Here is a 72,089-nt window from a genome sequence, read left to right as displayed (position 1 = left end):
CAGGAAATTGGAAGCAGTGGACAAAATTGAGGATGTAAGAATTACTATCACATTAACAAGCACACTGAAAAATAAATTGGATTCACTAGAGAAGAACATTTCCAAAACAGCTGGATTAGAAAAAAATCTATATGTTTGCATGAACTGTAGAGTATTTTTAAGGAGAAATTTGGATGTTGAAAAAGGTTTAGTTAATGGAGCTATGGGAAGAGTTGTGGGTTTTATTAATTATCAGAAAAAAGATGGAATTGAATGTTTAAAAATAAAATTTGATCAGATAGAAGAAGTTAAAGATATTTGTCGTTGTTCAGTTCGTTTCATGCTTGTGAAAGACTTATATGTACGTAGGAAGCAGTTTCCGTTTTCTCTAGCATATGCTGTAACTATTCACAAGTCTCAAGGATTGACTGTAGATTGTGCATTTGTGAACATTGGTTCAACTGTGTTCAAAGAAGGTATGGCATATGTTGCTTTGTCACGAGTGAAAACATTATCAGGTTTATTCATGATAGACTTTGATGACTCAAAAGTTAGTGCTGATACAAATTGTGTAAAGGAGTATAATAGATTAAGAAGAAGCTATGCTCCTCATTTAGGTCAGTATCCTGTGTTGGAGAAACGTGTAGTTTCTTGTAAAAGGAGAAATGAGAATATCTGTAATGAAGATGTAGAGAGGAGGAAAAAAAAGAGGAGTGATGTAATTGCAAGCAAAAAGAAAAAGGAAAATGAAGAACAGGTTGTAGGATGTCATTTTGAAAATAGCTCTGGTGTCAACTGCTACGCTAATGTAGTGCTGAATGTTGCATTTTATCTGGAAAGTGTGCAAGAGCAGATAATAGTAAATCAGGAAAAAAGATTCTGTTCTGAGTTGAGTCTCCTTTTTCAAAAGCTGAGTAATGATAAAACTCAAATAGAAAGTGCTACTGAAATTAGAAAACTTTTAGATGTATGTTCAGGACGAACACAGTTTTCTCAAAATGTACAGCAAGACGCACAGGAATTCTTGATGTTTTTTCTTCAGGTACTGGAAGAAGAAGGGGTTCCCATTGAAAATTTATTTGGTCTCTCTTATAAATGGGAACATAGTTGTGAAAACTGTTATAATATATGTGGCTCTAATGTTGATTCTGAAAGGTTTATTTATTTAACATTGCCAGAAAGTAAAACAGTCACTTTTGCTAAATTAGTTAAAGATGCTAATCATAGCATGGAATGCAGTGAGTGTCAATCTGACATGTTTTCAACGTTAATTTTAAAAGAATACGGACAGTATGTAATTTTAATGATGCAACGCTGTAAAGCTGATGGTTCAAAATTAGATACTTTAATAAAGAAGTTTACAGGACAGCAATTATCAATTTCAGGAAAAACTTTTGTAACAGTTGCAATAATTTTCCATGATGGACCTACTGTAACTTCTGGTCATTACACAGTTTATCTTAAATGTGAAAAAGGCTGGACACTGTGTAATGATTCCCAATTGATTTTTAAGCAACGTTTGCCTTTTGATTTAGCAAATTCCTATCTAATCTTCCTGAAACCAAAATTTTAGAGAGACTTGGCAAGATCTGTACAAAACAATTTTACCATTTTATTGGATTACCATTGGAATTTTCAAAAAAAATGATTTTACAAATTATCATTTGGCCTAATGGAAAGGTAACCAATTGTAATGTGGACTTTTTCAATTTTTAATGAAACTTTGGAAAACCAAAAATTTAGAAAAAATCGGTAACATCTGCACAATTTAAATTTTGGAATGTTATTGGATTGCCATTGGAAATTTATTCCAAAAAGATTTTTAAAATTACTATTTGGCCATGCGGAAAGGTAAACAATTCTATTGTGGACTTATTTAATTATTAATTAATCTTTCGGAAACCAAAATGTTACAGACAATCGGTGAGATCTGTACAATTTAAACTTTAGATTTTTATTGGATTACCATTGGAAATTTAATCAAAAAAGAATTTTAAAATTACTATTTGGCCTAAAGGAAATGGAATCAGATGTATTGTGGAGTTAATTGAGATTTATTTTTGTGATTATACTTCTGAAACAAAAATGTCAGACGGTATTTTAAAGAAAAAAGTATTGATATTAGATGATATTTTTTAAGAATATTATGCATTTCTATAAAGTTATGTTTATGCAAAAAGAGATTGTGGGCTTTTTTAAAACAATCTTTGAGATTGTTAATTTTTTTTTTGCCCGCTGTTAAATGATGAATGCAATTGCTTTCACAATTTATAGTGAAATGCAATATATTCTGAAAACAGCAAAAAAAAGGCAAAACATTTTTTTGGAAAATATGTAAATATGTGTACTGTATTATAAAATGTTTTATTAAATATTAATACTTTTTTCTTTTTTTTCAGATTGAGATAGAAAATTTTCGAAAACTAGAACCATTTTTAAAGCAATTAAAATTAAATTTAAATTAATAAATATTTTTTTGAGTGGGTATGGTAAGTCAAAAATTTCATGGTCCCTTTTTTCCACTTCTCCACAATCACATTTTCAGTTTTTCATTGTAGTCTCTCAAGGACCTTGTAATGTGATAATTGATTTTTAGTGTTTTTTTAAAAAAAATAATAATAATTACGCGTACCGTACGCGTACGGTAAAAAAAAAATCAAAAAAAAGTTTTAAAAACATATATAAAAAATAGATGAAAGGTAAGGTTGGCGCTTACAAGAGCCGTTGTGTTCATGCAGGGACAGAGGAAAGAAAGAATGGGAATATTAGTCGGTACGACAAATGTGCTGATCTATTTTATTGTTCACTAGGGAAACACTGGTCTCCCTATGACAAATTAGATCATGACAAGTGGCGCACCGTATTTCAACCCTCAAAAAACGATGGTTTGTTTCCAGAGGAGAAGAAAAAGGAGATGCTCCCACCACAGATGAAGGGCTCACCTGACCTGCAGAAGATGGACTCGGCCCTGCAGATGATGGACCAGGCTGAGCTGCTGTGGATGTGCTTGGTTGACTTACTGAAGGGTTACCTTCAGTATGTCGAGCATGTGTCCTTCTGTGTACATCTTTAAGGTGTCTCAACATGGTGTGATTCCCGAAGGAATACTTCTTGTTGGGATTCCCTCTTGAAAGTACACGGCCACACAGCTTACAAGTCACTAAGGGTGCATTTACCTTTTTCTTGTCCTCTGGAAAAGTAAAATACTCCCATATGAAAGAGGTCTTTTCTTTCCTCCTTCTCTGCCTCAAGGTAGTGCTGCTAGCCTCACTCTCAGAAGAGCTCTGCTGTTCTGCCATCGTATCACAAAGACAACCCAGCTCCTTCTCCTAAGGGATCACAAGCAGAAATGAGGGGAATGGGTGTGGTGTAGGAGAGTTCTAGAACTGAAAGTAGTTTCAACCAATCAAAAGTTGTGTTTCATGATCACATGACCCACCGTGCGCGTACGTTACGCTTACGGTGCGCTTACGGTGCGCTTACGGCAAAAGTACGCATGCGCGTAAAAAAGACACGCGCTCGCGCGCATGCGCATAACAGTCACTCCCCAACACTTCCGCGTAACGTGCGCGTGTAGCGTACACGCGTACGCGCCCCACGCGCAGTACGCGCAGCTACGCAAATTGCGTAACTATACGCAAACAGAGTAGAAAAATTACGGACATTGCGTAAACCGTACGCTTACCGTAAGCTTACCGTACGCGCACTAAAAAAAAAAAAATATATATATATATATATTTTCAAAGTTATACTAATATATCTTACCTGTTTGGTAAAAAAAAAAAAGAGAAAACTTGAAATATTGCAGATTTTTTAGAAAAAAACCATAGTGTTTTAAGAGAATAAAAAGTAAAAAAAAACTTGTTTATTTTTTTAAAAAAAACACATTTAATATAAGAATTTATAAAAAAAAAATCATAAAAAATCAATAAAAAAAAATATGGGAATCACATATGTTATAGCTAAGAATTAGCATTTAAAAAACCATACAAATTCACTGAAAAAAACATGGGTTTCACACACGTTATAGTTAGAAATTAGCATTTAAAAAACCTTGCAAATTCACTGAAAAAACCATAGGTTTCACACATGTTATAGTTAGGAATTAGCATTTAAAAAACCTTGCAAATTCAGTGAAAAAACCATAGGTTTCACACACGTTATAGTTAGGAATTAGCATTTAAAAAACCTTGCAAATTCAGTGAAAAAACCATGGGTTTCACACACGTTATAGTAAGCTGGGCATTTCACTCGTAAAAAACCAATGAAATTTCCCCGTTATAGTTAGTTAAGCTAACTATAACTCGCGCGCCCGCAATGCACTGCTGATGACGTTACATATTACATCACTCATGACATGGTCAGTGACATCACTCATGACATCACTGATGACATCTCAAATGACATCACTGATGACATCACTGATGACATCATCCATGTGATAGAGTGGCAGACCTCCTCTCACCCTAATATGACCTTTGATACACACATTCAAAAATAGAGACTGAAATTTTCAAAAAAATGGACATACCAATACCAATTACAACAACCTCTTCAATAATTCTAAGATCCACATAAACATCCACTTATTCACCAACAGTCCTGTACAGTCACTCATTCGTGTACTCACACATCATATGTACTCATACACCTATACATCCTGTAACACAATGCCACTCATCCATAGAGTTACTCACACACATAGTTACTCATGCTAATAAAGAATCAAACATCCATTTACTTGCATATACAGTTATACACACACCACCACACTTACTTCTACGGAAACTTTCACATACTTAGTCTTTTAAACAATCACTTATAGAAACACATACTTATTCATACAGGAACTCTTTCAATCTCTCACTCTCACATACACTCACTTATATACACCAATAGTCACATATACTAGTTTAAAACATATGTAGCTACTCATAGAGACACTATTGAGACAGCCATTCACTCACTAACACACCCATACACACACTCTTCCACCCATACAGTCCTGCACATATGCTGTCTTCAACACATACAAACAGTGAGTCACTCATTCATGCACTTATGCACTACGTAATACCCCCCACTGAACCATACAGACACTCAGACACTCATACTGATACTCAAAAAACCAACTAATAACCTATATAGACACTCATGTTGCTGCTCACCAACCCATGCAGCCACTTATACACAAAGTGAGAGACTGATACAGGTATTTACACATTTAAACATTACTCACTTAGCCATGTATTCAATAAGATACACTTAATCAGTCAGTAATACAATCAATTTTTCAAAAACAAATCATCCATTTAGACACTTATATACTCATTTATTATTCCATCGACCTTGAGATATATAAAACATATTTAATTTTCAGAAAAACACACATTCACTGGATGATGTCATCAGTGATGTCATTTGAGATGTCATCAGTGATGTCATGAGTGATGTCACTGACCATGTCATGAGTGATGTAATATGTGACGTCATCAGCAGTGCATTGCGGGCGCGCGAGTTATAGTTAGCTTAACTAACTATAACGGGGAAATTTCATTGGTTTTTTACGAGTGAAATGTCCAGCTAACTATAACGTGTGTGAAACCTATGGTTTTTTCACTGAATATATATATATATATATATATATATATAGATAGATATATATATATATATATACAAATTCACTTAAAAAACCATAGGTTTCACACAAGTTATAGTTAGCTGTACATTTCACTCGTAAAAAACCAATGAAATTCCACGTTATAGTTAGATCAGGTAACTATAACTTGCGCGACCGCAATGCACAATGTGTCATTTCAGATGTCATCATTGATGTCATGAGTGATGTCACTGACCATGTCATAAGTGATGTAATATGTGACGTCATCAGCAGTGCATTGCGGGCGCGCAAGTTATAGTTACCTGACCTAACTATAACGTGGAATTTCATTGGTTTTTTACGAGTGAAATGTACAGCTAACTATAACTTGTGTGAAACTTATGGTTTTTTAAGTGAATTTGCAAGGTTTTTTAAATGCTAATTCCTAACTATAACGTGTGTGAAACCTATGGTTTTTTCAGTGAATTTGTACGGTTTTTTAAATGCTAAGTTATGTATTTATTTTTAATTCTTGCGCGCACGGTGCGCTTCGCGCACCGTGCGCGCGCAGTCGGCACACGGTGCGCTTCGCGCTCCGAGCGCCCACGTTCCGCATTTCGTACCGTGCACGCATCGACTTTTTTTACAAAATATCAATTATTTTTTCCTCCCTTGGGGGTCCTTAGATTTCTATATTAAATGTGATTGTTAATTCTTTTTTTTTTCTTTTTTTTTTTACCGTACGCGTACGGTAAGCTTACCGTACGCGTACTCCGCGATTTTTTTTAAAAATTATTAAATTTATTTTTCATACTTTTTGGTCCTTCGTGAACCCCCTGACGAACGCTAGGGGGTCTGCAACTCTCTTCGTTGCCCCCTTTTCATGTTATCAACCTTTGTTTTTCAGTGCGAGAGACAGAAAATGACGGCCGATACTTTCTGATTTCGACCGATTCGAATGTTTACAGTCATGTAACCACCAATCAGAAATTGAGCTCGCGCACGGCACCGTACGCGTACGGTAAGCTTACCGTAAGCGCACGGAGCGCGCTTACAGATACATATATTGATTTAAATGCTATTTTCTCAGGACCTACTGAACATATTTACACCAGACCTGTAAAAGGCACATCCCTGACCTGAGGACTACCTCTCTGCCCAATTTCAAGTAATTCTGTTCAGTCGTTCGGGCTGTAGCTCGGACTAAAGGTCCTATGGGAAAATGCATGGGGAAAACGCGTTTTGGGACCCCCCTTTTTTCTCAGCCCCCGCTTGACGAATCCCCCCGAGACTTTCAGGGTAGGAGCGGAGCGTGGCGCCCCATTCGTTTTGAAAAATCTGCGAGGATTCGTCAACCGGCGCCAAAGTTATTCCAAATAGAATGTTGCGGATTTCCTATGGAAACACGGTCCTAACTATAACTATCTACTGGCGACCGCCAGTAGATAATATATATATATATATATATATATATATATATATATATATATATATATATATATATAGATTCTCAGAAATCTATGATTTGATCCAAGGAGAATCGTACTTGGACATATCCCTACGCTCGACACCCACCTCAAAATCTTAACTATCTTCTACAGTCTCCTTATAGTTAATTCATCAATTATATGATCCCCATGATATGGAAATCTAGAGGAACAATGCACCATACTCAATAAAATCATCCATTTATAATAGCTAATTTAAATTGCCCGCCAAAACCAACACACTTGCTCCAAACTCGGAAATAATTCAATACTACTTCTGCATGTTGAACATTACTAGTTTCACAATTAAGGGCCCGAATCGTACGCAGGTCCGAACGACCAAGTACGATGCGAAGATCGTGTATGCGCCGACCGAATCTTTTCAGGACCCGAACTGCTCCGTACGATTCATTTGTAGCCGAATCGTGCCGTGCAATGGAGCCGAATTCCGACCGAGCAAGTACGATGTACGATTCGGACAGCTGCTTTGCCTCGGTCTCAGTGGGATGAAACGGCTGTTGGAAGCATACTTTGGGGGGCTGTAGCAGGCCCCCCTTCACCTGGAGCCCTCCAAATCTGTCACAGGGTTGTGCCCATGGGTCCCCCCCATCCAGGCATGCACAGTGTGGTGGGCACCCCAGGGTATACTCTTCTTCCCCACCCACCCCTTTTGTCCTATGGGAGCCTGTGTACGCATCTGTACATTTCCCAAAACAGTCAGTGCAAAAGGTAGGGAAACTGTTGGATAGCAGAGAGGAAAAAAATATTATTCTCACTCCAATAACTACAACAGTAGGGAAAGTGTTGGATAGCGAAAGGGTAAAAACTACTATTCCAACTCAAATGAGTGCAACAGTAGGGTAAGTGTTGGATAGCGGAGGGATTACATTTACTATTCCAACTCTAGTCAGTGCAAGAGTAGGGAAAGTGTTGGACAGCAGAGGGGTAACATTTACTATTCCCAATCAAGTGAGTGCAACAGTAGGGAAAGTGTTGGATAGTGGAGGGGTAAAATTACTATTCACACTCTAGGCAGTTTGAAATTAAAAACAATATAAATTTTAAAAATCTAAAAATAATATTATAAAAATTAATAAATAAAAAATGTATAAATTTGTTAAAAATTAAAATAACAATATATTTAATATGTAAAAAGAAAACATATTATAATATTAATTACATATAACAAATATCTACAACTATTATATACAATAAATAAAATTAATTAACAAGAAAATATTTACAAACAAAAACATTATTACATAAATGTATTTATTTTATTTCCTACTCTATAACACCACACAAATCACAACACACTTCTAAATTTTGAAAACATATATAGTTCCATAATTAACATAATTAATTATCAATTAAACAAATATTATTAATAAACAAAATATTAATACAAATTAATTAACTACCCACACTTTAACCCTATAATCTCCACAACACACACCTAAATAAAACTGTTAAATAATAAATTACACAATTAAAACTAATTTTAAAATGACAAACTATTAGTATTAAACAACTAATTATAAAGTAAGTAAAATGTATTAAATACCCACCCTTTACCTCTTGAAAAGTAAAAACAACATACACAAAAAATAAACAATTACCCAAAATAAATTTCCAATAATTAACATTAATTAACAAGCTATATATCAAGTAATTAAACACAAATTACTTCCCACCCTTTACCCCGATAAGCACCACAACACACACCTAAACTTAATATACAATTACCATTATTAACTTTTAATTAAATTAATTATTAAAAATTAACAAATATATAAATAAAAAAATACTTGCCACCCTTTACCCCTATAAACCCCAAAACACACACCTAAACTTAAGTACACAATTACCATAATTAATTACCAATTAATTAATTTATAACATTTAACCACCAAATATTTATTAATAAATTAATTTACACATTTAACACTATAACATCTCAATTAAATTAATAGTAATAAATAAAAAATAATCATTAATTTAACATGATGAATTTACTTCCCACCTATTCCCCTATAAACCCACAACCCACTAAGGAACTAAAAAAACACAAAATTCAACAACAACAAAAAATCATAACTACTAAAGATTTAACACATATGTTAAAAAATATAAACAATTTTTATACATAAAAATTACATCACATACATATATGTACTAAAATACATAAAATATTTAAAAAAATAAATATATTTAACAACTATCTTTTTGCAAACGATATTAAACACTTTGATATTTTTTAAATCGATATTACTTACCTTAAGTCGATACTCTTGACCAAGAAATTCTTGCTGTTAATATTGCTCACTCACAATATTTGTGACTCGATATTTCTGCCAGTCGATATTAATAACTCAATATTCTGTCTGCACACCCTTCAGAGGGGTTTCATTTACTATTCCCTCTACAGTCAGTGCAAAAGTTGGGTAAGTGTTGGACTTCAGAGAGTTAAGATTTGCTATTCCCACTCCAGCCTGTGCAACAGGCAAAGCATTGGACGTTGGAGCGGTTAAATTTACTACTCCCACTTCAGTCTGTGCAATAGTCGGTAAAGGTTTGGACTTCGGAGGGATTACATTTACTATTAACACCCCAATCTGTGCAACAGTAGAGAAAGCATTGGACTTCAGAGGGGTTACATTTACTATTCTCTTTCCAGTCTGTGGAACAGTAGGGAAATGGTTGGACTTCGGAGGGGGTAAATTTACAATTCTCACTTCAATCTGTGAAACAGTAGAGAAAGAGTTAGACTTTGGAGTGATTAACTTTACTATTTCAACTCCAGTCTGTGTAACAGTAGAGAAAGGATTTAACTTTAGAGGGGTTACATTTACTATCCCCCTCCAGTCAGTGCAATAGTAGGGAAAGCGTTGGACTTTGGAAGGATTAACTTTACTATTCCCACTCCAGTCTGTGCAACAGTAGGGAAAGCATTGGATTTAGGAGGGATCACATTTAGGGGCCGATTCCGATCCGGGTCGGAAAGCTCTCCGACCTAGCCAGATCCGGAGTGTTTTCCGACCGAGCCGGAGTCCTGCAGTCCGACCGAGCGAGTACGATGCGGCCGTATGCTCTCAGACTCGGTTCGGTCGGACTCCCGAAGTCAATGGGAGCCGGTCGTACGACATGTACATGGGCTCCCATTGACTAAATGAGTACGGCTCGCACAAGGGTGTCCCCTACACTGGGTACGCCTCGGTGCCATCCGCACCGTACATGCCTGTGTTGGGGAGACCCTTGAGTCACCCCCTGTGTCCGAGTCATAGGGCTGCGGGTGACAGGGGTCCGATGCGGGCCCCCAAAAGCAACTTCCCGCAAGTTTTGCGAGCCTGACACTCTGGGTCACACCGGCTGTCCGACGCGTGTATCGTACTGGCTCGGTCGTAAATGGCATCCATTGCATGCCACGGTTAGCTTACGACCGAGAAGTACGGAGCAGTTCGGACCCGGGAACGACTCGGACGGTGAATTTCACGTAGTTCGCATCGTACTCGCTCACTCGTACAACTGTACGAGTTGGGCAGAAAACATGCGTACGGCTCGTAGTTTTTCCGGCCGGATCGCGTTCGGTGCCCTTCCGACCCGGATCGGAATCGGCACCAAACTATTCCCACTACAGTCAGTGCAACAGTAGGGAAAGCGTTGGACTTCGGAGGGGTTGCATTTACTATTCCTACTCCAGTGTGTGCAGAAGTAGGGAAAGGCTTAGACTTCAGAGAGATTAAATATGCTATTCCCACTCCAATCTATGCAACAGTAGTGAAAGAATTGGAGTTCATAGGGGTTATATTTAATATACCTCATCCAGTATGTGCAACAGAAGGGAAAGTGTTAGACTTCAGAGAGTGAAGATTTCCTGTTCCTTCTCCAGTCTGTGCAACAGTAAGGAAAGCATTGGACTTTGGATGGGGTTACATTTATTATTATCTCTCCAGTCTGTGCAGCAATAGGTAAAGCGTTAGACTTCGGAGAGTTAAGATTTACTGTTACTTCTCCAGTCTGTGCAACAGTATTAATTTACAACAAAATGTAAAACTCTTAATATGAACATTATTTATTAACCCCAAAAATTATATATGTACAAAATTAAAAAACAATTAAGCAATTTACATAATTACAAAACAAGTTAATAATTCATTTTTATTTGTTTCTTTAAAATGTTTTATTTATTTATTACTTAGCTTCCAATACTATACCCCCACAAACCTAGCAGCCCACTCTAAAAATATAAATAAAATAAATAAGTATAACAAAATAAACATAATTAATAATTAAATAACTATTTATACATTATTAATGAATCTTTAATTAATTAATACTTAAGAAATGTTCCCCCTCTATCCTTATCAATCCAGCAGCTCACACCTAGGTGTTGATTCCGATCCGGTAAAACCCGGGTACGAATGGTCGGACGGAGCGTTGTTTCCGTCCGACTCGTACCCGTGAAAAACACCTTACAAACTCGCAAGTACGACTCGCACAGAACTACCATTTCCATACGAGTCGTAAAAAACACCGACCGGCAAAAAAATACATACAAATCTGATTCTGGACGGCGCATACGCGACGTCTGGACGAAGTCAGGCAGCGTTCTACGGACCAGCAAGTACGATTCGTGCCGACGTCACTCCGCACGCAGCAGTTTTTACGGGAGCCAAAAACTGCCGGGAAATTGGGGACGACGCGAACAAGGAGCCCCGGTACGCGACGGACGGCGATGGACCCCAACCTATGCGTCATCCCGGCCCTCATAGCCTACCACCTCGTGTACAGAAACCGACGCAGATGCCGCAGAAGGTCAGAACAACCCCCAGGGGCAAAGGGGGGGGTGCAAGGGGCAGAAAACATAGCCCACACCCCACAAAATACAAATACAACCTGCACAATAATTACCTTCATCGTCTGGTCACTTCGGGGGGCGTGTCCACCAATCCCACGTCCCGCCACAACGGAAGTGGACGTGGATGCATACCCGTCACCACCATAATGGTGTTACGGGACGTACCCACGCCCCAGACCATGGGTACGGTCCGTACCACCATAGTAGTGGTGATGTAGGAGTACGCGTATACGGACCGTACCCACACCCCCAGAGCGTGGGTACGGTCCGTACACGCGTACCCCTACATCACCACTACTATGGTGTTATGGACCGTACCCACGCCCCCAGAGCGTGGGTACGGTCCGTACCACCATAGTAGTGGTGATGTAGGGGTACTGGTGGTACGGACCGTACCCACGCCCCCAGAGCGTGGGTACGGTCCGTACCACCATAGTAGTGGTGATGTAGGGGTACGCGTGTACGGACCGTACCCACGCCCCCAGAGCGTGGGTACGGTCCATACCACCATAGCAGTGGTGATGTAGGGGTACGCGTGTACGGACCGTACCCATGCCCCCAGAGCGTGGGTATGGTCCGTACACGCGTACCCCTACAGCCCCATTACATGATGGACACAAGGCGTACACACGCCATGGATGCAGGCGTACGGCTTGGTGCAGCACATCAGCTGTAAATTGGGGGTGGTGGCCAGGACAGCAGTGTACCACAGCAAGGGCGCAAGTGGGTGGGTGGGTGCCTATCACTCCCAGCAGTGCCCAGACATATGAGAGGTGGGTGCATATCACTCCCAGCAGTGCCCAGACATATGAGGGGTGGGTGCCTATCACTTCCAGCAGTGCCCAGACATATGAGGGGTGGGTGCCTATCACTCCCAGCAGTGCCCAGACATATGAGGGGTGGGTGCAGAGGACTCCCAGCAGTGCCCAGACATATGAGGGGTGGGTGCATATCACTCCCAGCAGTGCCCAGACATATGAGGGGTGGGTGCATATCACTCCCAGCAGTGCCCAGACATATGAGGGGTGGGTGCCTATCACTCCCAGCAGTGCCCAGACATATGAGGGGTGGGTGCATATCACTCCCAGCAGTGCCCAGACATATAAGGGGTGGGTGCCTATCACTCCCAGCAGCGCCCAGACATATGAGGGGTGGGTGCAGAGGCCTCCCAGCAGTGCCAAGACATATGAGGGGTGGGTGCCTATCACTCCCAGCAGTGCCCAGACATATGAGGGGTGGGTGCATATCACTCCCAGCAGTGCCCAGACATATGAGGGGTGGGTGCATATCACTCCCAGCAGTGCCCAGACATATGAGGGGTGGGTGCCTATGACTCCCAGCAGTGCCCAGACATATGAGGGGGGGGCCTATCACTCCCAGCAGTGCCCAGACATATGAGGGGTGGGTGCAGAGGACTCCCAGCAGTGGACAGAGCCATGGGGGTGGGTGCAGAGGACTCCCAGCAGTGGACAGAGATATGGGGGGGGTGTACATCATTATCAGATGACCACAGCTCCATGGGTCAATGTACGTATCTATAACTTAGGACAATGATGATAGTGCCATAGCAACACATCACTGACAGCAGTGTCCCACTCCCAGGAGGATGGATGTCATTCCCCCACTGCATGACACACCACATGTGGGTGTGAGGACAAATAACATAGCATAACCACCCCTGGCAGATGCAGCACAATACACACACTGAGATCATGCCACAAGACTGTATAGTCATGCCACTGCCTAATAAACTAAGAGAGCCAAAGAGAACACACACTGACACGCACATCCCAGGACTGATAGGAATGTTCAGGTGCTGGCCTAGCCACCAAGATGTTGTCTGTCACGGAAGGAATCGGGTGGAGTTCCCACAGATACAAAGGCCACAATTGTGAGTCAGGTGTTCAAATACCCAGCAGGACAAGTACCATATGTGTACTAGGCTGGGATTACACACATGCATTGTGCGGAAAAGGGACAATGTCTCCGTGAAGGCATGGCAAAACACTCTATACATGAGTACAGTGAGTACAAAGGATGGCACAGACTATGCAGCCGGACACATTGCTGAGCAGGCATGGCCAGAGTTGAAGGGATCCATCACCAGCCAAGGATATGTAGACACAGGGCAACACAACAATTGTGCAACTCTCTGCAGGGGAGATGCCAGGTGACACAGAGGAAAGAACACTCCTTGGGACAATGTCTCCAAACACAAAGAGCAGACACGACAAAGAATCTTTGCAGAGACCTTGTGATGGCACGCAGATACCAGGTTCCACCCCATGAGCAGCAGAGTACAACATGTCCCTGAAACATAACACATGCCCACAACCCCAACTCCTGTAGCATCAGCATCAACATCAATACCTGAAATGCAAGACTTTCCAAACGAAAAAGAAAAGGCTTTAGTCAGCAGCAAAATAATAATGTGTAAACGAGACTATTCACACAGGCCAATGGCCAGTCCATTACATCAGTCCTTGGGGGGGGGGGCACATGGCCATGAGTCTCCCCTAGCTTGCCTGCACATCACAAGACTGTGTCGTCGACTGGGGGGGGGGCATCATGTGGGGAAGGACCAGGCACCGCAGGGACAGGAGGGGGAAGGGTAGGTGTGGTGGGTGCAGGGACGGACGACTCCACCACAGGGGATGGGGCAGCGCCAAAGGTGGAGGCGAGCTCAGAGCTGCACACTTCTGCCAGTTCTTCAAGCGTCTCCCCTGCACCTGGAGAAACAACAGGCCCCAAGGAGGGGGGGGGGGTCGGAGGGATGGGTTGCAGCGCTACTGGGGGAGGTGGTGGACAGGCTGGGGGACTTAACTCCCCTACCCGTGGAGTGCCTTGACCGTTTCTGCCCAGGTGAACTAGTGGGGCTGAGGCCCAGCCCAGCCAAGTAGACCTCCTTCTCCGAATCTGGGGCAGGGGAGCCAAGGGGACTGACATCGGAGGGGCTGGGGAGTGAGTCATGTGGACGAGGACTGTGGCTGCGTGCCTGCCTGCGTGCCCCAGACCCAGTGGGTGTGCCTCCTTCCCCCTGAGTGTGCGTGTCAGGAGGTGTGCGCTTGCCCTTATGTGGTGGTGTGCTGCTACTGTCTGGTGGGGTGCGTGTGTGTGGATGTCTTGGTGTGACTGGGACAGGCATGGTTGTGGGACTTGTGGATGGGGCAGGGGTAGGGGGGGACACAGCGCTGCAGGTGATTTGCTACTGCTGTCAGTGTTGAGTCCATGGACCTCAGCAACCTCCGTTGGTCAGACATCGCTGTTGACATGCCCTCCATGTACGACACCATCTGTGTCAGCAGTCTGGTTTGGCCATGGAGGACAGTCAGGATCGATGTCTGCCCAACTTGCAACTGCCGCTGAATATCCACAGACTCGGCAGCGAGGGCAGTAGGGGGGACAGGGGTGGGGGTGTGGTGCCTGGCACGAAGGAGACATGTGGGCGCCTAGCACGGACAGAAGGGACCCGAGCAAGTGGGAGGGCGGTGATGGGAATGGAGGGGGTGGCGAGAGATGTACTGCTGCTTTCAGCTGTGGGAGCAGCCTCCGACCCCTCTGGGAGCTCAGCCTCGGACCCGTCTGCGTCGTAGTCTGTGTTGGTACTGGGCAGGTCCTCCGCCTCACTCCCCTCGCCCTCCGTGCCACTGGATTCCACCGACTCCTCAGCAGTGGTGGCACCACTGCTCGATCCCTCCTCGACGTCCGTGCCGGTGTCTCCCTCGGTGTCCTCAGATGATGCTGTGGGCAAGGTGAAGAGACAGGAAAAATCAGTCACCTGTCTACATCTGATACATGAGTCCAAACAAAATAGGCAACACTGCATATCAGGAAAGGCATCATGAGTAACATCTAGGATACTCCCCACATATGTAAGCCCTGAACTCCCCAGTTGGTTGACCCACCATGCCACTTGGATAAAAATAAAATTAGGACACAACAGCAAATAACTTGAAATCACAAGATCATGAGAAGCTAGTGTCTGGGATCAGTTGAGCACAGCGAGACTATGAAGGCATGCCACCTATTGTTCACTGGGAAACAAACAGTATTGTCGCACCCAAGGCCAAATACCACATGCCAATACAGAAGGTGTCCCCACACTCAGAGACCTGTGAGTACTTTTGACACCCCAAAGAAATACATTGTGACTCCTGGAGAATCACAACCCTTTCCAAAATGGACATGTCTAGCATGTGTGAATGTGGCACTCTGTGAACACAACACACATGTGTCTGTATAGCAGAAGTCACACAAGGAGGTGCACACCAAACTACATGTACACAGTCATTGTCTGAGCTGCCAGACTCATTCAAATCAGCCACTGTTAGGCAGAAATGGCGTTTCAGTAAATACATATACATGGCACCAGGGTGGTCTGGATGACTTGACACTCGTAAGTTGGTTTCAGCAACAACCAAGGATGAACCCAATTGCTAGCACACTGTGGGAAGATGTATATGTATGAGCTCCAAACAAGTTTTGTTCAACCTGTGCCTTACTGTAAAATGTGCCAGCGTGTCCCTGGAAAGTGTAAAGCTGGTGTCTTGTGCACTTCCTTGGGAGACATCTGGCATGCAGGCACATCATTGTCCTTCACAACAAAACAACAAGGTCACGCATATGAAACATTGAGACATGTTGACAGGTGTAGTGAGTGCCAATGGACATTTTCTCTGTGTAACAACTTGAATCATGTCATTTGTCACCTGGCTATCCGTCACCTGATCACACAGTTGGCTACACATATGACCTACTGACTGTCATCTGGAGTGGCACACATGTCCACACCCAGGACAATGCATAAGCTAATGGGCCTGCAATTGTGTAGCAAAAAAGCCTAGCTGTACTGTGGGTAACCCCCCTTATGGCAAGCCAGAATGTCCCCACAGATGTCAGCACACAAAGTCACAACTGTGTAGCATCTGAACCACACACAGGTGGCACAAATGTACAACCAGGATACATGATTGTCAAAAATTGACACTGGCAATGACGCACGAACATTAAGCACTGGCCAACATCACGGGGGCACTGCACAATGATGTCTGTACTATGACTCATCACACACAAGTCAGAACTGGCAATGAAACATCAGGGTTGAACATGTACGCCCCTCCCGCACACACCCACCCATACCTGAGTCAATGTGACTGATACCGATCAAGAAGTGACACCTCTTATTCAGGGTTACAATAACTGGGCTTGAAAACTAGCTTCATTAACACGACATCACCTTGAAGGGCTGCCAAAACATATTGGTCTGAAACAAACCTCAACAGATTGTTGTGAATAGCCACACAGGCACTGCCCAGTGTGAGTATGCACAAGCAAACTGGTGTATCCCTGTCCAGTGGACAAATGTATCACACATGTGAAAAATACAACCTAGGCCAGGGAACAATGCCACAGAGGCAGAGCCATGATGTACCCACAGTGAATGTGCACAGTGTTGGATGACACACATGAGTAGGAGGGCAGGCTGTGTCAGGGGACTGTAGTGTGCACACTGCTCCATGGTCCTGGAATGAGCTGACTGTCGCAGGAGCAACCGTCCCGGCACTAAGCATATGTATAACTCATGCACATCATGTCTGAGGCCACAACATTGGTAATGCATGCTGCAAGTCTGTTAATTTGAACCCTCACACTCCTATGTTGAGACTCAGCATCAGTGCCAACAATTAAGCACCCCAAAATGACCAAACAGGACAGGGCACAGGCAGACCACCCCCACACATGATACTGAAAGCAGTGTGCACCTTGATAAACTGGCGGCCTAGATGACCATGTGCAATAGTGATGGCACACAGACCAGGTAACACATGTCAAGGAGGGGAAGGGAGGAAGAACAGCACAGGTTGACTTTGGGGAACTGGATATGCACTGCACATATATAGCCTGGCAGTGTATCCAGGCGACTGAGCAGATCAAAAAGCTGGCGACACACAACAAACACACATGTACCTACCCCCTTCCTGCTGCTGTAACTCCTGTATCCGCCTATCCAGGTCAGGGAAGACCACTGCCAGGACACGCCGCATCTGGTGGGTCAGGTGCCGGCGCCCGCCATGCTTGTGAGGAGGTGAGTCGTTCAGCATGACCCGGGCGATCCTCCGGGTCCAGCACCGGATGTCCTGCCATCTCTTCCTCACTTGTGGCAGGCGCCGCCTGCGACCCTCCACCGATTGCACGGCCTTGACGGCATCCTTCCAGATCTTCCCCTTGTGGTAGGTGGATACCTGTGTGGATGACAAAGTGGGACAACATCACTACACCTGCACCATGTCACAGAGACACACATTTGAACATCTTTGATCTGTTGAACAGGGCATAGTATGCTGGCAAGTCATAGGGACTTTTTCCACTGGGGACGCAGCAATGCACTACATGGCATAGTAAGTACACAGGTGGCATGAGGGGTGCGAACCAATCCCTGATCATGGCACACACTGTGCATCCCAAGCAACACAAGGCTGATGGACAGCAACGCAAAGCAGTCACATGCGCCAGGCCACTGACGAAACCTCAGCAGAGTACACAGACACACACAGGCACACCTCAATCACCTGCCATTGGCAACAGCGGATGCAAACCTCACTCTGCACATGTGCCACTTGCCAGGGAGGGGTCACAGGTGTGGGGCTAGCTCTGCAAGTCAGACACACAGCACGGCTTACTTCACACATCAGATTGATAGAGCAGTTGCCTCCTCCATGCAGCTGTGGTGCAACACTCCACATAGACACTCATCCACATGACAAGAAACATTCACACACATCAATGTCCAGGGGGCGTACACATCATTTGGACACTCTCACCACTCTCACCACAGCTCCACTCAACTCTCACACAAATCCGTGGGTGCAGCCACCTGTCACACCGGGGTGACCACTGAATCACCGCTGGACAATAGAACAAGAATGCCCAAGAGGATTTGACTGGCGGAATGTGCCATGCACTATGCAGTGAATGTCACAGTAAGCACAATGCAAGTGAGGAGTGCACACATGAACTACATCAAGCCCTGCATGAGAGACATAAGCCACCCCCCCCGGGACCCACTCCACCCAACATTGCATGTCTGTCACACCTGGCCACAATGCCAGAAGTGACAGACACAATAACGGTGCACAGGTAAAGGTAATGGAGTCAGCACTCACCTGCTCCCCTGGTCGACCATACAGCATGGGGTACTGTGGGAGGATCACATCCAGCAGGGCCTCGTTCTCCTCCTGGGTGAACGGCTGGGCCCTCTCCACTTTCCTTGACATGGTGCCAGAGGGAGACAATACAGCAGCAGTGGTATCGACTGACATGTTGTGCAGGCAAGTGCCCTCTCATGGGTTCTGCCTGCCTTATATCTGCCTTGCTGGCCTATTTCATATACAGGAGTACAGAGTGATTGGTCAGACTCATTTGCATCCTACGTTTCCTCCAATCCCTTTAAACATACACCAGTGACAGCCTTTGCATCTTTCGATTTTGCAGCATCATGTCAAGTCAACAACCACTTCGCAACAATGTTAAATGTGGCCAACTGATTTTTCCAGATCACATGGTGTAAAAATTTGAACTTGAAACTTGGTATCCATGACAACCAGCATGCATTTAGGCCCTAATACTTGTCCCTCATGTGTCCCCATTGTAATTCTTAAATCCACACACAGGTACGGCGCTTTTCACACGTACCCCTAGGGCACCATCACTACAGTGATACGGGCCGTACTCACGCGTGTACGGCCCATATCACTAGGCCCTATGGTACCCCCAGCGATAGTGATAGGCACATACTCACGCATGTACGGGCCGTACACGTGTGAGTACGTGCCTATCACTATCGTTGGGGGTACCGTAGGGCCTAGTGATACGGCACGTATTCACGTGTGTACTGGCCGTACAAGCGTGAGTACGTGCCTATCACTATCGTTGGGGGTACCGTAGGGCCTAGTGATAAGGCACGTACTCACGCGTGTACGGCCCATACACATGTGAGTACGTGCCTATCACTATCGTTGGGGGTACCGTAGGGCCTAGTGATACGGCACGTACTCACGTGTGTACGGCCCGTACATGCGTGAGTATGTGCCTATCACTATCGTTGGGGGTACCGTAGGGCCTAGTGATACGGCACGTACTCACGCGTGTATGGCCCGTACACGCGTGAGTACGTGCCTATCACTATCGTTGGGGGTACCGTAGGGCCTAGTGATACGGCACGTACTCACGCGTCTACGGCCCGTACACGCGTGAGTACGTGCCTATCACTGGGGCTTCGGTACCCCCAACGATAGTGATAGGCATGTACTCACGCGTGTACGGCCCGTACACGCGTGAGTACGGGCCCTACACACGCCCTCAGAGCGTGTGTACTGCGTTTCACTGCTTACAATGGTGATAGGAGGCGCACACGAAAAGAATGGAGGTGTCAGACTCGCACAAGGCTGTACATCAAGTCATTGTCAGTGCAGTCCTTCATGTGCAGGGCCTAGGTGTGTCAGGCAGTGATGTGGCACATGTCTCCTCATGTTGTGGCACAATAGATTTGTGATGAGCAGTTTACACATGTCATGTGTGATGGGGCACTACGTGTCACACTTCCCATTCACACTTTGCACATATGTGCATGTGCGACACACGTGTTAAGCACTGCAACACTGGTATGGCACAGTCTGCAACACCCGCAACTGTCCCCTGATGCCAGGTACACGGATAATTACACCTGACATGTGACTCCCAGTGTGCCACGATGTGATTATGTCATGTGTGTGTCATGTGTTCCCATGAGCTTTCCGCTGGTGTTCCGTCAACTCCATCTGCTGTTGCAGCATCCAACATGTGTGTGTGTGCATTTGTGCATGACACACATATACGCACACCATGCCACATGTGGACTCACACGTTACATGTGTCATGATGGTTCGCAGATGACTTCCTGAAATGAGGCAATGTCTGCGTTGTCTTAATGTCTGTGACATAAGTTTTTGACATGGACCCCTTAATGGAAATGTGTGTCATCTGTCCATTTACAGATAACATGTGACCTGTGCGTCTAGACTCCCGCCAGCTGTCTGTATGAGATGACATCCTTCTTATACTGATATGTGGATGTCTGTCACTCATGTAATGTGTCTGGCTTGTCACTTACACTGTCCAACAGCTATTTCATGGCATGTCACGTCAACATTGCCATGCAACTATTGTGGCTGGCTGTTCGTAGGAGTACCACCTGGCTGGCCCACGTGTCCTGGATGTATTGCACAGCACAGACTCTGTATTAAGCAGATGTGTATTAGCTGTTGACCATGTGCTCACCTCAGTGACATTGGTGTGGTAATGTACTCACTCTTCGTTATTCCTTCCAAATCTCTGCAGGGCACCGCCTCTCCCCAGACGAATGCCAGACCTGGATGCCATGCGTGAACATGACTGCATACGGAGATACAGATTCTCGCAAGACTTGATAGAGGACTTGACCCGCCGGCTTGCACCACACCTCCAACCACAACACAGGTATCCTACAGCTCTGACCCCCAAGGTGAAGGTGATGGCAGCCCTACATTTTTTTGCAACCGGCACGTTTCAATTGACCCTAGCTGATGTCGGTGGCATATCCCAGACAATGTTCAGCCGTGTCCTGCATGATGTTATAGAAGCCATGTTGTTGCACCTGGATGAATTCATCCATTTTCCCACTCGTGAGCAGTTGACAGGTGTCAAGGGTGAGTTCAATGCCCTGGGAGGGATACCTCATGTAATTGGGGCCATTGATGGGACACATGTGGCTTTGGTACCACCACAGGCACAGGAGGTAGCTTTCCGTAACAGAAAACATTACCACTCCATTAATGCCCTTGTGGTGTGTCTTGCTAACATGCCGATTTCCCATGTCTGTGCACGTTTTCCAGGGTCTGCACACGATGCATACATCATGAGGCGTAGCAGGGTGCCAGAAATGATGCTGCAGCTGCACGTGGAACGAGCATGTCTTGTTGGTGGGTATACTCTGTTAGTCCTGTGTTCAGCGCTATCTTTGTTTCTTATGGCATCTCCTGACCCACTTCTTCACATGATGTTTCCATGTAGGGGACTCTGGCTATCCCAACATGCCATGGCTGATGACGCCTCTCCGCAACCCCAGAACAGCCGCAGAACACCGGTACAATGACACCCATGGGCAGACGAGGCGCGTGATTGAGAGGACGTTTGGACTCCTGAAGAGCAGATTCCGGTGCCTCCACAAGACCGGCGGCGCACTCCCATATGCCCCAGTGAAGGTCTGCAAAATCTTCATTGTGTACTGCATGCTGCACAACATGGCAGTGGAGAAGGCCGTGCCACTCATCCTTGATCCGGATGAGCAGGATCATCCACCCGTGGAGGATGAAGGGCTCGGGCACGGGGCAAGTGAGGATGAGGATGAGGACATCCGGAGTCAGCTTATCCGCAACTTCTTCTCATGATGGTGAGTCCCTGTGTCTGAGTGTGCACGCTTTGAGCCTTGTGTGGCTTGTGTTGCAATGTGTGTGTCCAGCTGACTGTGTGCTAAGTGACTTGGAGGTGTGTTCTGATGTGTCATTCAAGTGATGATGTCATTCCACGCATATTAGCCGGGACACTAAATTTGTTAAGGGCATGGTGACAACATCATTCCTGTAGAGTACATGTACATGTCTACGGATTACTAGCTCTTGTTGTGTGACTGTCCTCCCCAGGTTCTTGTGGCTGTCGTCTGCTCATGTCATCATTGCCCTCCTGCTATTCCGCATGAGTATTGCAACGTGTGGTGGATCAGAGTTACATGCACAGACATGGTGACAAGTCATTTGGGGTAAGGAGTGCAGCAAGACATTTTGTGGGTGGTACGTGTTTGTGATATGTGGGGACTGCTCCTGTGCATGTTGTGTTACCATGCATACATGTCGACTCACCATGGGCCACATGACGTGTTGCATGGCTCCCATGAATTGATGGTCACCCTTCCTGGCAGTCATCTGTAATGGTGTGTGGATTCTGATGGGGGCATCAATGTGTGTATAACGGCTCCAAGGAACATACGGGATGCTAATGGTGGACATAGTGTGGGACATCCCCATATGAGGCTCAATGGGGAATTGTAGACTCTCCGTGTGCAGCAAGGGGTGTTAGGCTCAACCCCTTCACTTGTGTGCCAGCTCAGTAGGATTTACACATCTGTGTGTTGAAGGGGGTGTCCAGTGTAGGTCACACATGGTCAGCCAAATGACCTGTGAGTCTGTTCCAATTTATGCATTTCCCTTAGTGTGCGGCTGAGTAATAAAGGTGTTTGTCACACTCCAAGGTGCCTTATCTCTGTCAATGCAGGTCTCTTGACCCTCGGGTAGGTCACTTCCCCCACCGCTACAGCTCCGCCTGCCTGCCCGCCTTTTTGCCTGCTCTGCTTCCAGGTCAGCGCTCTGACCAATCGCCACCTGCCTTGAGACCCCTTCTCTCTTCTGTACCCCGAGTGCCAGGTTCGCCCCCAATGTATTTTTCCACTTGTACCCAGTGTGCCTGCACACCTCCCTCTCTCTTTTTGTACCCTGAGTGCCAGTTTCGCCCCCACTGTATTTTTCCACTTGTACCCCGTGTGCCTGTACCTCCCTCTCTCTTTTGTACCCTGAGTGCCAGTTTCGCCCTCATTGTATTTTCCCTGCTGTGCCCCGTACGCCTAGTGGACTGCCCCGGCCAGCGCTCGCTTCCTTCGCGCCGTTTTCCCGCCGCTGCCTCCCGTGCGGCCCCGCTCTGATTGGTTCTTCCCTCCCGCCTCCCAGCTGACCGCTCCTCCCCTCCCTCCCTCTTATGGCGACCGCTGCGCGGCCGTGCCGCTGGCGCGCCGAAGGCACGCCTAAGGCAAGCCCGTCTGCGCCCGTCCGCGCCTGGCCCGTGCCCAGCGCCAGGACCCCTGGCCCCCTAGAACGCCAGCCAACACGACGGACTTACGACCCCACCACCCTCAACGCACTCAACACCGGCCGAAACCTCGCCTGCTACCGAGCCACCCCGAGACGCACCCACGGACCCTTCACCCGCCAAGACTGCAAATTCACCTGCCTCCGGACCTGCACCGCTCCCGCCAAGCCAGACACCAGCAACAACCACCTCAAGTGCATCCTGCTCAACACCCGCTCCGTCCACAGGCACGCCGTCGAACTCTGGAACCTGCTCGACGCAACAGCACCAGACGTCGCCTACCTCACTGAAACCTGGATGAACGCCTCCTCAGCGCCCGACATCGCCATAGCCATCCCGGATGGATACAAGATCACCCGGAGGGACCGCGTCAACCAGACGGGAGGAGGCATCGCCATCGTACACAAGAACACCATCCGCATCTCGACCAACTCCGACGAAACCTTCACCGCCGCCGAACACCTCCACTTCCAGATACACACCGACCCCAAGACCACCCTCAGAGGCACCCTCATCTACAGACCACGCACACAATTCAGCGAAGACATCGCAGACTTCATCAGCCCGCACGCCCTTCCCTCTGTTGACTACATCCTCCTGGGGGACCTCAACTTCCACCTGGAGAACAACAATGACAGAAACACCACCACCCTGCTGGACAACCTCGCCAACCTCGGACTCAAGCAACTGGTGAACACCCCCACCCACTACGCCGGCCACACGCTTGACCCCGTCTTCTCACCCAGCAAGCACATCTCCTTCAGCCACTCCACCGGACTCCACTGGACTGACCACAGCTGCGTCCACTTCAGCTTCAGAAGAACCAGGACCCACCACCACCCACAACAGGTTCCTCGCCGAAGCTGGAGCAAGATCACCGCCGAGCAGCTCACTGCCTCCCTCAGCCAGAACCCTCCCACCAGCACAACGGACCCCAACGAAGCAGCCAGCAACCTCACCAAGTGGCTGACCGCCTGCGCCGATGACCTCGCACCACTAAAGAACCCTCCCAGCAGACCCGGCAGAAAGAAAACCCCCTGGTTCACCGACGAACTCAAGGACTCCAAGAAGAACTGCCGCACCCTCGAGAAAGCCTGGCGCCTCGACCAGACCACAGACAACAGGACCGCCCTCAAGCACGCCACCCGCAAACACCATCAGCTGATCCGCGCCACCAAGAAGACATCACTCAAAGAACGACTGGACAACAACGCCCACGACAGCAAGGAACTCTTCAGCATCGTCAAAGAGTTCTCCAACCCCAGTGCCGGAAACAACGACATCACTCCTTCGCAAGACCTCTGCAACTCACTCGCCTCGTTCTTCCACCGCAAGATCGCCGACATACACAACAGCTTCGACGCACAGACCACGCACCCTACCACCGAACCAACGCCCGCCACCACCACCCTCTGCAACTGGACCGAAGACACCACCCGCACGATGAACACCATCCACTCCGGATCCCCCACCGACCCCTGCCCCCACCACGTCTTCAACAAGGCCGACGCCATCATCGCACCCCATCTCCGGGACATCATCAACACCTCCTTCCACACCGCCACCTTCCCGGAGAGCTGGAAGCACGCCGAGCTTAGCGCCCTCCTGAAGAAACCAACGGCGGACCCCACCGACCTCAAGAACTACCGTCCCATCGTGCTCCTTCCTTTCCCTGCCAAAGTCATCGAGAAGACCGTCAACAGACAGCTCGCCGCCTTCCTCGAGATGAACGGATCCCTCGACCCCTCGCAGTCCGGGTTTCGGGCCAACCACAGCACCGAGACCGCCCTGATCACAGCCACCAATGACATCAGATCCCTGATCGGCAACGGGGAAACAGCGGCCCTCATACTCCTGGACCTCTCTGCTGCGTTCGACACTGTCTGCCACCGCACCCTAGTGCAGTGCCTCAGCAACATCGGAATCCAAGAGAAGGCACTGGAGTGGATCATCTCGTTCCTCGCTGGAAGAACCCAGAGAGTCCGCCTCCCCCCGTTCAGATCCGAGGCCACCGAAGTCATCTGCCGCGTACCTTAAGGATCATCACTCAGCCCAACCCTCTTCAACGTCTACATGAGCCCCCTCGCAGCCATTGCACGCCAACACAACCTCAACATCATCTCCTACGCCGACGACACCCAACTGATCCTCTCCCTCACCAACGACCCCACCACCGCCAAAGCCAGCCTACTCGAAGGGATGAAAGACGTCGCCGAGTGGATGAAGAACAGCCGCCTGAAACTGAACTCAGACAAGACGGAAGTCCTCATCCTGGGATCATCCCCCTCCACCTGGGACGATTCCTGGTGGCCCCCTGCCCTGGGCACCACTCCCAAACCAACGGACCACGCGCGCAACCTGGGCTTCATCCTGGACTCCTCCCTCTCGATGACCAGACAAGTCAACCCCGTCTCCTCATCATGCTTCAACACCCTGCGCATGCTCCGCAAGATCTTCAGATGGATCCCCACAGAAACCAGGAAGACCGTTACCCAGGCACTCGTCACCAGCCGACTGGACTACGGGAACACCCTCTACGCCGGAACCACAGCCAAACTTCAAAAAAGACTCCAACGCATCCAGAACGCCTCCGCACGACTCATCCTGGACATCCCCCGACAAAGCCACATCACCGGACACCTGAGAGACCTGCACTGGCTCCCCGTCAGCAAGAGAATCACGTTCAGACTCCTCACCCACGCACACAAGGCTAACCACGACCTGGGCCCCAAGTACCTCAACGACCGCATGACCTTCTACACGCCCACCCACCAGCTGCGATCGACCAGCCACGCCCTCGGCACCGTACCACGCATCCGCAGAGCCACCGCCGGAGGAAGATCCTTCTCCTACCTGGCAGCCAAGACTTGGAACTCCCTCCCCATCCACCTTCGGCTAACCCAAGACCATCTCTCCTTCAGGAAGCAGCTCAAGACCTGGCTGTTCGAGCAGTAACGTACCCCTCCCCCCAGCGCCTTGAGACCCTTCCGGGTGAGTAGCGCGCTATACAAATGTCGTGATTGATTGATTGATTGATTGATTGCCACTTTGCATGCAGCATATCTGGCATACTTGTTGTAGGTAATGCATAGGAGTCCATGTGTAGTTTAGCGACATGCATGCAGTTGCTCATGGATTAGGCTCCCGATGGGGCATGTAGTGCATGGTCGTGTATGTTTTTTTGCTAGGTCGAGCACACAATGGGCCATCAACAGCTGCTGAGGGTGTGTCTCCTGTGCGCAGGTAGGCCTTCAGTTTCATGATCCGGTGTAATGGCTCTTTGGTGATTGTGCATGCATTGTTGCTGGGTGTGCCATGTGACACTGGACACTCCTTACTTTACACCCGCGCCTGTTGCAGTTGTCCTTCTGACATCCTAGTCTTTGTGTGCAAAATGTGGCATATTGAAGGGAGATGGCGCCTGCTGCTGCGGGCCCTGCACAAGCACCCAGTGGCCACACACACAAGATGGTGTGCATCATGTTTGGCAGGCTCACATATGCCATGCTAGTCCACAGCATCTGTACCTCTTGCTGCAACGCCCTCTGCATTATGCACTTGATCCACAGATGGATCCACTCCAAGTAAAGACAGACCATCCCCCAGGTCCATGGCAACATCCGTGTCAAATGCTGCACTGCCCTCTACGGAGCAAGTACATCCAAACTCCCAGGAAACTGGTTCACTTCCAGGGGGCATCTGCACACCTCAGCTTCAACACCCTGCGCCCCAGCCACCTCACCGTCCAGCATGGATAGCTGCAATGGATCACTGTCTGCTGCAGGATGACCTCCACACTCTCCACCCACACTCAGGAGGCAGTCCACAAACCCGACCCCACACCAACCTTGTACGTCTGTCATCCTAGATCCCGTTGGGCCATCTCCGTGCATCCAACCTTGCCCTGGGCACCGTTCTTCACATCCACTGTACTCCAGCATACAGGACATTGTTCTCCCACCTGGCCACACATACCTGGGACTCCCTTCCCGGGTACCTCCACATGAGCCATGACCCCTACGCCTTGATGATAATCTCCCAAATAGGTCTCTCCGCACTGTTTAGCAAGCACCCCCTCAGCAGCCAGAGGCCATCACAGGTGAATGTTGTGCTCTATGCCTACATTGTATGATACCTTGTGACCCATGTGTGTCCTGTTTGGGAAAAAGGGGGTGGTGATGGACAGAGTTTCTGAATGATGCAGAATACTATTACCAAGTCAAGAGATCATGGTTTTAATCCATCACCGTTTTTTAGCTCACTGCACCATCCCAGCTCAGAACCTGGCTACATGCAAATTAGTCTGTACCTGTCCCAGTGCATGATGGGAACAGGGCAAACCAAACTACCAAGCCAATTCTTATACTGGGAAGGAAACAAGCTTCCGGGGACCGGTTTCTGGCATCACAGCCTTCGTCGGCCCGGCTTGCCTGAATCCTGATGGTGCAATGAGCAAGGGACTCACGTCTGAGCATACCCTCCCACACTGAGTGTGGATAAAATCGATTTGGGAAAAAGGTGGTGGTGATGGACAGAGTTTCTGAATGATGCAGAATACTCTTACCAAGTCAAGAGATCATGGTTTTAATCCATCACCGTTTTTTAGCTCACTGCACCATCCCAGCTCAGAACCTGGCTACATGCAAATTAGTCTATACCTGTCCCAGTGCATGATGGGAACAGGGCAAACCAAACTACCAAGCCAATTCTTATACTGGGAAGGAAACAAGCTTCCGGGGACCGGTTTCTGGCATCACAGCCTTCGTCGGCCCGGCTTGCCTGAATCCTGATGGTGCAATGAGCAAGGGACTCACGTCTGAGCATACCCTCCCACACTGAGTGTGGATAAAATCGATTTGGGAAAAAGGGGGTGGTGATGGACAGAGTTTCTGAATGATGCAGAATACTCTTACCAAGTCAAGAGATCATGGTTTTAATCCATCACCGTTTTTTAGCTCACTGCACCATCCCAGCTCAGAACCTGGCTACATGCAAATTAGTCTGTACCTGTCCCAGTGCATGATGGGAACAGGGCAAACCACTCCAAGTAAAGACAGACCATCCCCCAGGTCCATGGCAACATCCGTGTCAAATGCTGCACTGCCCTCTACGGAGCAAGTACATCCAAACTCCCAGGAAACTGGTTCACTTCCAGGGGGCATCTGCACACCTCAGCTTCAACACCCTGCGCCCCAGCCACCTCACCGTCCAGCATGGATAGCTGCAATGGATCACTGTCTGCTGCAGGATGACCTCCACACTCTCCACCCACACTCAGGAGGCAGTCCACAAACCCGACCCCACACCAACCTTGTACGTCTGTCATCCTAGATCCCGTTGGGCCATCTCCGTGCATCCAACCTTGCCCTGGGCACCGTTCTTCACATCCACTGTACTCCAGCATACAGGACATTGTTCTCCCACCTGGCCACACATACCTGGGACTCCCTCCCCGGGTACCTCCACATGAGCCATGACCCCTACGCCTTGATGATAATCTCCCAAATAGGTCTCTCCGCACTGTTTAGCAAGCACCCCCTCAGCAGCCAGAGGCCATCACAGGTAAATGTTGTGCTCTATGCCTACATTGTATGATACCTTGTGACCCATGTGTGTCCTGTACCAGACTCTGATCTCAGGGTATGGATGGCTGGAGTTAGTTCAACACTCAGGCATAGTTAGACATTTCCACACACATACATCATTGAATAATGCCAAATGACAGCAACATCTCATGTGAAGAATATTAAGATTTTATTTTTGTTGGGGTGAGTCTTTTGGTAGATGTGCTAAGGTGCACTACCGGGGGAATAGAATCCAAAGTTCACAGGGGGAGATGGCATCCTTGTCAGTTGGAGTCATCAGAGTCCAGACCACAGTGTTGGTCATCATTGGTCAGACTGTGACCAGCAAGTCCATGTGGCAGAGAATGTCATTGGGTGAGGTGCTGCTGTTGCGCCAGAGGGCCAGGTGCCAGGCCAGGTGACTTGGGAGATGGGGATGGTCCGCTGACTCTCACGGTCTTTTACGTGGACGACCCACCTTCCTCCAGGGACCCTCAGATTCAGGCCTTGACGATGTTAGGGACGCTCCGTCATACGAATCCTCCTCCTCCTCGTCCCTCCCTGTGTCTGGTGCAGGTCTACGCCTGGTGGTACAGGGAGGGTTTGCCAGGCTTTGGGCGATCTGACGGAGTGATTGGCTCATGTCCCTGTGCAGCAGCTCAGCAAGGCTTGCCTCCATCCGTCCTTGGTGTTGTTGATGACTGGCATGATGCTCGACCTGCAGGTTCTTAATCTCATCGAGGGTCCCCTGCATCCCGGAAAGTCTGGACACGACATGGTCGATGCCTCTGGTGTCACGCCAGTATGAGTCCAGGATGTTGCGTATGTGTGACATACCGGGGTCCTGAGCTGGCTGGTCAGGTTCGCGCCTCCGCCTGCCTCCACTCCCACCACCCCTGCCCACTTGAGCCTGGCCTGCCCTTGTGGGCACATCGGGTCTACGGGACCCCTGAGGGATGGCATTTGCAGGGTTACCTGCCTCCTCCTGGGTGCCCGCAGGACCTTGTCCCTCCTGGTCAGACTGGCTCTGTTGTTCAGTGCGAGGAGGGCTCCTGGGTGTGTCCTGGGATGTGGCAGGAATGGGGGTGGTGCTTGGCACAGATGTACCTGACGCAGGTGCTGCAGGTGCTTGGGCACCAGAGGGGCCAGGTTGGTCAGGGTCATCCACGGAGTGGTGAGAGTCGTCACTGCCGGTGGGATCGTCTTCACGCGGAGCCTGGGACAGTGATTCTTCCCCCCCCAGTGTTGGGGGGAGATAAACGACGTTGCCCTGTGTGTGAGAGAGAGACAATGTCAATGGTGTTTCCTGCCACATCTATGTTTCATACATATTCAAGTTGACACAGTTCCTCCAGGTAGTTGGTTGTCCCTAGCATTCGTCTCAATGTCCACGGTATGGGTATGTTGCGGGGGACATATTGGGATGTTCTCCTGAGTGTTTGACCTGTAGATTGGTGGCTCTGATGCTTATTTGGCTCAGGATTGGTGTAGTTGTGTCATATGTCCATTGTGGGAGTGTGTTAATCCGTTGCCTGCCCCGGGGGTGTGTGCTTGTGTTGGGGGGGGGGGGTGTGACCGGGCGTGCTGTCGTGTGTAGTGTGAGTTGTCATTGGGTCTCCCAGGTGATGTGTCTGTCCCCTCATGGTGCATGCTGGCATGACAGTGAGTGTGTGTTCCTGTGCTAGATACCTGTGCTTGTGGAGTTGGAGTTTGAGTGTACAGTGGTCCCAGGAGGGCCTTGTGCTGCATACAGCAGGGCCCAGTGTCAGCTACCTTGTCAGTAGTTTGCCAGTCCCTGTGCATTGTGCATGGGTATGTACCTATGCCATATGGGCTGAGGGCATTGTTGTCTGCGTCTCATTTCCACAATGTGTTGTGTGGGGCCCACCCTCCCAGCCTCCCGGACATCCAGTCTTGTGTTTGTGGTTGTTGTAGCCTTGGACATGGCCTTGCCTTGATTTGTGAAGGGTGCATGGAGACGTTAGTGGCATGAGCGTGGTTTGTGAGTGTGGTTGTGTGCGGTGAGTCCTTGGGGGAAGTTGCGTGCATTTGGTGTATATGTTGTGTGGACCCCATTGCCCCCATGTTACGTAAGTTGTTTGTGTACTCACCAGGCTCTGCGACTCCTTCCACTCCGTGTACTCCCACCGGCGGTAGCAGGGCCATCACCTTCTCCTCCCAGGGATGGTAGTGTATGGGTCTGCGGGGCGGCCCACCTCCAGTGATGTTAGTCTGGGCATATTCTTCATTAATTTTCCTCTTGACCGCCCGGCGCAGATCGTACCACCTGGCTTGGCATTAATGCCTGGTCCTTCAGACGGGCGCAAAAGCATTCACCTTGTCGACAATCCTCTGCCACATGGCAGATTTTGCAGCTATGCTGGTCTGCCTGACCAATGTTCCAAACAGCTGTGGCTCGACTCTGATGACTTTGTTGACAAGGAGCTCCAGCTCCGCCGTAGTGAACTTTGGATTCTTGTCTGTGGGCATGGTGTGGGGTGTGGGTGTGGGTGTGGGTGTGGATGGTTGTGGATGTGTGGGTGTGTATGTGAGTGTGTGTGTGTGTGAATGTGAAGAGGGGGATGTTTGTGGTGGAGGTTGTGTGAAGGTGTGTGATTGAAGGTGTACTGGAGGTATGAGTGATGTGGAGTAGTTTCTATGTGGAGTTGTTTGTGTCTGGGGTCTGGCAGCAGTGGGTCTGTTGTAAAGGCTCATGGGTTGTGTGTGTGGGCCCTTTTTATTGGTCCATTTTTGGGTGTGGCTGTGTTTGAATTTTGGTGGGTGTGTTATAAGAGGTGGTTGTGATTTGGGGCCTCTGTTTGGCTGTTTGGATGTGCCAGGTCAGTCATTGAGATGTATTTTGTCGTATGGATGTGTTTGGTGGTGTTGTGCGAGTCGAATTGACCCTCCTTGTGCTGTTTTACAGTGTCCTGGTTCTGTATGAGTCTTTTTCGCGTAGGTGCGATCCGTACATATGCGATGCTGGGTGTGGGTGCTGGGGTACGGTGTTGGAGTGCGGCATGTACATGCGGTGGGGGTACGGTGCGTACACGGGCGGACCTGGTGTACGGCACGTGCATGCGGAGGTACTGCGCGTACAGGGGGGGATGGCGCGTACATGGGGAGGTGCGGTGCGTACATGCGGTGGGGGGCAGGGGGTACGGTGCATACATGCGGGGGGGAGGCAGGGGGTAAGGTGCGTACAGGCGGTGCTTGGGTCCGGGGCATACTTGCGGTGGGGGTAGGGGGTACGGTGCGTACATGCGGTGGGAGGGCGGGGGTTCGGTGCATACATGCGGTGGGGGGGCAGGGGGTACGGTGCGTACATGCGGTGGGGGAGGCAGGGGGTAAGGTGCGTACATGCGGTTCTGGGGTCTGGCGTACATACGGTGCTGGGGTACGGTGCGTACATGCGGTGAGGGGCAGGGGGTACGGCGTGTACATGCGGTGGGGGGCAGGGAGTACGGTGCATACATGCGATGGGAGGGTGGGGGTTCGGTGCGTACATGCGGTGCTGGGGTACGGTGCGTACATGCAGTGAGGGGCAGGGGGTACGGTGCATACATGCGGTGGGGGGCAGGGGGTACGGTGCGTACATGCGGTGGGGGAGGCAGGGGGTAAGGTGCGTACAGGCGGTGCTCGGGTCCAGTGCGTACATGCGGTGGGGGGCAGGGGGTACGGTGCGTACATGCGGAGGTACGGCGCGTACATGCGGGGGTGATGGGCGCACGGGGGGACGGCACGTACAGTTGCGGGGCTGGGGTACAGTGCGGACAGGGTGGTGTACGGTGCTGACAGAATTGGGGGTGGGGGGGATGTACGGCTCGTACACGGGCATAGGTTTACCCGTGTACATGTGTGCTACTGCATTCAAGCTCCTTACGGGCCTTTTTCCGTGTGATTGTGTATTCGGACGGACGGTCGGGATCGTACTTGCGCGTTCGGACTGGTGTTTTACGATTTGTACGTGAAACTGTCCGGCTCACTTTCGTACACTTTTCCCGACGATATTCGGACATGGACACTTTCCGACGCACTCTCGTAGACTTTTCCCGACGCTATTCGTAGATATTTTTCGCGTACGGATCGTACTTGGCCGTTTGAACTGTACTTGTACGACTCGTACGTAAAAAAATACGGATACGAGTCATACGGTATTTTTTTTTGCCGGATCGGAATCGGCACCTTAATATATATCTTAAAAATATAATTATTATACAATTTACATAATTAACCATTAACTAAAAATGTAATATAATCCAAATATTTTTTGTGAATTATGTATTACTTAATTACCTTACCATTCTATAACCCTACAATCCTAACAGCCTGCACCACATATAGAACTAACAAATATTATTATAACACAATTTACGTAATTGGTAATCAATTAAATAATTAATAACAAACTAACAATGAATTGGTAATTATAACTTATTTACTTTCCACCCAATACTCCTACAAACCCAGCAGTACCACACCTAATATATCATTATTACACAATTTACATAATTACTGATCAATTACATAATCATTAATAAATTAATAATGAATTGTAAATAATTATACTTAACTAACTTACCGCTGTATACTCCTACAAATAGAGCAACCCCCACTAAAATATTCGAAATTAGTATTAGCAATTAAATTATAAATGTTAAATCACTTGAAATTTCAAACTCTATTTAAAAATATTAGTAACATCTATACAAATAATATTAACACATAAAATTAATATACGAACACAAAGATAATTAAAAAATAATATTTTTCCCAAGTATATTGTTGAAATTGATATTAACAACAATGATATTCTTGACAACGATATCACTTACCTGAAAAAAATCAATATTCTTGACAAATATATTTCTGCATCATGACATTTTTGTATCATATTTCTTTCGATATTTCTGTAACTTGATATTTAAAACTCGATATTTTGTCCCAATACTAACGCATGCATCTAGATAATCTAGCTCTTTTACTGATTATTCCCTGGGCTTCAAATAAGGACAGATCTAGTTTGTCTGAGCCTTACTATGCCCTAATAGTTAAAGGCTCAGGGGCAGATTTGTCGAAACTATAGTTGTGCTGGAAATGTGCCCTTTTTTTGCGTAAATAGTGGCGTGCACTTTTTTGTGCTACTCTGTGTCTTGAAAGAATTACATGGTACCAGTCATTCAAGCACAAGTACCCATGGTTTTGATACAAAGCCCTAGCTACTAATATTGTGAGACATGGATTGTGTAAAAAATAATACCTCCTTGAAGCAGGTGCAAAATTGGAGCAAAATATGTGTTTCTCCAAATGGTTCACACATTGCATGTGTGCTGCATTGTACAAGACATACTCAGTTTGTAAAATGTTTTTAATTGTCTAAGCATTGGATATTGTACTGTAAGGGTATATTGAAAGTACAAAATCCTATGCTAGACATCAAGCACACACATTTGCACTGGGGTGCATGATGCTAGGCAACTGGTTTGTGCTCCTGCACAGGGGAAGAGAGCAGAAGCATACCATATTTAGTCAACTTGGCTCTGCACTGCTCTCTTCCCATTGCGCAACAGAGTGTAGCCACTTTCGTTGCTGTAGTATGTTGCCTGGTGGGGGTCGCAATTGTCGAAGACAGACCATAGAAGGGTCACAATATCATGACCAGATTATCGAGGGACAAAATTTCGAAAGGTAAGCATGCATAGTTTTTCCATACCTAACTCCACATTTAGTTACCCTGGTGAGATATACATATCTTCAAGGTACATAAATGTGGAGTTATGATTGATAAATCAATACTTCCCTTTCTGCACTTACCACTTCAATATTGTATCCATTGATATTCTGGTCATGATAGTAGAACCCTTTGATATTTTGCAGTCAATATTCCCTACCACAGTCGCATTACACTATATTTTAATTAACTTGTCACACAACTTTCAGTCTAAAGGTTAGAGGTTCATTTTAAAGTGTCATGTTAATAAATATTCTGAGGTTAAAAATGCCAATGTTTCAGACATCGATGTTTAACCCCTTCCCTGCTCATGACGGAACCGTTCCGTCATGAGCCACGGTTGGCGTGTGCTCATGACGGAACGGTTCCGTCATGACAATCCTGTTGGCGGCCGCTCCGCCTGCGCGGCGCTGTTTCCCCGCCTGTGCGAGGGGACAACGCAAATGGGCGGAGTCATGACGGAACCGTTCCGTCATGAGCACAGCTCAACTGTGGCTCATGACGGAGCGGCTCCGTCATGAGCACAGGCCCGCCGCGCTGCCCCCCTGCCCCCCCCAGCGCTGCAGCGGAATGTCCGCAGCAGCGAAGGGGTTAAGTAGATTAGTTAGTAGCTTCATTACTTTGTGCCTTATTACGACTACATTGCTCCATGGGACCCGCGTAGTCGTGGTTGCAGTCTGACCATCGCCACACTGTGGAACCGCCCACAGTATTATAAGTGTGGTTGTCGGACCGCCACTGAACTGCTCCTACTGCCATGGATCAAGGATCCTGCGGTGCTCTGGCAGTGGTTCAAGGCTAAAATAAGCTGACGGTGCCGCAGCGGCACCGCTGAGTATATTTTGAGTTGCCTCACTGCCACCCTTACCGTGGCAGTCGCACCGCCATGAAAAGAGTGGCGGTGCAGCTTGTGACTATGTGCATGGGGGCACATGTTGCACCCCCCTGTAGTTTTGCACTCCAGTTCCTGCATGTGAAGAAATGCACAACATGGTGCATTCCTTCCTGTGGAGGGACATGCACTGGCGGTCCCCCAGCAGTGCTGTTTGACGCTCAAAATGAGCCTGTAAACAGCACCGCCATGGACTGCTACACCGCCTGCCCGCCAGACCAAAATATTACTTGTAATCTGGCGGGTGGCAGTGAGTTTTGGCAGTCCTGGAGCGGTGGCCCACCGCCCGCTCAAGGACTGCCCAAACTCATTATTAATAAGGCCCTTTTCTGAGCATAATCATCAGAGGGACATGAATCCTTTTCTGATTTTCATTTTAAGCTGCTAGGCTCACAAATGTAAAACACATGTTTTGCAGTGTACCATGGCTGGATTAATCAGCTGGTATGCTGTATTTTGGTACTCCAATGCCTTTTTCTGTAACTTTCTGTAAACCATTGCATCCTTCAGGGTGTTGTTCTGAACGGTTTGTATCATAAGGCAATCCACTCAAGAACGTCTCTGTTGCTTGCATATGCTGGAGATGACAGTAATTGCAGATGCATGATGCACCAAAATAGGGATCTGACCTACTACTCTCAATTGCAAACCATGGATTTGCAATTTGCACACTGACTTGTACGAGAATAGGTATGCAATTTCTTACTGGGCACCCCATGGGTGTGCATGGGCTTCCTTTCTGAGTTACTCTTTTTTCTCTCCCATTCGCTTGCATGATCTGTTTTTATTCCACCTCATGCCCTTCCCTGATGCTTCCTGCGCTGCTCAAAATTGATTATTTTTTTTGCATGGACCAGGCAACTCCAAGGTGTGTTGGGATGCCTGCTACCTTTTTCTCACTTTGTGCACATGTGATTTAAAAAAAATATATATTTTAATTTACCATTCTATCATGGCTGTCCTCCATGCCATGATGCATCATGGCATATGCATACGTCACATGTCATGACACACATATGCGCAAGCACCATGAGACATGCTTCACAATGCCCATCTGTACATGCGTCACAGTGGCCATCTTGGAATGGATTTCCTTTAGCACAAAACTGTTGCTGAGATTGAAAATCGTATGTTTACATGCATTTTGATTCATGCTTTTGCATGCCTGTGCCAACAAGCATTAGCAAGCCACTACCTAAGCCTTTTAAAGCTGAGACGTATTGGCTTGTCAGTGCTTTTTCTCTCATACTCTGCGCTTGATGCTGAAAAATAAGTTCCAGTCCCCAAACAATTGGGGCATGCCCAAAATTCTCAACCTTTACCACAAATCAAGCACTGCCAGGTATGTGTAAACAAATCTGTTGATAGGCTGCCAATATTCCACGATGCAAATATCTTGCAAAGTAGATCATTCAAAAATGCACTAATGTGTGTGTATCTAAATACAGAACTATAAAGCACATTGCCACCTCAGATATGGTGGAAGAATTACTCATTTGAAGGGCTGGAGTAATTAGCTAGTCAGGTTTGGAGCGGGGGAGAGAGTACTCCGAACATGCTTGAGTCTAAGGGGTTTTCCAGGGGGAAACTATTTTCATATGAAGAAAAAATTAAAAAGGTTGTAGCTGTTACCATTGCGAAGTATTCATTCTGGTTTACATTTACACCTGTTATAGTTTGAGAATTTGAAAATATCTTCACATGCAAGAAATTAGTGTTCACACAAAATAATGCCAGAACTACATTTTAACAATTAACACTGTTGTATTCATGGAATGCGATCTGAATTTAAAAAACGTTGCCGTTTTCTACACATATAGGAGCAAGTGCACAGGGGAACATTTCGGACTCGTAGATTAAATGTGTATTTTACCTGCTGCTTCATGTCCAATGTGTGTATTGATTTATCTCCTGACAGTGTGTTAAGTAGGAAAAACTATGAATACAAGCTTCCAGCTAAATGAATGGTTTAACAATTTTTAGTTGCTGACAGGGAGCCCCAAGATGCTCTTTCTCACTGAAAAACGCCATATATTTCCTTAGTCTAAATGTATTCTGCAATTCTGTAAGAAGTAACCTTAACACTTGAAATGTAAGTATATTTTGTATACGACATTTAGGTGCCTCTAAAAATGAATTGGGCTACTGCAGGAATGCTACGAGCTTAAAAACCCAAAACAATGAACTGTACATTTACAAAATGTGACACATATGCTCTTTGTCACTTCAAGATGACATACATGTTCTTAATATAAATATATTTTGCAATAAATCAAGTACATTAACAGTTGAAATGGACGTATATTTTGTAAACAAAGATGTGGATTCCTCTAAAACATATTTAGGCTACTTCAGACATATTACAAGTGCAAAAACAAAAAGAAAGTGAGCTGCACGTTTACATGATTACACATTCTAACAGATATATGAGAAAAGTAATTACGTGAGCAACATCCACAAATGCGCTGTCTACTTTAAAACACAATTTGCCTCTCATACCTTTTTAAACTTAATTTACATATATACATCATGAAACACTCAAAAAGCATTGACCTTGATTACAGATGGGAAGAATGATTCTGATCCCAGTCCAAACTCCTCTTTGAGAGGAGAACGAAATACTGAGATTTGTTGAAAACACTGCACCCTTACGATTTTCCCTTCATAATATTCCCAGCAAGTCAAACCTGTCGAAAATGTGTGATTGAAAACAATGTGGCAGATTCCAATACAATCAGAATTTGATGTGGAGCACGTGAATTCGGCGTGTAATCCCTCATTCCTCAACTTGGAGCTTGGAATAGGAAGTGGCCATCTCAGCTGGTAAATACTGCCCCCTGCGGCAGAGACGTCTTAAGGCATGGGCAAAGGGGCTGTGGCCCAGGGCACCAGCCCTTCATGGGGCCCCCTGCTAGGGCCAGCTCTGTTCTGCAGAGTCTTGCCCTGATGCCTTTCAATAATTCAAAAGCAGATATGTACAAATACTGTTTTCCTTTAATTTATTTTGAATGTGGGTAATGTGTGAAAGTCTTTTACAGACATTTAGCAGACAAATGTTGTTTCAATATTTTATGCAACATCCATAAAAAAAGTATTTTTTAGATTCTAACAGGATCTCACATATGAGATATGGGAGGGTGTCACAGAGATTATTTGCAGTAATATTAGTGAGCTGCTGCTGTGCTACCATATTGAAAAAACACATCAATTTCCCTGAATACATCACTGTCCCTGAATATGAGCTGTAAAGAAATTTAGAATTTGGACCAGTGTGCCAGTGCACTGTCGGGGACCTGGCCAAAGAGGGCATGGAAGAGCTGAAACTGGATCATAATTCAAACCTGATCCTAATAGGGACCCCCAAAATACGTTGGCCCAGGGCCACCTTAATCCTTAAAATGCAAAATGAATATTGCAGGGTTTGGTAAATACCTCACCGTTTCCCGGCCCACTCGGGTAAAGGAAAGGGCACCTGAATGGTGCAACATACTGCATCACCTTGTTTGGCGACATCCAAAAGACTCATCAACAAAATAAACAGACCACTGGCATTTGTTGGCTTCTCTTGTTCCAATAGTTTGAAAAAGTGCCTGAACAGGTAAATATAAAGCAAAAAATACAATGGGGCAGATTTATGTTCCCTGGCGCATCTCTGCAAATCAGCAGGGATGCGCCAGGAAAGATGCGTCACGCAAGATTACCCTTGCGCCACCACAGATGCGCCGCATTCACAATGCAGCGCATTGTGGCACAAGGATAAACAGATGCGTGACGCATCTGATGGCGTAAGGGCGGCGCATTGCTGGAGTCGTGTCGCAAGCACGACGCAACTCCAGCAATGTTTAGGGGCTGCCCATAACTAACATGCTGCGTCATGCCTTACGCCTGCTTCAAGCAGGCGCAGGGTTTTGACGCAGCAGCATCGGAAAAGTGACTCAGTGAAATCCTGTAGATTTCACTGCGTCACTTCTCCGAGGCTTTTTCCGATGGAACGCCCACCCTGCATACATTAAACCTGACGCAGGTTTAATGTGGCGCAGGGCTTTACACCGTGACGCATCTCCATAGATGCGTCACGATGTAAATAGGGCGCAACGTGGCGCAGGCTTTACGCCGCCGCTGCGTCACAAATGTGACGCAACGGCGGCGTAAAAGTGGCGCAAGTGTAACATAAATCTGCCCCAATGTCTGAAAACTTCTGAATTTACAAATTAAAAAAAAAAAGTTGTACCATGATGAATAAGTGATGAAATACCAGGTAACAGGAAAAACCAACACTCAGCCATAATGACCAGCGAATTTAGTGATGTCCAGGTGACAGCCAGGTCTGATCTCTGTTCCCAGTCACGTTGCTTTTGTGGTTTTGAAATAATAGTATTCCCAATCCACATAAAAAGAGCGTTCATTATTCCTGCCTTCACAGGGCAGCGAATTATTGACTCCGACTGTCTGTTGCAGGAAATGAAGAGTTTGGCGAATTCTTTGGGCTTTCAGAGTGAAAAATGCTCTCTTGTCCAAATCAGCTAATGGCTAATGACTCTAAGAACTTGGATGTTTGCTTTTTAAACCATCTTACAATTTCAAACTCAAACACCGTTTTGATTCATTTCCATGTTTCTGTTGGGAGATTTATATTAACACAGCAAATTTTTTCAAGAAAGCGAATAAGTTGTTACAGATGTTTGAACATGCGGACACACTTAGAACAGCTACAAGTTCACTATTTGAGAGACTAGGAAATTACTTAGAAATTAAACAGATCTCGCGTACAAACCTTACAAGTCAGCTTTTCTTTACTTCCGTTCAGCCACCGTGTTAGTAGTATTGTGCTTGGGTATGTGGGTCCGATTTATTAAGCGCTTAATGTACCAAAGTATTTTTGCTGGGTGCACAGAAAAAGATTTGTAAACACGTATTAGGCAGCCGCGGTCGGTAGTAGGACTGCATCCCCAAATGCGATGCAGTGCACGCAACGAAATTCGTTTTATTAATTTATATGTTAATTTACCTGTAAACCTCCGTAATCCATAGTTTACTACCCCCACCCTGCCCCTCCCCCTCCCCACATCACCGCCCTGCAGTTACTCCTACTACCGACCGCGGCTGGTATTAGGAAGTTTAGGGTTATGGGATGTCTTGGAGGTGTGTCTTAGTGGGGCTGTCTGCAGAGGTAGGTGAATACCCACACACATGTCAGTTTCTGGAGATTCACAAATCTCTTTCTTGAGGGTAGTTTCCGACCCTGTAACAACATGCAAATTCGCTCCTGTCAATTGAGGACATATATAAAGTAAAAAATACATTTGTTAAAGTGTATTTGCACAACATTTCAGCAACAAAGCAGAATTTCCCACCTGATTGTAAATATGCATTCCTAATTGTTACCTGTTGGAGCACGCCAGGTAATCTACAATTGTCTTTAATAGTGGTGAAGCCCTAAATTCAAACTATGCCCCAAACTTGTATTCTAGGCCCTGTGTGTTTAGTAGTTTCTATCTTTTTTTGCGGATGTGAACTGTGTCTATGTTTCTGATTTAATATATGTGCAGGAAGATCTGTGCGCACCCGTATAAATACTGCCTGCAACGCACACACATCCAGTTTGTGTGTAGATGTACATGTTTTTAATCAAATCTAGAGGGAAATCAATGAAAATATTTTTGTGTGGCATGGTGGGATATAAGTAGAGTGTCTGACTCAGAAACAGATCTCAGTTGCTAGTTATGTGTGTATTTTTGTTTTAGTGATACTTTCTGTGAATGTGTCAATGTGTGAGCAGAACTGGGGTAGGGAGGTAAATAAGACACAAGCTGAAAGTTCTGCTCTGTGTCTAATCGTGGGGGCTAATTGTGGTAGGTTTCACATCACACACACACACACACACCCACACCCACACACACAAAGACGATGTATTATTTGTCCCATATCATTCCCTTTCCTTATAACTAGAAAATGTAAATAGGTATGATGTATATGTGTGCTTTCGTTTTTTTTTTACTATATTGGGTAAAGTTGAGTGTGCGTATGTGATGTAAAACCTATCACAATTGGACCCTACACATAGACACACACACATCCCCAGTGTGTACATGTGAGCATTTCTATTTTTCCTCGGAGTTGCTATTGACCTATGTTTCCCAATGTAGGTGGTTTCTAAGTAGAGAAGAAATAGGTCCAAACCATCTTCTGCCTGGTGCACACATTCATATGTGGTATTTATGTTGCATGAGCCCCACCACAAGGCAGGTTCCTGCAACAAGAAGGAGAAGTTACAAGATGGTGTCGAGGAATCAAACCTTTCCTGTGATTTACTTTATGACCCTTTCACATCAGGACTGTTTAAAGGTTGCCAATTACGGGTGCAAGTTCTCCTTGAGGCAATGAGAGGGGGTGTACAAATGGCATGAGTTTAATATAAGTGATTAATGGACACGCTTGATCGACCTTTCAGAAATGTATGCACGTATTTCGGGTATTACATTTTATTTCAATATATTTTACTGTATGTTTGTATGTATGTATGCATTAAAAGTCAAGTCTTCAAACATTTTAAAACGTGATAATTTGAGCCAATTAGGTTTCCTTTTTTCATATTAGTAAATGCATACCTTTATAAGAGTAACAAGAATTTCTCCAAAAGTAAAACTGGGACATCTTCAAGTAATGTAAAGGAGGCTTTTTTTTTCCAATCCTTTAACATTGTGTCTTTGCTTGGTCGTTTTGTGACATCACAGCCACCTTATTAGCAGTGCTTAATTTGAGCCAATGATTTCCTGTGCTGGGCACCAGCACTTATTTGTCAACACTGGCACTTATGACAATCTGCCACCTGGTGGTGCTGTCTGTCTAATTTAGAGATTAGCCCCAAAACAGACTGTTTATTAATTAAATATACATTAAAAATGACCAATACCTGCTACCATGCCATTCTTATAGCTTTAGGGGCCTGGAATAGTCTGAATTGTGACACTTGTAACAGTGTGCTGGTTAGTAGCTGTGAAAGTGCTGTCATTGGTAGAATTGGCAGGGGCAAGGAGTGGTGAAAGCTGCAGGCATCACCTGACGAGGGTTCTGGCACCTATGCTTGTTTTCACATTAAGCATTGGTTTCGAATAACTTAACAGAAATTAAACTAGATTCGATCCTCATATGCTGCACAAGAAAGAAGCCATGTGCGATTGTATTTTAATATTAAAGTCAGAATTAAGTCAATTTATACAAAGTAAGGGGCATATTATCAAGCCAGGCGATAAAATTATCGCCGCTTTAGCGGCAGAAAACTGCCGCTAAAGCGGCGATAATGGGCTTGATAATATGCTCTATGGAATTCCAATTGAAGCCCATGTTAGACGTCCTTCACATTCAACATGGGCTTCAATTGGAATTCCATAGAGCATATTATCAAGCCCATTATCGCCGTTTTAGCTGCAGTTTTCTGCCGCTAAAGCGGCGATAATTTTATCGCCTGGCTTGTTAATATGCCCCTAAGTGTCCAAAAACATACGTTAATCAGGGGTAGAGAGCAGTAGGAGCTGCTGCTAATGGCTTGTCTGTTGCTACTCCTGGTCTCAGGGGTCGTGATAGCTGTGGCAGGAACAGGATGTGAACAGGGTCATGGATGTCGAGTTACCAACATGCCAGTGGTAGTGGAATCGACATGACGCAACCTTTGATACCTATGAGATGACAGATGTGGCCCACTCTCCCAATAGTTACGTTAATAAAGACTCTTTATTAAACAATATTATTCAAAACACTGGCATATCTGCTTGGAAATGCACCACCCTAACATTTTGTAAATGAGAGCACATTTACGTGTAAGAAAAATAGGATAAAAAAAGTGTTTAAGAACAGAAAATTTTAGGCTGGGGAAGAAGTTTTCTGGAGTGTTTAGCTCTGTAATAAAATTACCACAAGTAAAAAAAAAACACTCAGGAGTTTCCTATTTGCTGCTGAGGATTTAGGGAAAGGGTGAAGAGACAAGTACAGAGAACAAAATAGGGACCTGTTAACTTTCTGTTCCAGCCACTTTCTTGATGAGCCCTAACCCAAGGGAAGAGCCAGGGGTGCCAAATAAAATGCCCTGGGGTATGAAGTGCTACCACGGAAACCCCAAACTGATCCTCTCCAAAACCCCTTTACACCCTTTAATACCCCCCTTTACTTTCTGGAGTTTTGATACCTTTTCCAAGATCTTTGTTGCTCAGCAGCACATAGAAGCCTATTGAGGAGCAAATTGAATGGAACAGTGTCAACCCTGTTATGTCATTGTGGTCAAGGGGTGTGTGATATCATTTCTGCTAGCTGTAGCATTTTGTTTGAGTCAACGTCCATGTTGAGAAATTAGTGCTACTTTAGTTACTGTTTTGTTCATCTTATTTATTTTGTCTATTGTTATCTACTGACTTTCATCTCTTAAAGTCACTGAAATGTTCTTTAGGGGTCCTCTTCCGTGTTACTTTTTGTATGTTTTTGTTTTTTGTTATAACATCCTAATAAAATATTTTGAACACAAAAAAAGGCGCTGAGAATGATGTCTGCATTCAAGAGTGCTTCATAATGAGATGGAAAATTTAAGAGTGTCACATAATGAGATGGAGAACCCAAACAGATCTGTGTGGTACATCCCGAGATCCCAAGGGCCGAATGTATCATTTTTTTTTCATGCAACAAGACACCTTGCTGCGCTGCGTGAAAGGGAGGCAGCAGGAATGTGCCATATATGCCAATTTGTGGCACAATTCTGCTCTCTCTCTGCGCTGGCACACTAGTGGCTGCCTAGCGCCAACGCAGGCCCCCTTTGCGCCATGGGGCAAAGGTGCCTGTGTAGTCAAGATTGTTTTTGTGCAGCAAGGTACACCGTCCTGCACAAAAACAATCCTCAGAGGTATTTTCTTCTTTCTAAGTGTACTGCAACATGGAGCACACTTAAAAAGAGGAAACAATGATGGAAATCAATATATTTCTCCTTGTTGCACCTCTGGAGGGAAGGCGTCCAGTTCCGATGCATTCCTAGGTCCAACAATGTTGGCAAATCTGGTAATGGTCCAGAATGCATGAATCGATGCATGGGAACACCCACACTCCACCCATGTAATGTCCCACAACACAGAGTAACACAATACAATGACTTGCGTGGCCTTGAGAGACTCCAGATTTACCAAGCCACACCGGGACACGCAAGGTGGCCTTGCATGGACTGGCAAATCTCATTCTAGGTTTTGTATAGCCCTGCGTCCCCTTGTGCGGTGCAAGGGTGACGCAAAACCTTAATAAATCTGGGCCAGGTCTGTACCATAAAACTCTTCCTTCCACATGCTACCACACTCTCCCTAACTCTTGCACCCCGATTGCTGACTTTTAATATCCCGGCAGCGGATATTTGATTAACAATTGATAGTTGGCGGTGGCATGTGCTTTTTCCATTATGGTGTCACAACTACACTTTATGGGCTGTGTCTCCCTTTGTACCGAGCTGCACATTTTACATCAACTGCAGCAGTATTCCTTTCAACTGCGACGAAATGCGAAGCAGAGCAGGCCCCGACTGTGTCACCCCATAGGACACCGATATTGATTGTGACAGGACAGAATGTTTTTCAGCTTGACCCCAAATAGAAAGGGGCCGCAAACACAAGAACCATTTTGTTCCAGCTCATAATGTAAACAGATGTTTGAGAGGCCTGATCCAAGTCTGTTTGGAAAGCTACATGGATTAAAATACTTCAAATATGAGAGAAAACAGAAACCTCGTCAATTATTAATAGAAGATACTGTTAAAATATTTTTGGCGGGATGTGAGGGATGTAAAATCACAGTTTTTGCTGATGTGCCAATGAGGAATAAACGTTCTTCACTCTATGCAATCTATGCAATTTTGTGTGCTAAACCATGCACTTCATGAACAACCGCAGTGGAATCTAATAATGAAATGAACTTAATTAGTGGTCCATCACAAAAAATACTGGCAAAGCAAATAGGTCTGACCTTGGCAAGCTGTGCAAAGGTTCTTTTGGATTCTTTTGCTGCACACATATGCCAGAAAACGAAAAAAAGCAACGCCTCAGGCTTGCATTAAATGTTTTAAATGTAAAAACCTTCACTGATGTAACAGTTTCACTTGTGTTGTTTTTAAAGTAACAAACCTTTCAGTTGTGCCATGTGTTTCATTGTTATTTGTGAAGGAGACAAGACTAAATCACTATATAACCAAGCACTCAATGGACAGACTGCTACAATGTTACTTAGACACTTTATAACGTTAATAGGAAACTGAACATAAATCACCATTTAACCGGCCACACAAAGTGCTAGTGAAATAATTGGTGTTTAAAGTTAATGTACTAAATGCGATTAAAATCACACTTTAAAGCAGCTTTGCCACTGAAGAGTAAGGAACTGTTTTTAGGCAAATGTGAACTATGTCCCCCGACTTTTTGCATTCACTCAAAGTTAAGGGATGGTGTGAATGACAATTTAACAGATGAGCAGAGGAAGCCCTCTGACCAAAAGCCCCTATAAATATCTATATCATATACATACCTTTTGGAAAAAACTAAATTATTGTGAGACAAAAGTCAAACCTAAAAACAAGCTTGTTCTCATCGTTCATGCATTTCCAATAACCAGCACAAAGAGTTTATTTTTTTGTTTTGTTTTTTACTAGTGGTAATTTCATAATAGAGCTACACATTCCAGAAAACTTCATCTCTAGCCTGAAAATGTCTGTTTTTAAACATTTTTTTAAAAGATGAGATCCAGACAGGGCCGGACTGGGAACCAAAACCGGCCCTGGCAAAGTGCTCGGCCGCCCTCCCAGGGGCTTGGGGGTACCGCCGAGCTCTTTGCCAGGGCCGGTTTTCAGCCGATGTTGTCACAGGGCCGATTTTGCAGCTATGCTGCAAAACGTCCCTGTAACAAAAACGGCCCCCAGGGGCCCAAAACCGGCCCCCACCCGTGCGGCGCACCGGGGGATTGCCCGGTGCCCGCTACGGCCAGTCCGGCCCTGGATCCAGATGGCAATACTTTCAACTTAACACAGGGATGGTTGCAAAATATGCCACCCTATGGGAGGCATTTAAGGTATACATGCGGGTACTGGTTATATCCAAGCATGCTGGTGTATTGAAATACATACATTGTCAGATTACTCAATAGAGGATGCTCTGCGGGTCCTTGAGGCCCGCTAGAGTTGTGGGCTGACTGGTGCCTAGCTGTGAGAGCAGAGTCAGCTCCTGCAGCAGTTTCGGGATCTTGCTGATAGGGAGGTGTGTCACCTCGGGAAATATATTCTGGCCAGACAGCATGGGGGAGAGTGCCCAGACAGAACTCTGGCCTGGCTTCTTCACCGTGAGAGGCATACGACACACGTTACTGTACTTGTAGTGACAGGGCGACTCTCATCACGAACAATAGTATCCTCTCTGATTTCGTACATTACCATTCCCGACTGTATGCCACTGCCAGTACAAGACCCTTGGCTGAACTTGCGAATACCTTCTTGAGGCTGCACTGGTGTGGTTGGAGAGGGGACATCACCAGATGCTATGTCAGCCTATCTTACTCACGGAAGTTATCTCTGCAATCGATGCATTGGCGGGCTTTAATGCTCCAGGTTACAGCTGGATTTTCTAAGGTCTTTACACATGAGCTGGCCTCACATTTCATCGAGGTCTATGAGGAAGCACTGCAGGAGGGTGACCTCACCTCCTCAATGTGGGAGGCGCTGATCACTCTACAACCTAAACCCAGGAAAGACCCTGCACAATGCACAACATATTGCCCCCTATCATTGTTTAACAGTAATAATAAAATTCTAGCCAAAGTACTGTCCACCAGGCTCTCAAAGCTTGTTGGATACATGCTTGCACCTGTGCAGTCAGGATCTGTTCCTCACAGATCCACGACGCTGTTCCTGCACATGGTTTTACAGTGTTCAGTCAGCTCAATCCAGGGGTTAAGGCGTGTTACTTGACGCAGGAAAGGCATTTGATTCTCTTGAGTGGCCTTTCCTTCATGAAACGTTGCAATGATATAGCATTCCCAACAATATTCTTGGCCTGATCCAACTGCATCCTCGATGGCTCGTATCATGGCTAACGGCCTGATGTCTGATCTCTTTCCGATCAAGCACTGGACCTGGCTGGACCCCACTGTACGGTATACTGGCTATGGACCCCTTGGTCCGGCAGTTGCAGGATAACGATATCCACAGAGGCCTTACCTTTCAAGGGACGTGTTTGCTATTATCCATGTATGCTGATGACAGGGTGCTTTTTGTGAAAGACCCTAAGGTTAACCTTGCACCTTCTGATCCAGGAGATTGTTTGATTCAGCATCTACTCCAGCATTTCCATCAATTGGTCGAAATCTGACCTCTTCCCTCTCACTAGGGGAAGGAACCCCTGTGGCTGTCGACTACCCTGTCAGTTTTGTGGCTGACACGTTTATATATTTGGGTACAGTTCTACATCGATCGCTGGAGCAGGCTAAATTATGGGCCAGTGCTGGACGGTTTGGCGGGTCGGGTGGATCGGTGGCTTTGGCTTCCTCTCTCTCTGGCTGGGCAGCCCTACGTAAGATGGTGGTCCTTCATAAACTGCTCTACTTGTTCACAAACATCCCCATACCCCTGAACAAACAGTTTTCATTACACACCGCACTCTTCTAATCAGGCTGCTCTGGGCAAACAAGTGGGCAAGAGAAGCCTGGGATGTATTGGTCTTGTCATCTACTCATGGAGGGTTTGAGTTCCCAGATCCTGAGGTCTATTATCTGGTGGCACAAAGTCAGTTTGCAAAGTTCTGGTACAAATCTGACGTATATACCACACTTGATTCCAGAATTGGCCCAGGCTGACAGAGTTTCACTGGCCTCCCAATTGCCCAGAGGCTTGCCAAGGCCGCATAGGTTAACACACACAGTGGCTGCCAATTGCTGGGACTAGAAAGTGCAATTTGGCAAAGCCAGTATGGTTGAACTTTATCTGCCTGCCATTAAACTGTGCTTGAATCCTGCTCTCTCCCATGTGCTCGGACGTATGGTGCAAAGCATTCTATCAAAAATGGCTTTCGCAGACTTGCGTCATTTGTACATTAATGGCAATTTTCTCTCTCAAGACCAATTCTGCTCCTGGGGTAACGCAATCCCCTCAACAAGTGAGTTTAACGTGTATGCTGTCTAAAGAGTCTCTTTAGACAGTATGCACGTTAAACTCACTTGTTAAAGCTAGTGCATGAATGTCTACCTTCTAAAAGCTTGCTCCTACCATTTAAATTGGCGTTAAGCTTATTTTTTGCCTGAAAAATGTTTATTTATGTGTGATTGTCGCTATTTGTTCTATGTTGAAGGATACAGGACTGTGTCCAACTCTATTTCGTTCGTTTTGATTCTGAATAATCATGGTTAAATATTAAATCTACATGTCCGGAAGGACATTTCTACCTAATATAGTACCGATTCTGGTCTATATTAATTGTTTTCTTACTTATCTATGGTTGAAGGACCGTTTGTTTTCTTTAAATAGTCACCCTTCAATGGCATTCCAGCCTATTGACCTATATGATATGGATTGTGATGTGGATGCTACCATTTGACCGCATAGTCCTGTTACATATCTTCCTCTACTTGATCTCCTGTATCAAAAATGTGACATGGTATGGTTACGCTACGTATGCTGTTTGTTTACATGGGATATTTTTCTCTTCTCTCCATCACCTGACCATGGGTCAAAACTGTGTTGTTGTGTATGGGTGATTGCTAATTAAAAACATTGATTAAAAAAATCATTTGTTTAAAAAATCCTGTTGTTCTTATGGTAAATATGCTCTCTTATAAAAAACAATAGTAGGATGGTGCATTTCCTAGCGCATATACCAGTGTTTTAAAAAATAAAACTTTATAAAAACCCTTTCCTGTAAGCAAGGCTCTGCAGGGTTATTTTTGTACAGGAGAGTAGTGTTATCAGTTCCCTGGGTGCTCTAAATGTGTTGTGAAACTTGTTGCTCCCAAATCAGAGTACTCAGTTCTGTTAGTGATGGGTTCACACTTTTATCATGGGTGACTAACGCTCACTTGTTCAAGCTGTGAACCTACTACTGGTTGTGGGAACCCAGGGACTGACAGGGCCAAAAAATAAGCCCGAGCACCAAAATATAAGTGGTCCCAATTAGCCAACATTATAGCTGAAAAAGTGGCTTAAATTTGCAAATCAGGATAGTTTGGGACTTGTAAAGGCACACTTCATGGGTATTTTGCAAGCTCAAAGAATTTGTTGGGCTTATTTACTATCCCCTTGTGCCGCTGGTGCACCACTTTTTGTGACGCACAGGTGGCGCATTTTGCCGCCCCATATTTACAAGGACAGGAGAAGCCAACATGTGTGGCTTTTCCTGTCCTTGTAAATATGGCCCCTTCACCTGGGACACAGCCTTTACACCGCAACTGTTACTTTGCATGCCATTACCCCACATGCCGTGTGTAGCAGTAGGTAGAAGGTGTTGAATTTAACTCCAACACCTTCCCTACTATTGCACACACTGAAGTTGGAATAGAAAATTAAACTATTCCAACTTCCAGCGATCCCCTGACAGCAAGTCGGGGTAAGGTTTTGTGTTGCAATGGCATGAGGGTTAATGGCATGCATTGTAACGTCACATAACCCTTCACACGCATCACCTTTATGTGAAAGGGGCATTCCATGGGTGTTGCTGTAGGTGTCCCCACGCAACGACCATGGGACCGGACACATTTCCAGATTGACGAGAAATTGTAAGCCTGTAAATGCGTCTGAATGCTACGCCTCCTCAGGGGAGGCATAGGGAGACGTAACTTTCTGCAGCACACAAAGAATAAGAAAATCACCTCTGGTGATTTATGTGCAGGAAGGTGTCCCTTCCTGCAAATAAACAATCATTAAAAAAATTACTTTTTGCAAGTTCTATGTGTGCTAATGCAGCACACATAGAAGTTGAAAAACGGCATTTCAGATTGTTTATGTGCAGGAAGGGACACCTTCCTGCACATAAACAATCATCCCTGTGACACAGGCATCCTTGCACTATGGTGCAAGGGGGACAGCATTGGCGCTTGGCAGTAAATTGTGCACTTGCGCAGGAGAGAGCAAGGGGATCTGTCATATCCTTGTAGATATCACATATCCCTGTGCTTTGAAAGTGCTGCAGTGTGGTGCAGCCAAAGGGCTTGTGGTGCTGTGGTCAATCAATCAATCAGGGATTTTTGAAGCGCACTACTCACCCGTGAGGGTCTCAAGGCGCTGGGGGTAAAAGGGGTTCGAGCAGCTCCGTCTCATCCGAAGAGCCAGGTCTTGAGGCTCTTCCTGAATGCTTGCAGTGTGGGGGGGTTTTCTGATGCTGAGGGGGAGTTCGTTCCAGTTCTTGTGGCACTTTCTTGTAAATGAGGCCCTGGTTGTTTCTGTGTTTGCTGCAAGCAATGCTAGTGGCAATATCATTTTGATCAACAGGATCAAAAGTCCCACCTGGCCATAAAACAGGCACACAAACTGCTACAAAAACGGCCAACACACTAATCCATGAGTCCAGCCAATTTGACACTGCAAGATTGCCCTCTAAGCCAGTCCGACAATTGGGACAGCTGATTGGTGGTGGTTGGAAACAGACTTTTTGGATGCACCTGAAATTGGGGGCTACTTATAGATGCACCTCAAGTTGGGGCTGCTGCTTGTTGAACATCCCTGGTTAATCTACGCAGGCGGTCTTGACTGTGACCCCACGCTACAAAGTGAGAGGTGTCTGTGTGGTATGTTATGATGTGCAGGAAGTCTTGTAGTACCCCACACTTGCAGTCACCCAGAGTATGGGTAGCCCCAAAGAGGTGGGCTGTCGTGTTAGACAGGACATTTAGGTAGCTGTCTCCTTTGGTCCCATAGTTATCCCTGCACTAATCACTCCTCTCACAGCAGAGACCACCCTAGCCAGTCTGTTGCCCGTTTCCTAGAAACAAAACCTGTAATGGAACCGGAAATGACGCCTTTTTTGCCCCATAACACAGGTCACCATGCGTCCTGAATGAGCAACACCTTCGCAACAAATCTCACAGAACAAACGGAATATTCTGCCTGTCTAATCCCTAACTCAGTGGTAGACAGCTTGAGAGAAATACACCCCCCCCCCCAAATATTATTGAAGAGCTACCACATCCGGTATCAGAGACGCTGAGAACATTATGGGGTCATATCTACCATGGGACTGAACTGCAACTGAAGAAAGCGGCCACATTTAGTGCTGTGTCCGTTGGGAGCGGCTGAATAGTGTGATACGCCCATATGCCGTTGTTTACGCAGCCTTTAAAAATGAAGGTGAGGAAGAAAATTCTATCAATCGAAATTCTTTCAAGATTATCAAAGAAGACAAAAATGCTGCTAAGTGACATGCTAGTAGTTAGAAGGGTTCACAGAAATGAGGTACGTTTATGCAGATCAACTCTACAAAACATGCAAGAGGAAAAGTTGGATTTTTAAGGGGCAGTCAGCCTGAAATAAGTGATACTGAGAGTGAAGAAATCACTTGTAAAGGGTAGACAAAAAGATATAATCAAAAGGATTACAGTAACCACGTGAGCATATATTCACAAGAGCAAAGTCGTGGCGTACAGCTCTAAGGGGCATATTTACAAGCTGGCGATAAAAAATTATCGCCGCTTTTGCGGCCGTTTTCGGCCCAAAAGCGGCAATAATTTTATTGCCTAATTAGCATGGCCACGCTAACGCGTGAAACCTTGCTTTAGCGTGGGGATGCCCAGCTTTGCATCTCTAATGAGATGCAGAGTGGGCGTTCCTGACATGACAGGAGAAATGTCGCTAAGCGACATTTCTCCTATCATCAAGCCCCACGCTATGAAGCATAGCGGCAGGAAAAGTAGCGATAACCTCTGTTATCGCTACTTTCCTTACGCCTGCTTCAGGACTGACTTAGCCATGATATCCTATGGAAGCTGGATATCATGGCTAAGTTTGTGAGTCCCTATCATCAAGCTAACGACACATTGCGTGAGATTATCGCTGGGTTTCCAGCGATAATCTCATGTTAGGCAGTTAGCGTGAGGATTTTTATCGCTGAGGAGATAAGTGTTGCTAATAGCACGCTATCTCAGCGATAAAAATCCACGTTATCCGGCGATAATTATCCTCACGCTAAGAGGGCTGAGCGATAATTATCGCCGATTGTTGCTGATATGCCCCTAAATTTGTTATTTCAAAGGATGATCAAGAAAATACATGCAATGTTGGAGTCGATATAAAACACATATAAGTCAGAAAAATCTGTAGTTTGACTAATGTAAAAGTGTTGCTATACAGTGATGTTGCATTTCAAGCCTGAGAAGGGACAGCATGTACTTTACATGAGTAAGATCAGGAAAATGCTTGGTTTAGAGGTAGTGTTGCACTGAGGTTAGCTTAACTGGGCCTTCCTGTTTTGAATGTGTTTTAAATTTAACTTTCCAGCAAGCTTCTACTGAGTTGGGAATGTATGTGCTACTGGAAGTGTAAGTCACAAAAGATCCTTATTGCACGTGGAGTTCCCAAGGTTCCATACTGTCTCCTGTTATCTTCAACATTTACATGGAGCTACTTGGTGCCCCACTCACAGATAACACAATTAAGATTTACCAATATGGCGACGATACACAACTCTACATGTAAGCTTTCTCTGCTGCAGACAGTCGACTACCTCAAAGGCTCCTTGCACATTATTCAGACCTGGATGTCCAGCACCTAACTGAAGCTCAACCCAACCAAGACAGAAATCCAATTATTTGTCAAGAACAACAAACAAAATACAGTACAAACCTGGCTCAATTACCTGAACCTTGATGGCTTCAAACCCCAACTATCACCAAAAGCCAAATCACTTGGATTCACCGTGGACACTAACCTTTCCCTCAAGGAACACTTTGCTAAAAACACAAAGAAGGACTGGTACCAGTTCTCTTTTCAAAAGGAAATCAAACTGTTTCTTATAGGAAGTACATTCAGAACCGCTGTTCAAGCCCTGGTACTCTTGCATCAGGACTGTGGAAATGCCCTACTTCATAGGCTCTTCGACTCCACAATGGCATGCCTTAGGAGTACTATACACACTGCTGCACTTATCAACCAGGACCAGAACAAATATGATCACATAAATCCCACATTGATGGAACTCCATTGGCTCCCCTTGCCAGCCTGCATCATCTTCAAAACCATCTGCATCATTTACAGTCATCACAATCAGCACTTTTGCTTATCTTGCAGACAAGCTCACCATCTATGGTGGTTCTCAGCCAACTCACAGTCAGGACAACATCAGACTGCAGACTAACGCTAAGACTAAGTGAAAAAAAGACAATAGGCCTTTTCCATCCATGCATCTAGAATCCGGAACAACATCCCCCTTTCCCTTAGGACTGCCCCAGTGCTGCTCCAATTTAGAAGAGTTGAAGATTCACCTCTTTAACGAACACTATATCACAATATATTAACCATCCACCACACAGCTTTCTCCCCTATTACTCACTGACTTTAAACTTGCTGTTGACTATGTACAATGCTCCACTGTCTTTCGACTAGGTTTGTGGTAGAAAACAATTCCATATACATACATATATATGCATACAAGGAAAGGCAATTTGTTCTATGACAAGGGTCATCATTTTCTCAATCCCTTTCCTTGCTTTTTTTAGACAACCTAGAATCCAAACAGTATTCTAGACCTATTAGGCTGTTGCTTTTCTGTAACATGTGTCCAAAGTACTAGCAGAAGGTTGTGGAGCAGCTGAGTAATGACCAGATCTATATACAGATACACACTCACTAGGTGACCAGGTATACTGGACATTTGCAACCTCTGTACATCAGGGCACTGCATAGTATTGTATCACAGTCTACGAGGAGGGAGGCAACAGTTTCTGAAGTTTTTCTGTAAGTGATAAAAAAGATGCCAAGGGTGCTATATAGGTTCCATAAATCCAGGAATTTGTGTCTTAGGGAAATAGCAATGCTCCAACACCACTACAGAGGAGGCAGTCATGTTGGAAAGGTGCTGTGTACAATCAGTATCCCTAAGTAGTAGACAAAATAACAAGTCAAACAGTCACATTTATTTAAGAGGAATTTTATCATTTTGCACACATTAGGGGCAATTCCAGATGTGGCTGGGTGGGACAAAAAATGTATGGTGGGTGGAATTTAGATTGAACGTTCAGTAGATAAGAACTCTGGGGAAGCCCGTGTCTCATACGCCGTGAGGTAAACAGCCAGCAAAGAGCACCAGGCGCCTCTGTCCTAACGCCGTGAGGGGAACAGCCGTAGAGGTGAACAACCAGCCCCAGAGACCCCTGCGCCTGCACCACCAACGAGGATCACATCCCGCGCCAGGAGGTGCGACAAAAGGTGCAGCCATGAGGGAAATGGCCAGCAAAGGCAGCATCAGGCACCTCTGTCCTAACGCCGTGAGGGGAACAGCCGTAGAGGTGAACTACTGGCCCCAGAGACCCCTGCGCCTATACCACCAACAAGGATCACATCCCGCGCCAGGAGGCATGATAAAAGAGCTCCGGGACGCGCCCGGGCAAGGTCCAGGTCAAGGGCAGGCCCGTCTGCGCCCATCTGCACCCATCAGTGACCCGAGGAGGCCGGGCTGGGCCTGACCCCTTGGTTGTTTGTTCCTGGATCCAGCAAACCGTACCTTGGGCTTTGGATGAAAACCATTCACCGGTCATCAATTTAAGGTACCTTTTAGCTATTTCATTAGCCCTGAGTAACATAGCTTTTTTAAGATACAACATGGGGACATTAGGTCTTTAGATCTAGTGTTATGTAAATGTGTAAAAGAAAAACAACCGCTTCACAAGGAGGGGCCTCGGGAATCTGTATGGCAGGGAAAATTGACTCCTTTTTGACCAAAGCAGCACATGTAATGACACAGGAGATAGCCCTGACTGTAAGAAGGCTACCATTAGAGGTCGGAAAATGTTCCCAGAACTACACTGATAGAGAGGAGGGAGAACAAGGGAAATTGGCAGAAGCTGTGGGCCTTTCACAAGGCTCTTTGAACACAATGGCCTCCGTATCACAATGTCAAACGTTCCCCCTAGACGAATCGGATGTGTTATCAAATATTCTAGCTGACAAAATAATAGAGGGGAATGAAGTGGCCTCAGACCTACCTCTGCCCAAGAGAAAACAAACTGTTTGTAATAAGTCTTTGAGGAAATCCCCACGGATACAGACACGGACTCAATAATCTTTATAATTGAGTCTAAATTTAGAACAGTCACTGGACACTCTATTTGTAAAATTGGAGTCAATGACAAAGGCTCTTTTAGCACAAATAATGTTAAAAATGGAGAAAATTGAGAAACTAGTTTGTGATCAAATTGTCATATGTTATAAATGTGCTATGTTAAAACTAACGAAGGAAGGGGCGGCAAGCCAATCACAGAACCTGAACCTAATCCAGCCTGCTCTATATGGTCTATGTTTGAATGTAAATGCTCCAGGGACCGAGGGAATACTTAGCGGCCCTAGTCAGTAAATACAACCAAGGTATCAGGATCTGCAGTTGAGAGTGCAGAGGCTGCTCAGGTGAGCATACCTCTGAACTCTGAGAGGGCTCATCCATCTATACGTAGCCAACCCACTCACGCTACTCCCAAGGTCATGAACCAAAGTATACTTGATTATCATATTTGTATATTGCCATGTGTGCTGTAGATACGTGTTCGCTTTGACTGCTTAGCGACAACGCCCAATTTTATACACCTGAGCCCATGGCGGCATCTCTTTCTCTGTAAACATAACGTATGCATAATGTGTTGTGAATGTATAATATAAAGGAAAAAAAATGCAATAAAGATATAAAAAAAAAAAGAACCAAAGTATACTTGATTTACCCTCTGCATCTGCCCCTTTAGTAGCAGTTTACTGGAGGTGCCCCCTCTTTCCCAAGAAATTAGTGAACCCGCTCAAGACTTAATACGTAAAGTGTCTCATTGGTGTAATGAAAATGTCGTAAATGGCCTGAGTTTATCATCTGACATTGTTATGGCCCGAAGAGTAGGGTGGATAGGACGTCAAACAAAAAAGATTGGTAAAGGAGAATGCGTTGTAGTCAATTTTACAAAGAGGCTAATAGGTTGTGAATATCAGAGTAGTTCAAACTCCTCAATTAGAGTAGTCTCGCTACAACATTTTTATCCTCCTAGTCAGTACAGATGCTGTATGCAAGGACAATGGCAGTTACCTCAAAATCCAGGCAGGCAATTAAATAGAACTAATATAGACTTTAATTTAACAACGAGCAATCGGTTTCAATCCCTAGCTAGACTCCAGAACCTGGATGAAAATGACTGACTAAAACTAGAGGTTAAAACATATCAGGGCACACTTCCAGTTACCATGCCTCACGATGTACATACAGTACCAATCCAGAACCAGGTTGAACTATATACTACATCACCAGGAACTTCCCCCACTTTAACCCTCATCACGGCTTCTTATGAAAGGATCCTTTCATGGAACATAGCGGGAATAAGATCAAAAATAGGAAACCCTCTCTGGGAAAACTTTCTTTCTATGTATATCATTGCCCTCCATGAAACTTTGGAAACAATTGATTGTTTATATTTAGATGGTTTTATTTCATTTAATAGAAACGCTATTCCGTCGAATATGGGTAGAGCTAGTGGGGGTCTACTATTAATGTTTTCTTTGAAGCACTCTTGTAGGACACACCTTTGGTTGACTGTAAATCCCAAAATGTTTTGGCTGTAGAACTGTCTTTTAAAAATCGTGCCACTGTGTTAGTGATGCATTTTTATAATTCTTTTTTAGAGGGCATGAGCTAGAACATCTACATGATTTAAATGAGTTTTTGGAAAATTATGAGGAGACTAAACAATCATACTATGAAGTTATAATTCTAGGGGATTTTAATATTCATCAATGCTACTTAAACTGTTTGATAGCCCAGGATCAGGGTGAGTTCCCCTCACAACACAGTCGTTTTGAGCACACACCCCCAGGTATTTTGCTAGAAGACATTCTTGCAAGTCATAATCTATGTTGCCTTCAGCAAATAGCTAGTTCGGCACCAATGCCAACTTATGTGGGGAATGGAAGGACAAGCACCATTGACTATTTCTTACTGTCGGCCCCATTAGTCTTGTTCACTGAGGACCTAATTGTTATCTGGTCAGGTCTTAGTGACCATAATCCCCTTACTGTCACTATATCACTCTCTATTATAGAAACTGCAGAACCTACTATTTGCTTGACAAATAAAGATATCAGTACTAAAGATCAGGCTTGTAAGTTAAAGTGGTGAAAAATAGTACCAGAAAACATTTTGGAAAATCTGTCTACAGTCTGTGCCCCGGAAATTGAGTCCTGTTTGGACCCAGATACACAGGGCAGCTCTATTCTGATAGACTTTGGAAAATTAACTAAACAAATACAATCTGACCTCACGGTTATGGGCGGGGCCAAATGGCCGAAGGCTGAAAGGTGGTTTGACAGTGCATGCTCAATGACCCATAAGGAGCTGGTACAGGCTCTAAAATCCATCCCCAGAGACAAAATAGAAATTAGGAATAAAAGAAAGGCCTATAAGCGAGCAGTTCAGAATAGGAAGAAGGAGTTAAAAGAACAGGCATGGGATGCCCTACAACAGGCTAGTGTACTCAAAAACAGTTCCCAATTTTGGCTGGTAGTAAATAGTCCTTTCCTCTCAGGAACCCCCAATTCTAACACTGATTGCTTAATCCCAGCAGATAAATGGGTATCACATTTTGGAAATATTTTTAGTGATGCTAACTTGAGTGAAGCAAATGAGCATAGAAAAGGCGGACAAATTAGTATGCCACTGCATTTTAGTATAGAGGAGGTCCATGAAGCAATCACATCTACAGCTGGGGGAAAGGCCCAGGGCCCAGACGGGGTCCCGGCCGATCTATACAAAGCTGACCCAGATGTGTGAGCTAGTATTTTGAAAAATGTTTTTAATGCTGCGTGTTTACAGGGATACCCCGTATCCTGGGGGAAGGCAGTTATTGTCCCCATTTTTAAAAAGGGTGCGAGAGATGAGCTAACATGTTATAGGCCGATTTCACTTTTTGATTCCGCAGCCAAAATAATGGGTAAAGTCATATTAAATAGTTTAACGACATGGCTGGACCACCGAAATATCATTTCTAACTTACAATATGGTTTTAGGTCAGGTAAAGGGACCCTGGACCAATGTCTAAATCTACATCTAAGAATAGAACAGTATACCATAGCCAAAAAGGGTTTAATACATTTGGCATTTATGGACCTGACACAAGCTTTTGACTGTGTCAATAGATCAAAATTGTGGTCAATTTTAAGTGATATGGGTCTTGAACAAGAGCTTGTGAATTTCTTATTTGCTATTCATGAGAATAATACAGCTGCTGTTAGATATAATAGTTGTGGAGATTTGACAACCTCTTGGGATATTAAGAGAGGGGTACGTCAAGGTTGCATCCTGATCCCCCTTTTATTTACACTACATATAAATAAGTTGGCTGATGTTTTAGCAACCAGTTGTAAAGACATCCCTAGGTTTGGCGAAAGGATGATCCCTGCACTTTTATATGCGGATGACACCGTTATTTTAGCTAGGACCGCAGTGGGCCTTAAATCACTTTTAGATGCTTTTATAGTTTTTATAGACTCCTTAGATCTCTCAACAAATTTTAAGAAATCTCATACTATGTCCATTGGTTCTGGAAAGTCCCAAAAAAAGACAACATTTTACTGTAATGGGGTTGAATTAACAAAGGTCCCAACTTTCCCCTATTTGGGGGTACGTTTTGACGAGCGTGTGTCATGGGGCCCACAAATTAAGAAAAAAAAGAATACCCTAATCAGAGCAACAAGGGCAACATTACATTTTGCAAAGAGATTGGGATCTAAACCTATCCCAGCCCTGATGAAGATATATAAGGAAAACTGTATCCCCATGGTAACCTATGGCAGTGACATCTGGGGACTTAAGGATGGAAAAGACATCCAACATGAGGAAGATAAGTTTTTACGTAAGATCTTAGCAGTTCCATATTCCACCCCTGCATACATATTACATGAAGAAATAGGGGTGGGATATATGTCAGACCAGATAGCAGTAGCACCCTTAATGTGCTGGCTGAGAATTTGGGCAAGTCCTATCATAAATATAAATCAAATAATAATAACTGATTGTCTGGCGTTAGACAGGGCAGATTGCATCCCCTGGTTACAGTACCTAAGGGAACTAACAAAATGCCCTGCTTTATTTTTAAACCCTAAATCCCTGGACAAATTCAAAATTAGAAATATTAGACAGCAGTTTATGATTAAGCGCCAGGGTCTAAGGGAAGAAAAGAAATTGGCAAAACCAACGGTGAGAGGTTATGCCACATTATCTATGCATAACCAAGTCCAACCTTACCTGCTAATCGTCAGCAACCCCTTTCACCATTTTGTTACGAGATTCCATTTACAAAGGGTTCCCTGGCTTTTGTCGGTTCCCCAAGGATTTTCACAACCTTGCACCCTGAAACCTTGTCCTTGTGACAATTTCTCTGAACAGGATACCCTTCATTTTCTATTCTTTTGCGACTATTACGCTTCATTACGTATGAAGTTTATCCTGCCACTACTCAGAGTCTGCAATCAGCAGTGCATTGTGAGCGTGCGAGTTATAGTTAGCTGAACTAACTATAACGGGGGAATTTCAATGGTTTTGTACGAGTGAAAAGTCCAGCTAACTATAACGCCCCTGATACCTATGTTTTTTTCAGTGAATTTCTAAGGTTTTTTAAAAGCTAATTCCTAACTATAACGTGCTTGAAACCTATGGTTTTTTCAGTGAATTTCAAAGATTTTTTAAATGTTAATTTCTAACTATGCCTACAGAGATAGGACATGTGAAGAAAGAAGAAGAAACGCACAGAAAGAAAAAAAAGAAATGCAGAAAGAAGCAACAGAAGTCCTCAAAGACGAAGAAAAGTGCAGGAAGAAGGATAACGTGCAGAAAGAACAAACAGAAGAGCAGAGAGAAGCCTTGTTGCAAAATCATCCTGTACCCTCAACTTTTTCAGACGGATACTGGTGGTAACTGAGTCTGACTAACCAGTCCTAGAGCCAGTGCTATGTTGAAAGACACTTAGAATCAGCCGCGGTGCGTCCATTGGGGCGTAGGGGCGTAGCCCCACCAGCCCTGGACCCGCGTTAAAGAATTAAAATAAATGTTTTAAACTCGAAATAATTACCATTTAATGACTTACCATTTACACGGCGCCGGGCAGCACCCGACTTTATCGGGAGTGTGCAGGGGGGGGGGGGGGGGCGGGCCGGGCTGGCTGGTGTGTTTAAAAAAACGTTTTTTTCCCCGCATGTATGCTTCGGGCAGCAACTTGCCCGAGCATGCGCACCCAGGCCGGCCCCATTAGCTAGTAGGGGGGGGGGTGCAGGACCTGCTGGCGGCAGCGCTGTGGGGGGGGTACATTCTTCCCTGTGTTGATTCTATGGTTTGCAGCTCATTTGCTTCCCTCTGTGCCTTCAGGAGCCGCTACAGCCTGACATGAAGAGACCCAGAGCTGCGCACCAGGGCCACAAACTTCAGACATCTCAGCCCCCCCCCCGCCCCCTCCATTCTTAGCAGGCCACAGGTTTACGGGCATCTCTGCGACCCCAAAGCCCTGTGACCTCGACCACATGCCGCCACTCGTGTGATCTTCGGTATATCTGGGCCAGTATTTACAGTAGGCGCTGTGTACATCAGGCACACCTGAGCACAGGTTTCTCGCAGCCCTGCCAAGTCTTCTAGGTCCATCCATGATGTGCTGCTCCAGTCCACTTTTTTTCCTTGATTTCCGGGACTTGTGGTCTTGTTTATTTCTTTATATAGCAGGACTACATGTCCCATAATTCAGAGGAAAAAACTGGACTGTAACAGCACATCACACAATGACCTCGAGAAATTGGCAGCTATGGCTAAAGCTCATAGGAAAAGTAGAAGCATCCCAGAGCGACACACAGTAAAGATTGTTCTAGAAACTCTTAGCAGTGAGCCCCGTTACGAGCCTGGTGATGAATTAGACCTCCTACTGTGAATGGGGTACCCTTCCCGAGGCGAGACCCACCTATAAGCAGAGACTCAACAACTGCTCCTGGGTGTGATTGGTTGAAGAGCGGCACAAATAAAGCGGCACAAATTCAGCTATATTGTTAAAGTTAATAAATACTAGCGTATGACACCCCTGTGTGAGTATCATCGCACGTGCTTGTACGAATGTGAGTGTGCAAGCGAGTTGTGACAATCAGCCTTAGCTCGGCTCCGCGCCTTCCCAGCAGCACCTCCAGAATCCTGTGAATGGAACACCTGTGACGTGCCAGGCCCTCCACTGTGATGTCACGAAGTCCAGGCTAGCACCCGCAGCAGTATCCTGTGGCTGGAGCACCTGTGACGTGCCAGGCCCTCCACTGTGAAGTCACGAGGACCACGCTAAGTGCAGAGGGGAGGGCTCCGCAGCAGCAGAGACAAAGAGAGGCCACTGAGGGGGGAGAAGGTCGGGTAGGATGGGATCGTCTTTGAGGTTCATCGCAGAATCATTCTGTGAATAAATACGTTTTTTTTGGGGTTTTTTTAGGAAACTGAATTAAAACCGTGTCTCGACCACCCCCCCCCTACACTGCAACACCTGTCATCACCCATACACCGGTGATGCATGATGACACGTTGAAAAGTCTCTATTGTGACGTGCCCGTGGTATACAAGGCTGGTAACCAGGCAACCCCAGCATTGCACTCATGAGCACCAGAGGGAGAGGTCACGTAGACAGCATTAAAGAATACAGGTGGGACGGGGAATATTTTATCATAGCAAGCACAGGCCTCCAGTGTCCGTGAAGGATTGGGGTTCAAGCAGACATGCCAACTCTCCCGATTCAGGCGGGAGACTACCGATTTTAAGGCTAGTCTCCCGCCTCCCGATTCCTGCAAGCAAAAACCCGATTCCTCGGGGGTTCAGGATTCAGAACATAACAGTGGTTAGCATTGACTTTAACAATAAAAATGTATTGCCACCCAAATAAACCTTTTTAGCAGGATTAGGATAATGAAAGACTTGAAACAAACATATGTTTCTAACTTGTATCATGCAGCTTGCAAGCAGCTCTTTGATGACAGTTTATAGGTCACTGTGCTAGATTACTATTGTCACTTATGAACTGCACAGTAACAAAAGAATCTGTGACTAAAGCAGTAACCCACTAACCTAGGCACATAAAAAATGTTTTTCAAAATGCATGGTACACGTTCTTTGCAGTAGGCATATTAACCCTCTGTGCTACATTAGATAAGTCAAAGCTGCCACTTGACACAACTCTCATCTCTCTCCAGCAGGTACATTAATCACCGACGTAATCTTGACACTTTTATTGTTGCTGGAAAACTGCTGATTCTACAAGGAACTTTTTTGTGCTTTTAAAATTACTGCCTGAGGACCCCCTGGGAATGTGTCGCGGACCCCTGGGGGTCCGCGGACCACAGTTTGGGAAACACTGCTTTATACCATTTATATTTGGGGTACTTGCTTGGACCTATGTGAAGTGTGTGTACAAAGTTCAGCTCAACCAGAATCACGGTAACAGCGCATTGCGCTGCCTCTTTTATATTCAGTATATTGTAAGACTGTTTTTCTTCCCCCGCCTTTCCTTGTTTTGTTTCCCTGTTTTCCCCTTGCTTGCCATTCGTTACTCTAGAGTCTAATATTCAGTATGTTGTAAGACTGTTTTTCTTCCCCCGCCTTTCCTTGTTTTGTTTCCCTGTTTTCCCCTTGCGTGCCATTCGTTACTCTAGAGTCTATTCTAATAGAGTCGGAAGGCCGTAGGGGAAGACTGTGGACTTTTCTTCAAGTTCCTGACGCTCCTGCGGAACGAGCCTGGCAACCATTACACTGCTGTGCAACTTCTTCTACTCTTAGAGCTGAGATTTCCATGAGTCTTATAGTCTGAATTCAGCACCTGAGCATAATTGGACAGAATGTATGAAGCTCTGTGGTAATACTGAATAAGCAGCTACCTATGTTATGCCATCTATTAATGTAATAACTGCACTTTCACAATTGCTTTATTAACCTTCCTGCTTTCTCAAATTTGCTTGAAAATGCACGATTTTTCTTCTTTTTTTTCAAAATTTTCTTGGGGGGGGTAACCCCCCCAAACCCCCCTTTTGGGGTTCGGGCACGCTCGCTGCGCTCGCGCGCTACGGTGCTGTATGCTAATTCGTTTGCGCCCCACCACTTTCAAATCTCACCCACCGCCCCTGCTTAGAATACAGTGAAAACACCTACGTACACTAGGGAACACTATGCATTGGGGTCCCCCTGTGATTAGCATGACCTCCTCCTTAAGCCCCTAGTATATAATAGGGCAGGGGGATTAAAACTACCTCTTAAAATGCGCCACAGGGCGTGTTTGCACACGTCACCTCAGGCCCTGTCCCCTCCCTTCCCCACTGTGTAAACACGCCCTGTGGCCGTTTTAAGTTGGGAGATTAAGTCCCCTTGAATCCTGAGGGTCCCAAGGGTCCAACTAGCCCACTAGGTACCTCCAGTAAGCGCCAGAGAGCTGCGTTGCAGAGAGATGTAAAAAGGGGGATGGCCTAGACCACCTCTCTGCAACGCAGTGCAGTGGCGCTTACTGGAAGCACCTGGTCGGCTAGTTGGCCCCCAGGGTCCCTCAGGATTGAAGGTGAATTATTTCCCCAACTTAAAACGTGCCACAGGGCGTGTTTGCACACGTCACCTCAGGCCCCGTGAGGAAATTCGATTTTCGATCACGATCGCATTGAGCCGCCATTTTGTGCTCCGCCGCCATTTTGTGTTGCCCTCACTCAGGCAGCACGACGAACGAAGGCTTTTCTGCTTTTCCTGCAATATTGTGTCAAAATAGTCTTGTGCCTCTGTTTACAAAGCTGGTGTTAGAGACTGGCCGAGTACACTAATCCCTGTCTGGTTTTCCTAATCCCTGTCTTAACTATCTGTTGGTTCACACTATTCTCTCCTGACTTTATCTTATCTTTTGGCCTTCGTTGTCCCCCGCTCGTATTCTCTCGTTTCACAACTGTCCTCCAAAACACACAAACGTATCTCGCCACCTGCAAGCCAATTACAGACATGTTAATACCTTAACCTGTGGGAGGGGTGGCAAACACAGTTGGAGGAGAGGCTTCTTGGAGTTACTCGATATCTTTGTTTTTCAACCTTTTTATTGGACATGTTCTGTTTTTGAACTTTCCTTATTGGTTCTCTATGTATGTTTTAGGTGTGTTCTTTGTTAATGTATATGTCACCTATGTACTATAAAAGATTGTGCGCCACGGAGTGAAGTGGCAGTCTCCTGAGAACATACCGTGTGTACTTCTAGGACAACTGTACTAGCTGCAGCTAATAAAATCTGATCTTTTACGCTGACAGAGTGTCCCCGTGGGTCTGTTAGCTGAAGCCGGAGAACCCAGGAGATTAAGGCGTACACTGCGCCGCCAGGCCCAATTGGTTCTGGTTCTTCAACTGGCGCCCAACGTGGGGCGGCTTCAGAGGTAGTGGTTCTGCCTGAAGGTCGTGAGGAACCCCGCAAGAAAATTCTGGAGGAATTGCGAGCCACGTCAAGCAACCCCTGTATGTCGAAAGTGGTCCGAAGGTCTTTTGCAGCGTAGTTACTCCTTCCTGACGGCTACTGACAACTGCTGCCCTGACTGCCGCCCTGCCTCGGCCCTCTTTTTGGTGATGTATGGTAAAGCGAGACGATAGACGGGCCTCTGTTGGTGTAAGAAGACATCTTAGTTAAGTATTAGTGGGTCGCTCCCACATTTGGTTCTTTGGTTCTTTGGTCCTTAGGTTCTTTGGTTCTTTGGTTCTTAGGATCTTTGGGTCTTTGATTCGGGTATTGCAATAACCGAAGCCGAGGGGTAAGTACATTTGTGCTGTGTTAATTGATTTAACCCCCTTGATGTTTGTGAACAGTCCAGTGAAATAGCGATGCCTGGTCTGACTAAGTTTGAGAAACTTTGTTGCTTTGGTTGTAATAGGGATTCCCGGCTGGAGGACTCTTGTCCGATTCCTTCGGTTGGAACTCCCACTTATGAGCTCTATTCTAAACATGGTGTTGGCCCCATTGCCTTTAACGAGGCATGGATCCGATACACGAAGAAGGATGGTGTTTTAAAATGGCCAGAAAATGGTAGCTTTGAGCCCGACATACTAGATAATTTGGAAACTATTTAATTTAAAAGAAAAGCCCAGCCGGCAATGTTTGATTCTTTCCGCCTTTGGCATACGGAAGCCAAACAGAGAAAAATTAAGCAAGAAAAATGAGATAGGAAAGCACAGGGTATGACAATTATACAGGCTGCTCAGTAATTTAAAGATGATGAAGTTGATAATGCGGTGGAAATTTCAGAGAGACAGCATCGTATGGCAATAGATAAATGCTATCCGATGTTGCCAGCTTCCCCTTCTGATAAAAGAAAGGATTTAGAGGAAGATCCTTTGATGTCTCACCTATTGAGATTGCCTCCGCCCTATGTACAAGGTGCTAATGCACCCCCGTTGTTACAGCCTGTTCAGCCGCCAGTTGCGCCTCCGCTTGCTCCGGCTCTTCCACATTTGCCCCCTCAAGTATTACCGCCTCTGCCAGCTTTGCCTTCGACTCCTTTACCTTCATCTTCTTTGCCCTCTGCTCCCCCGGTAATTACTGATTCCTCCTTAGTTAGTTCGCCTAATACCTTGTCCCCTATCCTTATGTCCCATTCTCCGTCTATGCGTAAACGACTCATAGAAACAGTCTCTGGTCTTTTATCTCCTTTTTTTGAGGCGTTAAATGTGTCTCTGGCACTTTCTCGAAGACAGTCCCGTAGTGAGTTCCCAGCTTCCGAAGAACGAGAAAGGTTGGACTCTCTCGCTCGCAAATGGATTGAGAAGGGTCCTCGGTATAGTGTACCCGACATTATGCCCACCTTCTCACAGTGGAATGCGTCTACGCAGAGATATGTTTTCAATGTTATGTGTGATACTCTTGTTAAAGGATGGGAGGATATGGACTTGGGTTCGGTTCCTCAGGGTCTGTTGGATGTTCAGGCTAATTTCGATAAGGGACTCATTGTGGGTTCTAAGGTTGAGGACGCTGTAAAGACACTTGTTACCTTTAGAACTTTATTTACCTCACAGACTTTTCTTGACTCCGATCCCTCAGTTAGGTTGACACTGAAAAATTATCCAATGAGAGAGGTTCCTCCGGTATGGAGAGAAGAGGTTGCAGCAGCAGGTGGTAATCAAGCTATTCCTGCTCACTTCCAGCGTATATGGGTACATGTGCCTTGGAAAAGATCCGAAGTTTTGGCTCTTAAACAGTCTCTACCGGATCCTCGTAAGAACCCTGCAGGTTATTATAAAGAATTGTCACAGACTGTTGATGCCTGCATCATGAATTTAGCAGATATCGATATGTTGATGGGGAATGTAGTCCCACAAGCGTTATGGGCTAGGATTCGTAAAGAGAATCATGCCCAAGAATTAGGTGGAAACTGGGATGCTATAATTGCCGCAGATAGAGACCAAGTGGGTGGTGCGAAGCCTGATGCTTTGATTTCAGAACTCCCTGGTAGGATTATTACATTAATGAAAACGATGATGCCTGCCTTGAGAGTGAACTGGGATAAACTAGCTGCGTGTAAACAGAAGAAAGATGAGAGTGTCTCCGATTTCTTCACTCGTTTCGAGGAGATATTCATTGATCACAGTGGTCAGGACATGACTACGGAGGGTGGACAACGATTATTTGTATACAAGTTCGTATTTAATTTGCTTCCCGAGCTGTCGCATAAGTTGAAAGACTCCGAAAGTGCATAGGCTGTTTCTTCTCCAGCTCAGATATTGGCTACTGCTCAATATTATGAAAATAGAGATAAAGAAGAAAAAGATAAGCAAGAGAAAAAGACTAAAGAATTGAAAACTAAGGTTTTCTTGCAACAGGCTTATCCACCTCGTTATGCTCAGCCCCAGTTTCAACAGCCTCCACAGTTTCAAAGGATGTATCAAAAGCCTGAGCCATATATTCCGAGACCTTTGTTAGGTCCTAATCAATGTGCCTATTGTAGAGAGGAAGGTAATTTTAAGAATAGTTGTCTGGTTTTATTGCAGCGTAATGGGACACTATCTGCTCCGCGAGGTCGTGGTGGCCTCCAGTCAGCAAACAGAGGTAGAGGTCGAGGTATGTTGACCCAAGAACAGCGTTCCCTTCCTCCTTCTAATTCCGTAAACTACTTTGATCAGCAAAACGCTCGGTCTACACAGTATTACAATGAGGATTGTTATGTTGAAGATGGGAATGAAAGTCTTCATGCTAACTAGGACAGCCATGGACAAAGTAAGGGAGTTGTGTCGATTCCAGTAGATCAGAATGGACCTTATGTTAATGTCACTACAATGGGTGTTTCAGAGCCATTTCTTTTAGATACTGGTGCGATGAGAAGTTCTATCATTCATTCAAAACTCCCTGGGGCACCTTTGTCTGGCTTAACAAATGTATCTGTAGGTTTTTCTGGCGCCCCAGTTCGTAATCCAGTTTCTTGCCCTTTGCCTATTTCAATTGGCCCTTATGATTTAGAAGTTCCGCTTCTCTTAACGAATGGTTGCGGCGAGAATCTATTGGGTTTGGATCTATTAAAAAGATTGCATGCCACAATATCTTGTTCTCCTTCTGGTGTATATCTCACTTTAGGACAAAAACTGACTTCTCCAATGTATTTGTCTAAAGATCAATTCCCACCTGAATTGCTCTCTCTTCCTACAACTCTTTGGGCTACGGGTCCAAATGATGTTGGTTGTCTTGAAATTCCACCTTATGTTGTTACTCTCAAACCCAATGCTGAATTGCCACGTCTTCCTCAATATAGAATTTCCACTGAAGGTGAAAGAGCACTTTTGGAAATCATTCATGACTTGATTCAGAAAAATGTGGTTGAGGAAACGAGAGGTAACATATGTAATAGCGAAAACCAAAGGAACTGATGGACGGAGTGTTGAACATTGCAAGCACTCACCCCCAGTCAACTGATCTGGGTTTAATCCATCACCGTTCTTTAGCCCACTCTGCCACCCCAGTTCAGACATGGCCATATGCAAATCAGTCTGACCCTGTGCCTCATGGGAACAGTCCAGCCCGAACTGCCAAGCCATGTCTTCCCTGGACCGGAAACAAGCTTCCTAGAACCGGTTTCTGGCACTTCAGCCGTCTTCAGCCAGGCTTGCTTGAATCCAGTGGCAAAGTGAGCAAGGGACTCACGTCTGAGCATACCCTGCCAACTTATGGCGAACAAAGCAAAAACCAAAGGAGAGTGGGCTAAAGAACGGTGATGGATTAAACCCAGATCAATTGACTGGGGGTGAGTGCTTGCAATGTTCAACACTCCGTCCATCATTTCCTTTGGTTTTTGCTTTGTTCGCCATAAGTTGGCAGGGTATGCTCAGACGTGAGTCCCTTGCTCATTTTGCCACTGGATTCAAGCAAGCCTGGCTGAAGACGGCTGAAATGCCTGAAACCGGTCCTAGGAAGCTTGTTTCCGGTCCAAGGAAGACATGGCTTGGCAGGTCGGACTGGACTGTTCCCATGAGGCACAGGGTCAGACTGATTTGCATATGGCCATGTCTGAACTGGGGTAGCAGAGTGGGCTAAAGAACGGTGATGGGTTAAAGCCAGATCAGTTGACTGGGGGTGAGTGCTTGCAATGTTCAACACTCCGTCCATCGTTTCCTTTGGTTTTTGTTTTGTTCTCCATAAGTTGGCAGGGTATGCTCAGACGTGAGTCCCTTGCTCACTTTGCCACTGGATTCAAGCAAGCCTGGCTGAAGACAGCTGAAATGCCAGAAACCGGTCCTAGGAAGCTTGTTTCCGGTCCAGGGAAGACATGGCTTGGCAGTTCGGGCTGGAATGTTCCCATGAGGCACAGGGTCAGACTGATTTGCATATGGCCATGTCTGAACTGGGGTGGCAGAGTGGGCTAAAGAACGGTGATGGATTAAACCCAGATCAGTTGACTGGGGGTGAGTGCTTGCAATGTTCAACACTCCGTCCATCATTTCCTTTGGTTTTTGCTAACATATGTAATAGCCCTATTCTTCCTGTTCTTAAACGCACTGATCCTTCTCAACCTCCTGTTTATCGCTTTGTAATTGATCTTCGGGAGGTAAACAAAATTGTTGTACCACAGTTTCCTGTTGTCCCAGATATCACTGCGCTGTTGACGATGATACCTTCTACAGCGGTTTGGTTTTCTGTTATTGATCTGAACAATGCTTTCTTCAGTATTCCCATTGCCGAAGAGAGTAGGGATATTTTTGGCTTCTCTCTTGGAGGCCGAAGCTTCCGGTTCAAGCGCGCTCCTCAAGGCTATTGTGAAAGTCCCTCTACTTATAGTCAAGCTCTGAAATGTCATCTTGATGCTTTTTCCTTGCCGTCTGGTGCTGCTCTCATTCAGTACATGGACGACTTGTTAATCGCTGCTGTTTCAGAGGATATATGTAAGAATGTGACGGTTGCATTGTTGCGACACTTATCCAATCTTAATCATAAGGTTTCACCTTCTAAGCTACAATATGTTCGGCGAGAGGTTACCTACTTGGGTCATCTCTTATCAAAGGAGGGAAGATGATTAACCCCAGAACGTATCCAAGCTATTGCGCAAATGTCTGTGCCATCCACACAAAGAGAGGTACGTGCCTTCCTGGGCATTACTTCCTATTGTAGGCAGTGGATCCCTAACTTCTCTCCGTGGGCCAAGCCTTTGTTGGCACTCACTTTGAAAGATACGCCTCACCCCCTTCCATGGACTGACGAGTGGCAGAGGAGTTTTACTGACTTACGTGCTGCTCTGTGTTCTGCTCCTGTACTAGGTACTCCTGATTACAGTAAGCCTTTTACGCTCTATGTTCATGAAAGAGAAGGTTGTGCGTTGTCAGTCTTAACACAACGATTTGCAGATAAACAGCGGCCATGTGCCTATTTTTCGGCTACGTTAGATCCAGTAGCCAAGGCATTGCCTAGTTGTCTTAAAGCGACAGCAGCAGCAGCAATTTCTATTCGACAGCCTGCTGGAGTGGTGCTAGATAATACTCTCATTGTTATGGTGCCACATGCAGTGGATACTTCGCTAAACAGAACAAAAACACAGCATCTTACGAGTGCTCGTTTGTCTGGCTACGAGCTGACGCTTTTGGCTAGTCACGTGCATATCAAACGATGTAATACTTTAAATCCAGCTACTTTGTTGCCACTTACAGAAGAGAAAGGTGTTCAGGAACATCATGATTGGTTCTTCCGTACTGAGGAAGAGACAAAAGGTAGAATTGACTTAACAGATACGCCATTAGTGAATCCGGATGGGTAGATGGTTCTTGTTTTAAGCTTCCTAATGGAGAAACAACTTCAGCCTATGCTGTTACTACTTTACATACAGTCGTGGAAACAGCACGCATCAGACATAATTCAGCTCAGGCAGCTGAACTGATAGCCTTAACCAGAGCGTGTGTGTTATCCAAAGGAAAAAGAGTGAACGTGTACACCGATAGTCAGTATGCTTTTGGTGTGGCGTTCAATTTTGGACGTTTGTGGAAAGAAAGGGGATTCCTTACTTCCCACGGCACTAAGATACAACATGGTCAGTTGGTGACTGACATTCTTGAGTCACTTGCTTTGCCTACCCAGATAGCAATTGTGAAGTGTAGCGCACATAAGAAGATTGTTGACGATGTTGGTCGCGGGAATGCATTTGCGGATGAAGTAGCGAACAGGACAGCCAGAGATGCTACAAGTCGCATGTATGTTGCAGGCCCTGCAAATTGGGTCAGAGAAAGAGGAATGTATGAGGATACAGTAGAAAGTGTGAAATCAATTCAAGAAGAGGCTACAGAGAAAGAATTGAGTAGGTGGAAAGAAAGTACAGGAATGTTAGATGAGATGGGATGTTGGGTA

This window comes from Triturus cristatus, chromosome 8, assembly GCF_964204655.1.
Source record: "Triturus cristatus chromosome 8, aTriCri1.1, whole genome shotgun sequence".
Taxonomy (NCBI): Eukaryota; Metazoa; Chordata; class Amphibia; order Caudata; family Salamandridae; genus Triturus; species Triturus cristatus.
The sequence above is the reverse complement of the archived record's forward strand: the minus strand, read 5'-3'. Positions refer to the sequence as shown.